This window comes from Epinephelus moara, chromosome 15, assembly GCF_006386435.1.
Source record: "Epinephelus moara isolate mb chromosome 15, YSFRI_EMoa_1.0, whole genome shotgun sequence".
Classification (NCBI taxonomy): Eukaryota; Metazoa; Chordata; class Actinopteri; order Perciformes; family Serranidae; genus Epinephelus; species Epinephelus moara.
In genome coordinates, this window is record NC_065520.1 from 11421791 (window position 1) to 11493879 (window position 72089).

General features: G+C 42.0%; 1 protein-coding gene across 1 annotated transcript; it reads right to left on the reverse strand.

Moving 5' to 3' along the window:
• Positions 1–27221: 27221 nt before the first annotated feature.
• slitrk6 (SLIT and NTRK-like family, member 6) lies at positions 27222–50170 on the reverse strand. The gene is made up of 2 exons (XM_050063369.1): positions 49640–50170; positions 27222–32383 (listed from the first exon to the last, which is right to left on the reverse strand). The coding sequence occupies exon 2, from the start codon at positions 32366–32368 to the stop codon at positions 29837–29839; it is 2532 nt and encodes an 843-aa protein (XP_049919326.1). The 5' UTR covers positions 32369–32383; positions 49640–50170; the 3' UTR covers positions 27222–29836.
• Between the last annotated feature and the right edge of the window lie 21919 nt (positions 50171–72089).

Genomic DNA, 72089 nt, shown 5'->3' on the forward strand with positions numbered 1-72089 from the left:
TCTCTTCTCACTTTAGTTGACTCTTTGAGCGCTTCATCAGGCAGTAATGATCAATACATACGGCCTCATTTTTCTTTAAGTTCCTTTCACTCTCCCTGAACCGAAATCGTTACCCTGTGACTGTGGGACAGAGTCTCTCGACGGCACAAAGCACAGAATTAAGAAAAAGAAAAATCAATCATTGAGATTGCAGGCTTAAAGGATTTTTTTCCCCCCAGATATCGAGGCTTGTTTTCATCCCTTCAGAAGAAGCTATTTGCTGCCACTCAATTCTGTACTTGAAACAACTTGAAAATTGCCACAGCTCCAGCAAGGTAATCCATCATAGTAAACATGAAGTCTTAATTTGGTTTTGTCAGAGTTTGTTTAATCGCTATTTCATTGTGCCACAGTTGAGTGTCTTCATATCAGTGCTGCATTACGTTACACTCTGCTTACTGCCAATCACCTGACACCCACAGCAAGGTGTGCATAGACGTCTGTCAGGGAATGATCCCCTGAAGCATGTCACTGTATACACTTTGTCACATCTGTGTCTTCCTCTCTATTGAAGCTTCACTTTAGAAATAAATTAGAAAAAAACCCTCATTAAATGTGATGTGTACTGCACATTAATTTGGGGACAAACTCGTAAAGGTGCAGGCTCACGCTGTGATGGGAATGATTAAGTCTGGCATAATATGACAGGTAGAAAGTTGACATTTGGGAATGGTCGAGGCACCACTGAGCTGGCATTTCCAGCAGCTAACAAATCTAAAACATAAAATATGTAAATATTTTCTGTTCATGCACTTGCACTTACTATTGATTTGTAGTAGATAATTTATTTTAGCCAGCTACCTCGGAGCTGTGTGTGGGATGTGTCGAGTTTTTGTTTTTTTGTACCGTCCAAATTGTAATTAATCATAGAAATCCATATTGACAACTCGCTGCAAGAGTACAATGCAGTAACTAGCTGACAAGAATAATCACGTTTCATTTGGCCAAGTCATGCAAACCGCACAGCAGCTGCGGAGCGTGCTCATCTTCTTCTATAAACAGTGCACTGTTTATGTTTCTGCGACATATTCAGACATGTTCTGACTGAGCTCACAGCCTGTTAACATGTTTATTGTCTTTATTTTTCCATGTAGTTCTGTGGCGCTTTTCTTTTTAAGAACAGTGCCACAACCTTTATCCATATAAGCTCTTATCTTGCCAAAAAATTTAAAAAATAAGGGGTCATTCCTGTATTTCAAGGGTCCTGGGTCCCCAAGATTTATATTGCAAATAATGGGAATATGACAAAGGGTCCTATATTCCCAAGGTCCTGTGTTCCCAGCTGTATATAAGACATGATGTGAACCTGAAAAAGATTGGTTATGTTGGGTTAGGTTAGGTTAGGTTTGGTTAAGCAACAAAAATCATGACATGAGAGTCAAAGTGAAATTGCATTGGATTCAGCCTTAATGGTACATGCTCTATATTGTGAGCTACCAAGGTTCTTCAGTAGTTACTCTTTTTGTTTGAAGAATAACTCCCAAACATATTTCACCCCTACATTTAAGATAACTAGTCCATACCCATTGAGTACAGCACACCATACCATGACTTAGTCATACCAAAAATTAGAAAAAACCCCAAAACATTGGTCCACAGGGGGAGCCACAGCGATCGGTCGCATTTTAGCCATTTTTAAGCATTTTTCTGTTGTTATAGCGCCACCCAGTTGCCAATTAGAGTTAAATTTCTCCAGTCACCTTGAGGCGTCCTGTTCTACATATCTACCAAGTTTAGTAAAAATCCATATGGCGGTTAGGCCTAGATAAGAAATGAGCTCTCTAGCGCCCCCATTTTGTTTGATGGGGTCAATAATGGAGGGGTCCCCTCAGATTATGTGTGGTCATATGCCTACAAAGTTGCGTGGTGATGGGTGAAACCCTTGAGATGTTATACACCTTTATGTGATGAGCCACGCCCTCCGCAATATTCATTGCCTTATAGAAGCTCAGTTTTAGTAAGTTTTCCAACTTTTGCCAAGAGGGAACTTTAGATATTGGTCCCTAGATTATGTTCACCCAGTTTCATGCAGATCGCTCAAACTTCCTAGGAAGAGATCCATTTGAAGTGTTTTTCAAAAAATTCAAAATGGCGGAAAATCTATATAAGCGGAAGTTATGGGTTCTTGAGGCAAATGTGTTCCTCATGAGGAGAGGCATCTCTGTGCAAAGTTTCATGTCTCTACGACATACGGGGCATGAGATATGCCCATTCAAAGTTTGCAATTTCAGTTGGTTGCTATAGCGCCCCCCTTTGGCCAATTGATGTAATATTGCTTCATTGGCATCCTCCCATGACCCTCTATCACTGTGCCAAATTTCACATGGATTGACCAAGTCAGTGAGGAGAAAAACATGGAACAGACACACAGACAGAGTTTTTGTCATTATATATTAAGATAAGATGTAGTCAACCAAGGCCAGAGACCCAGTTGAAATCTTTTTCATACACTCATAAATGCTAAGATTTGGGTTATTTTGCTTCCAAAATCTTCTTCCAGACGAGTGGAAAGAAGAAAGAAAGAAGAAAATGTCCAAAATACCCTAACGTGTTTGTGTTTAGTGATACCTATTAGTTACGTTTTACCCTTTTGACCTGTAGTGTCTTATTTTTCTCCACTAAAATCTCTTTAGTAGCACTTACAGTACATACACCAAACTTTCCACTTTTATTCCTCGTCAAATTCTGAAGGGTTTTCCAGAGGGGTTTGTTCATATATCATTCATAGCCTGATGTATAAAACATTTTATTCCTAAAGACACAGCAAAAATTTATGGAGTTACAAAAAGAGATATCCAAAATCCCCTCTGTTACACCTACGGCTGTAATGTGTCAGCAAAATAAAACAAGAGCTTGGCTATAGTATCCAGATTTTTCTTCTGGAAATGTTTACAAATCGGTGCAATTTTAGTTCTACAAGACCTGTCATACATGTTTAAACATAAAATTTCTGAAAACGTGTAACCAAATGAGTAACTTTATCATTGTAAGCAATCAACTTGGAAAATTTCATAGCAATATCTGTATGTTACAACTTTTACCCTATTCGTCCTTGGGTGTCTCCATCAATGAAAAGAGAGGTAGAAAAGCAAAAGATGGATAAAAATTCTGAAACATTTTAGGGTTAGGAAATCAATAATATTGACTACTGCCATTTCCAAACAGGTTTAGATAGGAAAGAGTTCTTGGGTCAGTTTAAGTGTCACATATTTTAACTTGACTGCACACCTAAAGTTCACACGAGTGCCCTCTTAAGTAGAAACAAGCTACTCGCAGAGTCAGAGAAAATTTTGGTACACAAGTTACTGAGCTGCCATCATATATTCAGAAACATGGCAGACAAAAGTAAATGATCGGTTGATGGTAATAAACTTTTTATCGTACCTTTAAAGTTCACCTTAAAAATTGTTTACCTTTGATTGATTGATTGATCCGAGGGATGACATGTTAAAGTAAAATACTTATTTCCAGCATTGTCCTTGGTGTTTACACACAAGAAACAAATAAACAAGAAGCAGAAAAACTCAGACTTAAAATACAACCAGGAATTAGGAGGGGGAAAAAGACATCACATAAAACAAAATAAATAAGAAACAAAACTGCTGTAAAAACTATCCAATTCATCAATAAATATCCAACTTGTTCTATAAAATCTGCTTGACCTGTCTTTTAAAAATCCTTTGCTGCTTTTAACAGATACCTTTTAACAGAGTTGATGTAATAGCAACTTGCACCGTACTGCAGCTGACATGTCATTTATGTATATCAAAAATAACAGGGGCCCCAGTATCGAACCTTGGGGCACCCCGCATGTTATACTCTGCGGATCAGAGAGGGTCCCCTCAACATTGCATACTTGTGTCCTATCTGTTTGGTAAGAAGTGAACCATCTGAGTGCTGAGTTACTAAAACCCATGCGCTGTAATTTAGAAATCAAAATATCATGGTTCGCAGTATCGAATGCTTTTTGCAGGTCAAGTGGAAGCATACCAACATAATTCCCTAGAGCAAAATTCTGACACACATAGTCGAAGAGGTGAATGAGACAGGTGTCAGTAGAATATGCAGCTCTAAAACCAGACTGGAGCTCATATAATAGATCATGCCTGATGAGATAATCCTCCACCTGTTCATACACAAGACGCTCAAAAATCTTTGATATAGTTGACAGAATTGAGACTAACCTATAATTCCCAACATCAGCTCTGCTATTTTTCTTAAAGAGAGGAACCACCCTAGCATTCTTTATATCGTTTGGGAATCAACCTTGCCTTGTTTGGTGTCATTTTTTTTCAGCATAACCTCACCTGTGTGACTTTACAGTTATTTTTTCATTTTGACATACTGTATTAATGCATTAGACCTAAAATCACACAAAAAACATCACCAATATGAAAGGGGGTGTCATGTTTTTTTCTTGTGAGCACTTTCGTTAGAATTGCCCGTTTTTACTGTTTGTTCCTGCGCCAAATGCGCACCAAACGTGACAACAATATTCAGGAAAAAGCATGGCGTAAATGATCTATCATAAGTCTGGTTTTACTCGGCCTATCAACACAATTTAAAACTGGTATATGTTTGAAGTTTGCACTTTCGACACAAGTTGAAAAGGAGACTCAGCGAGGCTGCGTCTTGCTGCTACGTCATCTTAAATCGTTCATGTGATTTGGACGCACCAACAGTTGACCTGGACTAGTTTCAGTGCTTTATGGGCTGCACTGAGATACAAAACCACCTTGTAAAGCTTCAAACTGTCATCAACATGTTGTTTAAATGCTCCAAGCAATAAAACACAACGCATCCGATTCATAGCATCCGTGCTGTTTCCATATTATGACCCTAACCTCATGCACACAGCATAGTGTAAAGAATGACTTCCCAGCTCTGGCAATGGGACCATCTGAGGAGCATGTGAATGCAGCAATTAAAAAGTTCCCGGAGAACAGATATTTATCTCACACATGATACACTTATCCAAGTATTCAAGAAAAGCAGAAACAGCGACTATGTTTACGTGCACAAATAAATAAAAATATATATATATATATATATATATATTGTTGCCCTTATTCCAGGAAAAGACAACATTTCCACTAAGCTGTTTCCATAGCTAATGGAAATTAATATTCTACTAATTTTCCTGTTCACATGCAGCTGTGCAAACTCCAATTAATGCATTCTAACATGTGGTTAATCACGTGGAATTATGGAAAAGTGTAACGGCTGGTGCTGCTTGGTTCATTCTGCTTTTTGCATCAAAATAATAAGTGTTCCAGTGTTGTTGAACCATGCAAACACCTTCTTGAAAAGGTCAGGGTTGGGATTTTTACATCAAAAAAATCTGCTGATATCCACGTCTTTCATAATGTTTTAAAGGTGGTAAATGTGGGCTTTTTCTTTCTGACAAGCATCGCGACCCCGGCCTTGTAAATTGCAAGTTGGTTCGTGCACAATGCATCCATGATTTTGCACAGAGCTGACCTTAAACGGGCAGGGGCCAAACAATGTGCTGTCTACATGACCCTTTTCAGACTCAGTTGTCATATTTGGAATACTAGTAGAATGCTAAAATGCATGTAAATGTAGTCATGGATTCAAACCAATGTGGGGTTTTGAAATTAAGCAATCTGTAAATATAATGTTGTTGCATAAAACACAGGATAAAAGCACAACAAATTAATATGACTTATTTCCATGGCAACACAGACTATCAGACAGGTAAATTATGCATAATCAGAACTGAATTCCTTGTGTTGAAATCGTCAAAAGCACAGTCAGTGGGCCCATTTAACAGCCAGCACAATGCAAAATTAAAAATAGACTGAGACACCTGTGACTGAGCTGTTGCGTAAGCCTGTGGGGCGCCAGTTTGGACACATTTGTTGATTAAAACAACAGCGCTTCTGTTCAAACAGGTGACGACTAAAAAGGGTGGCTGAGTCGTGAAATAACCACCGACTCGGAGGCTGAGCATCACAGTCCCCGCTCAGGACGCCGCGGCTCACACAATTTGCAATCACATTAAATCTTTCATTTCATATTTTGGCACCGAACAGTGAAGCTCTTAATTGTATATTACGTTGCAGCTGGCATCCCTCTCTCCTCATCTCGCTTCCTAACTGTGTGTTGAGTGTGTGGCGAGGAATCCCGACACCAGTATTTCATTCATTTATCTGAAATTGACACTTGACATTTTCATGCACTGCTACCAAGTTTTGCAGCCCTTGAAAGGCAAACCTTAGCGTCACCTTACAAAAGCCTCGTGCGGAGTTCAAATAATATGAAAACTCCTTCAGTGTAATCCCATGCATAACCTTGCAGTGCCTCATTATCTTGACACAAAAGGGAACGAGGCTTGTCACTGTATTTCATATTTTATCCATGATTTAGCGCAAAGCTGCCCTGGAGACACAGTGACGGCTGCACACCTGTAGCTCCTGTTGTGTGTAATAAACTTGAAATTTATGTAACCCTCTGCCTCTGTGCGGCAAAGTCCTTGAGAGCAACATGATAAAGAAAAGTCGAAGCTTGTTTTTGCATGTTCCGAGCGGCACTTGAAAGCAGCCATTAAGGGCGAATCTCCCTTTCCTCAGAGCCATTACCCGCAGACAACTTTTTTCCCAGGCAATATCTTGGTCATTTGGATGTAATGCCAGTCGCTTTTATGAGATCATCCATCACCTTTGCCCACAATCAAACGGCTTAAAGAAGCATTTTTTTTGCCTGGGAGCCGAAGAATCATTATACATTTGCTGGTTTCTTAATGAGATAAGCCAGTTTAAAGCCTCTTATTGTTTCATATAGCTTTAAATTTGGACTTTTTGGCTCCATATGTTGTGATGAATAGCATTTTCAAGACTCATTATATGCATAATAGATATTAAGTTTGTAACAGTAAATAACTTTTAGTGAACAACTTTTGTGAGTTCTGTTTTTGTTAAATAAAACTCCACCTCTGGCCCAAAATACCCACTTAAGACGCCTTTAACACAATCAAAGCCATGGCATTTATTCACAAAAAACAAGCAAACAAGACAATAGGATCCCAGGCTGAGAGGCAGCAGGACCAGCAGTCCACACACCTGCTGGCACAGGAGCTCTTAAGCACCTCCTCCCCATGCCAGGTGCCAAGCAATCATCGTCAAGCAATGCAGCACACCTGGGCAGACCTACAATGGAGGGAAAAGGGACAGCAGCACAGGACAAATACAGCTGCAACAAGATTGCAAAAGTAACACACTGCTATTAACATCCTTTCTGTATGTTGGCATTAATAGCACTTTCTTCCTGTAGCTGGCAAAGCAGCTACTCAGTTTGCGTTCGTCAGTTTTGTGGGTTTTATTTTGAAATAAGACTATCCAAAGCATCAAGAACTTTGCTGACATTTGATCTTGTCATTTTCATAGTTTGTATACCACCACCCAGCTGGCCTCCAATAGCATTAGACATTGGTTGAATTTAGGTTGTGACATCAGGTGACGAAAATTCAATGTCAGACATCTCGTACCAACATTATCTTGATATAGACTTATGAAATTTAGTTGTAAAACAAAACCCAACGTCCCATTTTGATTTCTATTCTGTAGTATGTAATGTAAGAGTCCAAAGTCTTTCTGACGTCATATTGACGTTCGGTGCCAGCTAGCTAGACGACTGTATACAAGGTCTCCCTTTCGGACAAACGTCTCTGATTGGTTCAAAAATTCTTTGTGGAGAGCAAAACAAGAGAGATATATAGGCTAGAAAGGGACTGCCAATTTCGACAGCCCAAAATTCGGAGGCCCCACTGGACTGAGAGCCCATTTCTCCAGTAGCCCATTATCCCAAAAACAAATGCATAGTGTTTCAAAGTTCTGTCTTTTAGAAAATATACACTCCCTGGAGACAGACAATCCAATCCTCTATTTTAACACTGTACGCTGTTGTAAACCACAGATTTCTTTCATTTGTCAACAATGCTATAGTGAAGGTGTGGTTAGGTTTATGCACTTAGAACTACTTGGCATGAAAAGCAGGGATGGGATTGGAGAAAAATACCCAGGTTCAGTTGCCCAACACTGTTGGAAATCGCGGCGACGTGTCAGTGGCTCAAATGCAGTTGGAAAACACTGTGCAGAGTAAGTTAAAACACCTGGGACTGGTTGCTCAAATGCCACTTGGAATCGCTACGTAGGGTCAGAAGAAGAACAGATACTGGTGACTCAGATACCCCTGGGAAACGCTACAAAGGGTCGGTAAAAACACCTGAGATTTGTGGCTCAAATGCCCCTGGGAAAAGTTGCGTATGGTCTATAAAAACATCCTGGATTGGTGGCACAGATGCCGCCAGAAAACGCTGCATAGGGTCGGTAAAAACACCCAGGACTGGTGGCTCAAACACCGCTAGTAAACTAAAGCTAACTGCAGGTAGTGTGGTATTCAGCGCAATGGCTGTTGTTTTGGGGATAACTATCGGAGACTAATAGGGCTTTGGAAATTTGGGCATGCAGAACAATAACATGGCACCAACTGGAATGCAATATCAGAACCCATTGGCTATCATCTGCCGAACTATTTAGCTTTTTTATCTGCTTTCTTCTAATTTTTCTGTTAATCGAGATTAGACGAAACATTGTCTTGACCGGTCTCAATTTGCTAATCAAACTGTAAACAATAGGACAGGGTGCCTCGTAGTGATGTGACGTTCGTGAACGAGCCGAGTCTTTGAACCGGCTCTTTAGAGTGAACGAGCCAGTTCCTAATTCACGTTGTGTTGATGACCCCCTCGGTTAGAAACGGTACGAAGGTAGGAAGCTAACCCACTATCAACTGGCACTTGCTTGTATTGACAGGCTTATTAGGGCGTTGCTATGGCTACACCAAACTTTATATCTGCGGAGTCTATTCTGGGTCCATGTTGCAATATCCAGATCACGTGATGCGATAAATCAGCAATGCGATTCGTCGTTGAACCCACTAACAGCCCAAAACAAACAAACAAAAAAAATGAACGAACGAACCGCATCTTTGAACCGGCTCTCACAAGTGAACGAGAAATCCCATCACTAGTGCCTCGACTTGGTTATCCGCTCGCTACACCTGATCTCACAAAATATTTGTCCCCAGAGGATTTATCGCTGTCAGACAACTGCCAACGGGTTCTGAGATCGCCAAAATGGCAGCTGTCATTGTCATTTTAGCCACACCTGTGAAGAATGTACCCAGCCGACACAGCTGACCTACTATGATGTGTTGTCAGGCCCTAAACCAAACCCAAGCTTGTTATTGTCCAGGTACAAAATCCCCCAATTAGTCTTTGCACTCTGTTATTGTTTGTAAAGCTGGGTCATGAGTTCATTCTTTTAAATCCACTGGTGAAGTCAGCCTATGCAAGTCAAAGCATGCTCACCTCTTTCTTGAATGAGGGTCTCACATTTTCCCAAAGCGAAAGCAGTGAACGCATTCCAAAAATACATAATGCTGAAGAGCTGGAGCAACCTTAAATAAAAGCGAGACAGCAACAAAAGGTCAACATCCCATTTATGTCCTCCGGTGCTGGCACCCCTGCGACGCATGTTAAAAAACAGCCAGATGCCTGTAACAAAAACAGCAAAAAAATAAGAAAAAGTTGTTATGAGGAATCCAAAAAAGTGCCCTCTAGGTTCACGTGTACACGCTGTAACAGTGGTTGACAGGAAACAGCTAAGAGGACATAGTTTAAATGCCTGAGTGATTTTAGTGTCTCAACACACAGAGAAAAACAAGAATAAGAGGAACTGTTGAGACCTGGAGAACACAGAGAGCAGTGCAGTCACATCTCCTGGAGGATTTAGGGACCTGTTCTGCAACACAAGCCCAGTGTATCAAAGAGATTCGATCTTTGGAGATTTACTCCTCTCCTCATCTAACTTTCTGAGGGTGCCGCATAATCAGATTCCGGTTAAGTTGGAGGAGGCTGTGGCTCATTTGTGTAGGTGCTGCAAGGCGGCTAAAAATAGCCCAGAGGGTGATGGAGCGGAAGAGGCTGCATGTAAGGGTGCTTGAAACTGGATGAGCATGGGACAGATAGGGGCATGGCGCTGCGTTTTGGTTTTGTGTGTGCTAAAGGGAAGAAAATGAGCGAGAGGTTGAGTGGGAGTGGAAAAAGAGTCGGGGAATGGCGAGCTGAAGGAGCGGGATTGAGAGTGAGTGTGTCTGAGAGACGGAGAGAGAGAGAGGTGAGGAGAATTGGGGAGAATCCGGCGGAAGATAGGGGAAGAAGAGGCCAAACTCCAGGGGCTCGCAGCCTCCTTTCACCAAACTGACAGCAGGCTGGAGCTCCCGCTGAGCAGAAGTGTGTGTATCCAGTTACATAAATCCCCTTATGCTTGTGCACCTTTGGATGTGTGTGTGGGGGACTCCTGCTGAAGCGTGTGACCTAGCGCGCAGCGGATAACCGAAGCCGGAGCCCACTAGCACCGGGGTGGATGACAATGCAGTGTCAAAAGCCTGAACAGTGTCCTGTTCACCCGTTGAACACATCATATATATCCAACAAAAAAAAAAGACAAAAATGCTCTTAGGGAATTTGGGTGTGATTCACCATGTCGGTTGGACTCATATTTGTCTGTGTGCAGCACTGGGGAGAGCGAGGGTCTGCATGCAACGTGTGCAAAGCTCACATGTGTCCGACAGCTTGTTTGTGGAGGCAGGAGTTTAGAATTTACTTAGAGTGTTTACTCACTCATCACGTTTGACTGACAAATACATATGCACAACCACTTTCTGACAGTGCCGAACCTAGCACATTTGGAGCCCTAGGCGAGCTTCCCCGGTACCCCCACCCCCCCCAAAAAGTTATCATTATTATTTTTATTATTTGTAGTAGTAGTAGCTATATTTTAAATGTATTGTATTTATTATTAATAAGAACAAGAGCCAATGAGGAAAAAAACAACACAAATTATCAACTGACCGACTTTTGCTAACTTGGACAAGCTTGACAAAGACATGGTGGTGCCAGGTGCTGCAGTGTTTGTTATGTAGTTTCGAGGCAATATAGTTTCAAGAACATGTAGCCTCACATAAATAATATAAACAAAGGGATGCTAGCCTTGTTTTGGATTACAATTATTCACGCTGCAAATATGCCAGCAATCTACTGGTATCTGACCTTTTCCGGGAAAATCTGACGTTAGTGATATGACTTTAGGCTAGTCTCGAGTGACCAGCCTCCCTTACTTCGGAATGGGAGTCTGGGGACATTCCAGACCACGTGACGGCGTCGCCATAGGTGCAGCACGTTGCAGCTCTGCAATATAGCTGAATCAAATGAAATCATATCCATTTTAATCTCTTCTTGCGATGCATTGAACACTTCCTGTTCTGTTGTACTATGGACAACAATTTGGGGAACAGCAATTCCGGTGTAGGCGGGTTAATCAGCCGTTGGTTGAGGAAGTACACGGATTTGGATCCAATCACATCACTGCCGCTGGGAGCCAGCGCTAGTTCTATTACAACTTTCCTATGGGAATGTCCACAGACGACAGAGTCAGCCAGCGTGCTGACGTCATAGGCGTCTGTGTAAGAGACTAACTTTAGGCCAATTCCTCTTGATGTAGCAATACATTAAGTAGCTAAAGTAGTTAGCTAGCATTTTGCTAACATTAGCTAACTCAAGATGTGAATATATACAATGTAATGTGTCCGTGAAGACTGTGACAGTCCCCCAGCCACATTTTTCAACCATCCTCAAATTTTGGTTTTCTTTTGTCTATAAATTAGCCTAGCATGTAGCTAATCTAAATATAACAGGAAATGGAAAAGTTGACTGAGGTTTTCCCATGTTTCAAGTTGGTTTGACTGTTATCGGAGCAAAGAGCAAAAAGGGGCGGGACTTAAGATGAGCTAATTGGGCTGACAAACAATAATGATAAATAACAAGCAATAAAAGAATACCGTATGTGCAAATTTTGTCTTTTTCGTTATTTTTTTTTGTACTGCATTTGTCTTTCAATTTTTTCTTACTCCACTCCCAATTTTCCTTATGATTACATTTTTGAAATATAGCAAAAAACAAAACAAAACAAACAAAAAAAAATGCGGTTGAGGTGCCCCCCCTTCTCCCTTTGGGTGGCACCCTATGGAGCTGCCCATGTCAACTACTGGAAGATCCGCCACTGCTCTCTGATGAGACCGTCTAATTCACAAAATGTGTGTGTTTGTTGTGAGGCATGTAGGAGTGTGTGATGTTGTCATCAGGAACAAATTAGCCCAGGCTGTGAGATTTACGGTGGGTGGTATTGAAAAGCACATGCTGGCTTAAATAAGCATGAAACGGCAAACTCCGGGGAGGCCACACAGACACACACACACTAACAAACACACACATAAGCATCCATGCTCCCACTGAAGCAGCCATGTGTACTGGGCCATGTAGCATCAAGTCATTGCAGTCATTCCTGAGCAAGCTGGGACCTGTGTGGTTTCGTATGTGCATTGTGTGTTACGCAAATGCCCTGTATGGATGTGGGTCTGTTACAGCTGAGCAACAACAACATAAACTCAACCAATGACCTCCATCGTGTTCCCTGAGTGTGTCTGCGTTTGAGTGTATGTGTGTGTTCCCCATTCCTGTGCCACCGCTATTTACCGTGCTCTCCTAAAAAAGCTGACATTTATTACAGGTGTAGGTACAGCATTCACTGCGCTTTATAAACCATCCTTGATTACATCCTGAACCCTCTGGAGGATTAAAAAAGCAAAAAATAAGAACTACAGAGCGTGTGTGTTCTTGTCAAACAAGTTCTTGTGAAACAGCTTGTGCAGTCATATTGTATGTATTTCTGTTTAAAACTACTGCTAATTAGGGATCTTTTTTTTTCTTTACAGGCTATAAGGTGGATTTTAAAACCACAGTAGAGATAAATATTTAATATGTCCCAGATCTTTGAAAAAGGAAAAATAAAAGTGCCTATGCGCCTGTTCCGTGTGGAGGAATATATGTGTTTAAATGTGCCGACTCTCGAAAACTCTTGCAGCCTCTATACAACACAGGCCTATGGGTGAAGACTGACTTAATTGTTTTGACTTCTAACGTCAAGAGTACAACAACAGGAACACACGAGGCCCAGAGCCAAGGATGCTCAGATATTGTTGCATGAATTTAAAGTTTGCTGAAGTTAAAAAAAAAAAAAAAAAGAGAGGCAAATTCTGCAATCCATTGTAAATGTATGCTAGAGTCTCACTCTCTTAAGTTGGAGGGATGAAAGTAGTTCAAGTTCAAAGATGGCAGGTGAAAGCTGGGGCGGGCTTTGTCTTCAACATCTGCTGTTCTAGCAGACATCACGAAGTGGAGATAAAAACAATGGATCGGCAATGACTCAAACATTAACCTCACAGATTTGCCATTTCAAGATAAGTCGTCTTTAAATACAGTCACTTTTTAATTTTCTGTTTGACAGAAATTAATGTTTTTCTCCTGTTATGCACAACATTTCCTTTTTCTTTGAGAGCAATCCGTTCCTCTTAAATCCACAAGATTAAGGACTGGCTATAATTCCAATAAGAGGCTTCAGAAATCCACATAAGAGACTTTAGGGACTTAGTGATTTCACCAAGGGATGGTCTTAAGCCCCAAACACCCAGTGGAAGTGTGTCACTAAGACTGAGAGAGTGGGGAACTCCAGACAGTTGGGGGATGTGACCTATGAGTCACAAGTGATTCATGCTTTGGATGGACTTCTGGGACAGGTCTGTTGATTTGTGCCAGAGAGCTTAAAATGTGTCACTTCAATTTTATGAAACCATAAACAAGAGTTTTAACAAGCGGCCATTTTTAGGGTGATTGGGAAGTAGACAGTAGCTTACAGCCCATAATGGTGACGGCAGCAGCTTTATTGTTTCTTATGTGGTACTTTATTGATAATTTTATCGTTGATTCAACACATTTATTCACTGTTTTCCTGTATGACTGTAATTCATTGACATTAGTTGTGTTTCTCATCATTTTTATCAAAATAATAATATAAATAACCCCAAGGACAGAACACTAAAGCCGTCACCGAGTCCACGATCCAAACCAGGAATGGCCAAAGCTTTGGAGGGTTCCCCACCATGTAAGGGTAAATAAGTCTTGGAAACTGAGTATAATATGATAACTAATACATAAATAAAACATTATAAAAATGGATAGTTTTCAATAAATACTCAAGTCACAAGAGGATATAAACAGTATAAGTGACAGACGTACTTAGATTTATTCATTTGTCAGTCCATTTGACATAAGTGTCTCAAATGCTCATTAAAAATACCCAGTTGTGTCACTATAAAAACGACTGGAAATGTCCCAAACTCTCATTCAAAAATAGCCGGTTAGGTTGCTACAAGCATGGGTGGAAATGTCCTTAACTCTTGTTAAAAAAATATCTGCTTTTGTCACTGAAATGTCTTGAACTCTTGTGAAAAAATACTGTTGATACAAACAGGGCTGGAAATGTCTCAACCTCTCGTTAAAACATACAGCACCTGCTTTTGTCACTACAATAAAAGCTGTAAATGTCCCAAACTCTTGTTAAAAAAAATACCAACTAGTGACGTTACAAACCTGCTTAAAATGTTCCAACCTCTCATTAAATAATGTCTGCTTCTGTTGCTACAAAAACAGCCGGAAAGTTTTTGAACTTGTCGCTGCAAACATGACTTGTAATGTCCCAATCTCTCGTTTAAAATTACCCAGTTTTATTGGTCACAAAAAGTGGGCTACTGCTGTCTGATGCTTCGACTGACCTCTTGTTAAAAAATACAATGTTTTGTCACTATAAAAACAACAATGTCCCAAAGTCTTATTAAAAAATACCCAGTTTTATCGCTATAAAATAGCTGGAAATGTCCCAAACTCTCATCAAAAAAATACCCGGTTTTGTCGCTATAAAAACGACTAGATATGTCCCAAAGTCTTATTAAAAAATACTTGGTTTTCTTGCTATAAAATTGCTAGAAATGTCCCAAACTCTCATTAAAATATACCCCGTTTTATCGCTATAAAATGGCTGGAAATGTCCCAAACTCTCATCAAAAAATACCCGGTTTTGTCGCTATAAAAACGACTAGATATGTCCCAAAGTCTTATTAAAAAATACTTGGTTTTCTCGCTATAAAATTACTGGAAATGTCCCAAACTCTCATTAAAATATACCCAGTTTATCGCTGTAAAAATGGCTGGAAACATCCCAAACTCTCATTGAAAAATACCCAGTTTTATCGCTGTAAAAATGGCTGGAAATGTCCCAAACTCTCATTGAAAAATACCCAGTTTTGTTGGTCTCGTCCACCTTCCTCTTCTCCTCCTGATAAGAAACTCATAAATATGTTATCTAACCAATGTCATTTTAGAAATATTAATATAATAGGTATGAAATGCACTAATGTAATATATCAGCGGTTTGCAGAAACATTCACTGCCAACATTTTATTCTGGCGTCTGTGCCACATTTGGGACCCTTCAGTGGCCCTGCGCTCCAAAGTGGCCACTTAGTTTGCCTCAGGCTGCTCTTCAAACAAAAGCCTCAGCCAGATGTACAGTACTGCTTTTTGCGGCTGCCAAATGACACCATGTTGGAAAGCTGAGGAATCTGTCGGTTTGTCCAACTGTCCATCCTGTCGTGACTCATTATCTCTGGTATTTGGTAGAATTTCTTTTTTTGTAATTAAAAAGAGAGCTCTTTGATAAATATAGTTTGTAACTCTGGAAAAAAGCATCAGCCAAAACCCTTTTGACATCACAACTTTTTGACCCAATGTTTGCTACAGTTTGAGAAACTCATCAAGCCAGCTTCAGTGTTGCGATAACTGTTTGACCTCTGAATCAATCCCAAACTACACAGCATACTCCCAGCCTGCATAACATTTGAACACATTTAGACTTTTTATTTCACCTCCCTCTCAAATGAAATAAATAAAGTTTGAATATCCATTTGCAACCATTTATTTTAAAGGATAATGCCACAGGCTAAACAACCTACTTTGTCAAAATAGCCCTTAAGGTCTCTTGCCATAAAGAATATGTCAGTTCTCTTCATCTGAGCTGCAAAATGGAATATTGTACAACGTGCCTAGAAGTTGTCAGGAGTTCATGACTTAAATGTAAACTTATGGACATGAATTTATTATGATGGCTGCGTTTCAAAGCACAAACAGCTCAAGGCAGTGTGTTTAATCATACATGTAGCCCAACGCACAAGGCAAACACAGTACAAAGCCTGATCTTTTCTTGTGCTATGTTCTGCATTCACACCGTCTTGTTTTCCGGCGATATGCCAACACATTTGTACCTTTCAAGATGTATTTTTTATCCACTTTCTCGCCACGTTCTACTTTTGATCACGGACTGTCCGTACATAGCTGTGATCTTAGAATTCTTCAAATGAACAAATGAGAAGAATCTCAATCTGTTTCCTGTAGATACCTTACATGTTAGCAAAAATGTGTCATTTCTGATGTGATGTTTTGCAACACGCTGGCTATACTGTGATTAAAAGAAGCGCAGCGATTGAATCTGCATTTGTTTTTTCACCCCGGTCTCCACACCTTATGCACAACTGAGAGAGGGAAGCACAGAGAGAGGAGTTTACGTGCATTATGCAGTGCACACACAGATCATTTTGAGAGCAGAGGTTGAAAGTTTACTTCTCTAATTGATATGACTTAGATGTACTTCTGGAGCGTGGAGACAAAGAGGAGAGAAAGGGAAAGTTAGGCAAAGTTAAAAATGAGGCAAACAGAGGAAAACAGAATGGAAAAAAAAAAGAAATAAGAAATAGGCTTACATCTCATCTCTTTGTGCTTTGCATGACAGCTCTTTGAGGGAGAAGGGAGCTGGGATCCACTGCAGTGGTAGTACTGATGTTGGCACACTATGAAACATTTAATTGCACCATCATTCAATGGAGGAAGCTTGTGCCGCACGTCTTCTCGAGCCATGAAAGCCCATCAGTGATCCTGTTCAATGTTCCAAGTGGGCCGGGCCAGGCACTTTTTGAAATGGGTCATTAGCTTGTAATATTATTAGAAACACTTTGGGCGACCATCTCATATTTCTGCAGTGTGATCACGAGGAAATTTGTTCTAATGTCAGGAGCACAAGTGTGACTTGTGACTCTCTGTCTTGGAGGGTGTTGCTCTCTTCCTCTTCCTTCTTGCTGCAGATGGGCATGTCACAGGCGTCCTCGCTGAACGCTCGGCAAGCTGTGTTTCCAAGACGTAACAAAGAGGATTGCCTCATGGTCATGCATACATGCTGCATATACATATTACATTTGCATGAATGTGCTTTTTCTCGCTTGTAAGATTCGATTGATTGAAGCCATAGAGAGAGAATATGGCTATTCTGGGATGGGGCTCACTGAGCTTGTTTCTTTTATTATTTATTTTCCTCATACTGTACAGTCAATACTTTTATATATGTAAAAGGTCGCATGTGGACTCTCACATGTCGCTGCCTTCTATATGAACCATGCTCAGTTCATGCTCTGCTTGGGACAATTCATCAACAGGGCAGAATGAGCACCTACAGCCCGGCAGAAATGTAATGGTGAACATCAAGTGGACGTCTAAACATTTAACGACTCAAATTGTACATATTTGATGTCCCTGTGCGCAGAAGTTGTGGCTAACGCCGACATCCAACATCTGCCATTGATGCTCTCACGTGGGAATAAAAAAAAGTCATGCTGAAAAGTAAAGAGCTGTTGTGCAATCGACTGCACAAACAGATTCTGAAAGAATTCAGGCATACGTTTTTACAGACTGCCTGAGGGTAAAAGAAGGAGAAGCAACATGAATGACACTTTCGGAGGGTTCTGTGCAACGTTGAAGGCCCTGGAAACCTGTTTTCTCAGCCGGCTTCTTACTTTGAGCAATGGGGGTATGAAAAAACAAAGAGAAATACATAATGTCACATGCGTACATTCACCACTCAGGATTTTGCAATATCTGAATCAAATTCATTTGACAGTTGGACAACCCCACCAATGGACAAAGGAAATTAGCAGTGTATATTTGTCAAATATAAAACCTAGATCTTTACAGTATTTATGGTCCGCATTTTTGTGCAATAGGCATTCAGTGTGTTACATTCAGTAAGGAACTCTCTATATAAACACTTTTACTATTAGAAAACAGTGGGCAGGGCTAGCTGGAGGCAACACAATTCTCCACAGACATTAGCTGACACTAGCTTGCAAGTTCTGTCGGTGTCTTTTCAACAATGGAGGAAGATGATGCAAGTGAGGTTCACATTCCAAGATCCCATACACAAAGGATGCTCCCTTTCTTCGACATCAGACTGAATATATGAACGCACCATGTCAGGTCACTCAATCTCCGGGACTGCGGCGTGTTACTTGCAAAGGTAAACACTGACTTACTGGACCAGACTGGCCGACCCGTATGCTCACTGAGTGGATGAATGATTTGACAGGATTGCCTAACTTTGTGGTTGATTGCCATGCCAGTCATATAAAAGAGGACAACACTTAAGCTGTGTCCTCCGGTTTGTTTTGCTGTTGAAGCTAACGTTAGCTAATGTGCTAAAAAGTTAGCGTTACGAAGAAATCCAACATTCCTCTTAATACCTTCCCAATTTCTGATTGGATTGACATGATAACCCTTAATACACATTGGTGATCACTGTCCAGTCCGTTCGTCTTTTTACATTTAACCATTGTTGTCTTCGTTTTTGTTGACAATAACATTAAAGTTTTGAGACATGACTCCTTCTATTCTGGTTTCCGATAACACAAGATGACATTTTAAGACCTCTATGTACCCTACAGCCCTGTGGTGGGGAGTCATGTTATTCCTCCAGCTGATAAAATGGCATCATTGTGATGTCGGCCCCAAAAGGGTCTATAGTACCTTACATTGTTAGTGGCGGGGTCCGCCATTCTGTTGTGGGTTTTAACTTGCCTTCAAGCACATGAGGGATTCACAGGATATGGTACATATATGTAATTCAGTGTTACTATTGCTGCAGACACATTTCTTAGTGCTGTTGGTTCAAATTAAAAGCATTTAGCAAAACACACAGTGGCTTTTATTGTGAAAACAAAGGGAAACACATATTTGTCACCGCGCTAACCCCAAAAATTCCTCAGCAAAACAAAAAATCTTCTGCATTTTTTGACAGCGGAGCAGACTCAAGCATTGCAGGGATTAACGGAACAGGGAGCCAGTTTCACTTTCATATGCTTTATTTAGTCATGAATGTTTAATGCTACAGAAAAACACACTGGATTTTTAAATCAATTTTTCCTCAGCTAACTAAGCACATGTTTTTTCTAAATGAAACAAGTTATAGAATCAGAACGTAATCACCAGCAGACATGCCTTTGAAGTCCTCATGATTTGGATCACTCTGACACATCCTGGCATCTGGTATGCCTTCAGTTCAACATTACTATCCAGGATGTCGGAGCTTCATTCAACTCATACTGTGTGCCAGGAAACTATATTTCTGTCTAGACATCAGAGAGGTCATGTCCGATTCCTTCTATATATTTCTAAAGTTTGCATTTTCCGCTCAGTGTCACACCTCTGAACATTCATAAATGGGTATATTTAGCCACTCGTTGCTCATGTGGTGATGGGGGTTCTATCATGTGGAAAAATGACATCAAAGGATTATCCTCTATTGAGTCGTCTCCAAACTTTTGAACCTAATTCAATGAACTTCTCTTTTTTGATCAGTAAGAAGTTAATAAGATTTATTTTTAAGATGTTTTGAACTTCATTAAGGAGACATGAAGGATTAATTCGTCCATAGTTGATGTAAGAAGAAGAACTGAACAAATCAATACTGCTCAGAGAATCAGTTTTTGTACTTCTTATCCACCATTTAATCTATCAGTTGGTTATGAACTCACTCACACTCTACATTTTCCTCCATTACTCCCCATCCATTCTCACTGCACTATACTGTGTGTAAGAAAACGCTGCGTACACTCCATTAAAGGGAGAAAATCTCTCTTTAGATGCTTTTAGTGTTATATATCATCGGTCTGGGATGTTCCCTGCATTCCAGGAGCTGTTTGGTGTTGAAGTACTGTAGTTTACTTGCTCTCGCTGTACCCTTATTGAGAAGAAGTCCAGATATAGTGACTTCCTCAATTTCCCAGAGAACCTCCTTGAACTTCCAGGTGTGACATATGCATGCAGGGAAATTAGTAATGATGGCATTTTGATTAGTTTGCACAACTTCTTTTAAAACTTCTTTCAAGGCTGCACTGCATTCTGGTCTAGTGGGGCTTTGTGTTGCTGCGTCTGAACATTAGTGCAAAATGGTTGCATCAGAAAGACAGTGACAGCCGCACTGTAAACACCTCAGTGTAATGCAACATTGTCTACAACAAACAAGCAGCAAAACAGATCCAGAAAATTCATAAATATATTGTCAGAGGACGGTTTTACCGTTTGAAATGAGGGAGGATTTTTCCTTTCATACAGCAGTTTTTATCCCCTGTACCTGAGAGGCTGCTCTCAGAACAACAGACTCAACACAGTACATCCCATAACTAAATACTTCTGATGTTCTGATGCAAAACTGGGTCACCGGCTTGCTGTTTAAACTGTGTGCCAAGCGAACAACAGGATAGGGGTTCAATGTCCATGGCTTCATAGCAAGCTGCTCCGCTTTGGCGAGCCAGCATCATAAGATCGCCCCCAGGGTAAAGCTCAGTAACAGACTACAGTTCAGTCAGGAAGTGGGGGTGTGCTGACAGACAAAGTCACCCCTCATAATGGCGCTTCATTCATGGTTGGGGCTCCACAGCTTATGGGCACTTGATATGGATTACTGTCGCTTCAGTGCCTTGAATACATGCTCTTTGATTTTCTTTATGTGCTCAGTTTCTTCTACAGTCGTATTTTTGTCAAAGTGAGGAGTTTATGTAGGTGCTCCATGCCAACGCTGTCTGTTGAATACATGCCAACACATTTCGCAGTCATTACAACATCAGACGACGCTTTAATAGATTTGATGCAAATTGTCCTACTCCAACATGCTCAATCTTCCTTATCGCTTTACATGAACATGTGCATTTCATGCACGTTTGCCTTTTATTACAGCAGTGCATGCTGGGATAGGCTCCAGCCCTCATCATGACCCTGGAGACTAAAATGTGGGTATAGAAAATGGATGGTTCAATGGATTGACGGATGTGCATTCCATTCCAAATCATCCCCCATCAATTAAAGTGACCACAGGTGGATTGAAGTGATAGAGATGTCAAGGAGAGAATTTTAATGTGCTTCAAGTCAACTTGGTATACGCAGCGGTTCATTAAGAGCCAAGAGTGCTGGATAAGAAACCCAGATTCTGAACCACTGAGAAACAAACTCTACATATGATAAAAGTCCAATTTCATTAGCTGAAAAGATTGAAATCAGCCAGGAGAGTTTTAATGCACAATGACTCTCTTGTCACACCGTCTGCTTCCTCAATATCCAGGCTTTGAATCTTTTAATCCTTCCCTTCACTGCTACATTCGGAAAAATGTTAAAAAAAAAAAAAGTTGTTGTCAGGCTAAATTCTTGCTTTTTTTGATCAATAAACCAATTTAATTTTTCATTATCTATGATGAGTTGGACCAACTAAATCAAACACATAATATAAAATGGAGGCAGCTACCCTCATTAGTGGAGTATACACGGGATGGACAAAATATTAAAAATAACATGAATAATATTTTGGTAAATGTAGGATCCAGTGCTTTTGGATTTAGACTCATGTTTAAGACTAAAAGTTGCTTTGCTTTTTTTTTTATATATGTATGTCTTGCCAATCCATTCTCATTCCCAGGGCATTAAATACAGCAGCCTGAACACTGGCCCTTGGCTTCTGCTACCACTGTTACCATTACCATCTCTTAGTGTCAGTATGAGATGCATCAGGCTTTCAGATAACCCCAGTGTAATCCCATTTGCTGATAACGCAGTAGAACGAGTGAGAAAGTCTGAGTAGGGCGGAAGGGAATGGAGATGGATGGGTCAAACACACACCAAAACTGTCAATCAAGAAACCAGTGTTTGAACCCAACCAAGACTTGAGTTTTTTAAATCATATAAGGTAGTTCCTGGCATATACTTTATTTTGAAAGACACTATAGCAATGTAACAAATGGAATTTTTTACAGAAACTTACATGTCCCAAACGGACGATAGAGGTGTACTTAGAGTGTTATATCTTAAAGTGTAGGGCCGCTGACCAAGCTACCATATTTTACAAGTTGCAAGTGAGAACATGTCGGTCCTACAAGTTCCTTGAATTCACAGAAGTGCAATGCTCTATCTGGGTACCTATTTATTTCCCTGTGAAATGATAAGACTGTGGAATCATTTGCTTACTATGTCTGAAAACATGGTCGATAAGAACGTTTTTTCCTTTGGAATAAATCACACAATTCTCCTTAGGCTACGGAACTTCATGCTGTTTTTGAGGAAGCTGAATTACAATATATGTATAGGAATAATTTATCATGCTGCATGAACACAGTAAGACGAAAGTTACTTGCTTGATTTGAAGAAAAATGGTTAAAAGATAGCAAACTAATCAAGGAGTCAAAGGTCTTTAGTTGCACAGTCGGGAACAGGAATCCTTCCTCTGGCACTTGAAGTTGGCACATTTAGGCCACATCCACACTGACATGTCTTTGTTTTAAAATTACCTCTGTACACACAAGTGTTTTAGCACCCTTTTAGAAATAATCTGTCTATATTAACATGCTTGAAAGCACTTATCACATAAGGATTCATGTACACTGGGCATGCCTGTGCCGATGTAAACAGGAAGTAGATTGTCTAGTCTGCAGTTGGTTGCTTAAAGAACATACAGAAGAGTTGGCGAAAAGTAAGACCAGAGATCTCTTTGCTTAGACTGACGAAAGTAACGCATGAGTATTAGACGGTCAAGGTCGTTAGAAAGCGAAATATTAGAGCTGTATGAATTGAAAAGGAGTACCCGAACAATTAGGAATCACAAGAGGTATGTAGGCCTAGCTATTATGTTTTGACTTGACATGTCCTGGCTGATGAGATCGAATCAGGAGGTAAAAGTGTGTGTGCATTTTAGCCCGCGCTGTTTCTTTGTTTTAGGGAATGCCAGAGCAGTGTGAATGCCTGGCGTCAACGTATGTATTAGTGTGGATGTAGCCTTAAAAACATCAAGGAGGACACATGTATTCTCCTAAAGAATATCCATTTTTCAATAAAATGTCTGTCCAAAATCTAGGAATGTTTGGAGTCATTGCGTTATTTCAATGCTTAGAAATTGGCTACCTTCGTAAAGCTTGGAAAAAGAAATTAAATGGTTTATTTTGCTTAGAATTATTACTATAATTTACTCTGGTTTGGGTTGGGCAAACTATTTATGCATGATAGAATAATAAGAAATCAATCAACCAATAAAATCCTTTCATATTTATGTAACCCAGTTAGGGGTCGGAAGTGGCTCCTTAAGTAAGGAAATCTAGCATTTCCAGCCTTTTCTTCACTACATTACATTTCAGAGAGGGTTACTGTACTGCATTTAAGTGCTTAAGTTCAAATTCTGAGCACTTGTTCCGCCCCTGAGGAACAGTAGCGAATTTCAACTTTAGACCTCCATCTTTTCACCTCTTGCACGCACTGAACCCTTTTTGTCCTCCAGCAATCATATCCAACAGCGCGATTGTTCTGCATTTCTGCCGCTCGCTGTTCATTAAATGTCAGGAGGAATTAAAAGCAAGGAAGAGGTGCAGCTTGAATAATGTAATGTGTGGGGCATTAATTGACTGTGGCTTAGTTCAAAGAACCCGGTGAAACTCTTGGACGCAAAAGAGGAGGGGGATCGATAATGTTGCCCAGAAGAGATGTTCTGTTGTGCTTCCAGATATGAATATTAATGACTTGCGGATGAGTGCACAATATAACCGATTTTTAACAGTACATTGTATAAAATAATAACTGGGTGAGATGATATGGATTTTTCAGACTCCTCTTTGAAAGCATTTCGCTAACAAAGCTAATACATCATCTGCTGTACAAATGAGACAGTGGACACTCCAATAAGTCCACTTCACTGCCTTTATTAATGAAGGCAACACAAATAGTATCATTGCAATAATATGCTGTTATTTAGTGCATCAAAAGCATTATTTCTGAACTGTTGTGAGTGCTCATGTGTAAAAAAAAAAGACCTCACTGTTGAGTCTGTGTAATTACATTGCAGTCACAAGACATGATTCTTGTCTGGCTGTGGCGCAACACAAACATAGGCAGTGTTCAAAATGAATTGTAAATAGTCACAGTTGGTTACTGGGGTTTTGTTTGAGTTCAGGTCTGTGGGCTTGTTTGCCTGCGAATTTACCCAGTGTGCATGTGTGTTTGTGCATAAACAGTGTATTTTACCTTTACACTTTAGCTTATTATGAGTCCTTGAATTAACACTTCTGTTGATGCATAACTGCATTAAATTACAGTGAGAACATCGGTGTTACTTTGGAGCAACACGAGCACCAATAGTCATTAGAGCTAGGTTTCCATTGCTTACACCAAACAAGAGGTACTTAGCTCTAATGCACCACCGTTTCTCATCATTGTTGTGCAAATTTATGCAGGAAAACCTCATCACCCTCACAAGAAAGAGGCCCAAGAAGACTCTGTGCGGTGTGCAATACTGGTGGTGACAAAATCATCTAAAATGAAGACAAAAGTGAAAGAATATTATGAAGAAATTTTAAATAATGCATTTCTCCTGAAATTTTTGGTCTCTAAGATGTGTCTTCAAAGGAGCAGTGTGTAGGATTTAGTGGTATCTTGCTGTGAGGACTGCAGATTGCAACCAGCTAAAAAATTCGCCCATGTGCAAAACATGTTCTTCTAGTTAGGTTTCCTGAAGTGTTAATTTATAAGGAGGATTTTACTGGGAGCCAAATCATCTGCAGAGGTCTCTTTCTCTCCAAAACAAATGAACAAGGTGATTAAAACTGGAAAAAAAGCACAGAATAAAGTAGTTTCATGTTACAAATCAGAGTTTATTCCATGCTGTCTGGCACATCACAGAGGGGCTTCAACCTAAGTAACTGCTAATGTGTGCTCACTTTTCTCTCTGATAACCTAAGATACAGATATTAAGGAGGTTTTTACCAGGTGTCGAATTACCTACAGAGGTCTCCTCCTCTCTGAAACAAATGTACCTGGTGATTAAAACAGGTGAAAACACTGCATAACGCAGTTTCACGCTACAAATCAGTACTTCTTTGATGCTGTTTGGCTGCTAGCCCAGCACCTGCTAATGAGTGCTCACTTTTTCTTTCTTATAACTCAAGATACAAATGTTCAGGAGGTTTTTAGCTGGAGCCGAATTATCCACAGATGTTTCGTCCTCTCCAAAACAAACAGACCAGGTGATTTAAACCTGTAAAACCACAAAACAAAACAGTTAAATGTTACAAATCGGTGTTTCTTCAATGCTGTTCAACCAGTCGCAGATGGACTGCTAGCCCAATACCTGCTAATGTGTGCTCACTTTTTTCTCTGATAACTTACGATACAATGTTCAGGAGGTTTTTACCATGAGCCGAATTACCTACAGAGGTCTCCTCCTCTCTGAAACAAACAGACCTGGTGATTTAAACAGGTGAAAACACTGCATAAAGCAGTTTCACGCTACAAATCAGTGTTTCTTTGATGCTGTTTGGCTGCTAGCCCAGCACCTGCTGGTGAGTGCTCACTTTTTCTTTCTGAAAACTCAAGATACAAATGTTCAGGAGGTTTTTAGCGGGAGCCGAATCATCCATAGATGCCTCTTCCTCTCCAAAACAAACCGACCAGGTGATTTAAACCTGTAAAACCACAAGACAAAACAGTTAAATGTTAAAAATAGGTGTTTCTCCAATGCAGATGGGCTGCTAGCCCAATACCCGCTAATGCGTGCTCACCTTTCTTTCTCTGATACCTTAAAACCCAGACTTTTAGGAGGTTTTTCTGGGAGCCGAATTATCCATAGAGGTCTCCTGCTTGCCAAAACAAACAGATCTGGTGATTTAAAATTGTGAAAACACTAAATAAAGCAGTTTCATGGTAAAAATCTGTGTTTTTCTGATGCTGCTCATCGTGAAGGGGCTGCTAACTACGGTGGCTGAATGACCCTCTCTAGAGCCAGTGTTTAATTTGCTATGCTCCTTCTAAGGTAAAGTATATCCCCTTAAATCCTACACTATGGACCCTCACCTTTAAAATAACCAAATATACAGGGTGGAATCAGATTTGCTTCTATTCTAAATGATACCATAAGATTTATGTATTCACCAGGCTGGATCCCCCTGACACTAAAAAAATATGAAGTAGACTTAATACAAAAGTTTATCCGAAGAAGAACAAGAGTCCTCCCGTGCTTCATTACCTCCTCTTTGAGTTGTGGTTGTTTACTCATCTTATTAAATGCATTCAACAGAGTCGCTCTGTTGCAAGACGGGCGCCTTGGCGAGCTTTAAGTTCAGAAGTGATTCCATTTATTTGAAGTCGGCCCCTAAAGGAAAGAATCTCTCTGAACACAGTTATGCACTTTGCTAATGTCTCACCTTTAGATGAGTCTCACAGGATCAAGCTGCGGAGAATGAGTTTTCATCCCTGCTGTGTGTGTGTGTGTACAGGTTTGCATACCATAAATGATGTGTGTCTGCATACAAATGTACAAACATTTATTTATTCATGTCGGCGAGGTATCTCTTTTTGTGTGCTAGTGCCGCGCGAGCGTCTCAAACTGTGTGTGCTCTTGCGAAGGAGCTTCAGATACATCAATTATGATAGAAAATGGAGGAATTAGAGAGGGTCCACTGTTTCCCCCCAGAGAGGAGGAGGAAATGAAAGTCATGCAGAAAAAAAAGCAAAGGCTGGTGAAAAACCCCTGCAGCCATTGTTGTGTGATTAAGGACTAGGTTCGAGCCATCATGGGGGGTTAAATTATTCACGCAGCAGGAAAACAACCAAATGGTGTTTACATGAGTACATGCATGCACATATACATATGCACTGTGAAGGGGGTGATGACAGATTAGGAGAGATGGCGTTCTTTTGGGGCAGCTGGTGTGTCATTTAGTCAGCACACCAGTTCCACATTATTGTACAGTATCTATAAAAGGACCAATGGGGGCACACATTTGGCTAACCATAAACCCAGCTCCATGTTAATGTAATATTGCAACTCTTTATTTCCTGTTTATCAGTTACAACTTCTGTTTATATTCTGTACAGCACTGAAGGCACACAAAAACCAAAGATATAATGGAACGTAAGTATATACAAAATATACAGAATAAATAATTAAATCTAGTTAAGTAGAAAAGCTACAGAGTGTGTGCTTACATGAACCGTTTCAAAGTTGTTTCCGAGAGTATGAATGGAGTGTTTAGTGAAAATTCTGACAGTGTCCACATTGAAAATGTGTCGCCAGCAGTCCATTGCTTTCAACGTGAGCTGAGAAAAGTTGGCTGGAGTCGGTCGGCAGGTTGTCTGCGTGGAAAACTGGAGCTCTCTGTCGATGTTGCTCGCCAGTCACCATTCGTGTGCTAACAGGTAAATAAGCCCCGCCTCTAATCAGTTCAAAAACAGTTCAGCCAATCAGCATGAGGACGGAGCAGCGTTCCTAAATGCTGTTTCGAGTATCAGACATAAAACAGTGACATGAAACTCACACACGCTTGCACACACAAACACACGCTGAGGGATCCTACACATTTGTGGCTCATTTTTTCTGGCAGAAATAAAAACAAACAAACAAAAGAAAATAATCAGCAGGACTCTGTTGATTGTCATGCACCATCTTATGGCATTTGATTAGTGCAATGCATTTTTACAAGATTACAGTTGTGTATAATATACTGTACTTTAAGTGCTGTATTTACTGAGAGAAAATAAAACATCCTTTCTGTGAATGTCACCAGTTTGTATAAAAATAAATAAAAGACCTATGACTGCGACTGTGCAGTGTGCTGAATCGATCCAAAAAAAAAATATAGTGACAGGAAAATAGCAGTGGCACCACGCTCCTATCACTGTTCTCCAATATACAGTTGGCATGTTGCTGACTCTACGGCACAATGAGCATTCTGGTTACAGCATTCCAGCTGGCTTATGTTGACAGAGGGTGTAATCAGGTCATACCCAGAGTCAGGATAGACTGATTAAACAGCAATTCTGGGTCAAGTGGTGATTGAAATTCACTCACTCCTCTCCAAGCATCTGCTTTATCCTATCGGGATGTCAGATGGGGGGTGTGTGTGAGCTGTGCAGATCAATTCATTTTGGTGGCAGTGCGCCATGGAAATTTAATCAATCATCAAAAGCTGATTGATTTTAAAGAGGGCTTCAACCCAGGCCTGCTCAACACACTGCGATAGCTTCTTCACTCTAAGTTACATTTGGCCAAAATGTCTAACACCTTCCCCCAGCTACATAACATGGCTGTCAATAGGGGTGTAACGATCCATCCATGTATCGATTCAATGATCAACGATCCAATATCATCAATGCTAACATACTTTAACATCTTTATTTTGAAATGTCCAGGGGCGTATGTGCGTCACCGTGAATCAGCACCAAATAATGGCCAGCAGCCAAGAAGAAGACGACACGGATATTTACTCTCCTGAATTCCGGTGAAAAGACGGGTCAGCAGACAAAGCACGTGCTGTGCGCAAACTAGGTCGCGAGGTAATAAAACACTCACCTGACCCGACCATGCGTCGCACTCCGCTAACATTAGCTGCTCTGTTTCAACAATGCAAAGCTAAAACAAACATACTTGAAACCAATTCTAAGTAAAGAGAAAAAGCATATTTAATACATGTTTTTGTTGCGATCGGTGAAAAGGAAAAGTCCGCTAGCTGCAAGGCTAATTTATGCGATGTAAAAGTGCTTAAAGTTGGAGCATCTTTAGCTTCTGTTCTATGACATATTTCCAAATTAAACAGTTACAATAGATAAATCAAAGTATTTGCCTTTGATTGGATCGCTAAATAGGGGGCAGCATACGTCTCTTTCTCTCTTCATATTGCTCTGTCAGCTAGCTACAAGCCACAAATGGTGAAGTGCGGTTTTATATGACTGGTGTGACTAGCTCGTCACCCAAATTTGATTGGATGGACTTTTGTAAACACCTGAGTGCAGGCATATATTTGGCGTATAACAAGAGATAAATGATCAATCAGCAAAGGTACTCAAACTTAAAACTGGAAAAATGTAGTTTTCATTTCATGGGGACTTGAAGCTAATAATGTCTGACTAGCAAAAAAACACTGGGCCAAATGTTATCCTTTTGTTCATGTTCATGTTTACTTTTGTTGTCAGGTCATGTTTTATGCATATTAAAGTAAACCTTACTGCACTTAAGCACTTACAGTTATTTACATTTGTTTATGTATTTTTGTCTTTTATGGCCAGAAGCAAAAAAGAAAGGGGCGGCGGCTTCTTCTGTGACCGACTGTGTTAAACAGGCATGTGATATCATCTCACGTGGATCGCAGGCCCCTGAATTGAAACCAATTGAAATCGTATCGTGGCAGACTTTGTGGTATCGTTGTCCAAAGAATCGATACGTCCTGTCGTGGTTAAACTCGACCCCTTGCTGTCAACAGATACAAAGGTAACAAAATCTAAACCAGTTACATTCTGTGCTACAATAAACTTAAAGCAATGTGCCCATGATATATATTTCACACTGTGGAAAGTACAGGAGGGCAAACAGGACAAGGCACTTGGTTGAAAACATAATGTATATATTTGTTTTTTCCTCTGATCAAGCTCAGTTGAATGCAGTTTGATGCTCCAGAACCTCCAAGTAGTCTGGCTCAGTATGCAGGTTAGCCTTAAGTTCAAAGTACTCGTTCTTAGTTTGCTCAAGCATGACCTTGCGTGGTCGCGAGTACATAATTGTCTCCATTAGCTTTAACTCCTCCTGGTGCCCCGGGACCTGCATGTCAGGCTGAAGCTGGGGCATGTTTTTCCTAAGGTACTCTGTTATTCCAAGCTGCTGCAGCTCCTTCTCCCTCTCCAGAATGTTCCTGTACAGGGAGTTGGGGTTTCCGAGAGTGACGAACTCGGCGGGACACTCTCCTGTCATGGGGCGGAACTTTGAGCTTGGGTTTCCTGTGAGCGGGGACGTGTTCTCCTTCTCCATGATACTCCGGCACACGTGATGCTTGGCGCTAGGTTCGTCGAGGCCATAATCCAAATCTGCATCGTGCTCCTTGTGCTGGGAACAGTAGGTGGGGTTGCGGCAGATCTGCACAATGGGACTGTGTGATCTCTCCTCGTACAGAGAAGCAGACCCTGTTCTCTGTGTCAGAGTGTGGTGTGTTGTTTTCTGCCCGTACATGCTGTAGTGTAAGTGAATGGGACTGCTGCTGTTGTTTTCCCTGGGCTGCTCCTCTGCTGCTTTTTTCTTTGCCCTTCTACGCCGCCGGTGCACCACAAACACTACCAATCCGGCTGAGCAGAATATAATCATGAGGACAAACATAAGGAGGCTTAGGATGAGCACAGAGAGTGGGACAGTGTCTGTGAGTGAACTGAGCAAACCCTTGCCAGCGCTGTCAGGCCCCAGAGTAGCAGTCACGCTCTCCTCCCCATCTGGGGACATCGGGTAGTAGGTCCCTAACCCGGGACACAGCACCTCATGACGAAGGTTTCGCAGTTCATCCTGCATCACTTTCTTTGGGGTGACACACAAAATGGAGCCCGCCACTGTGTCCTTTCTTAGTTTCTCTACCCATTGTTTGAGGCTGAGCAAGTCACAGCTGCAGTCCCAGGGGTTGTCCTCTAAAGAAATCTGCTCCAGCGAGTCGAGTTGATCAAGCACGTTGCTCACTGGCAGGTGCATAAGTAGATTTTTCCTCAGGTTTAATTTGGTGAGGGGCACATTGCGAAATATCTGCGCTGGAAGAGAGCTGAGCAGGTTGTTATTTAATGACAACAGCTTCAGGTTTGGCAGGGGATTAAATGTGCCTGGAGCAATCTCTTTGATAAGGTTGTATTCCAGATACAGGTATTCAAGGTTGTGGAGCCCCACAAACATTGTGGAGAACAGTTTTTCAATGCGGTTGCCATTCAAATACAGCTTTTTCAAACTGCTCAAGCTGAGGAAAGTTTCATTATCAATGTAATCGATTCTGTTGTTCGCCAGGTTCAGCAATTCTAAACTGTCATATGTGACAAAATCATACTTCAAGAGTTTCTGAATCATATTTCCCGTCATGACCAGTTTCGTGGGGCTTTGCTGGAGTATTCCGATATCTGATACCTTTTGAATTCCTCTGTCCTGACAATGCATCAAAAAGCCAGCCACAGGGTGATTGTGACAGGAACAGTGCTCCACACAAGGACTGTTGGGAAGGTGAGACGGTGTCGGTACCTTGGCGTCATCTTTGGCGTCAATCAGCTTGGGACTCTGGGACACTTTGGATGAAGGAGTAACAACCATATCCAGTGACTTTGACGGCTCCTCCAGGTTAATGTCTGCATGGGACGGGCAGAGGACATCCCGCTTGACTTTAGCCAGAATGGTCCCCTTAAGGTGATGCGGCGTGCTGCACACCACATCCCCGATTGCTGACTGGGCCCTCATGTTTTCCATCCAGATTTTTAGATGCAAAATATCACAGTCACACACCCACACATTGTCCTCCAGGAGGAGCTCCATTATCCGCCCGATGTGCTCTAAAAACCCAACATAAGGCAGCGTCTGAAGCTTGTTGCCACGCAAGTCCAGGTGGGTGAGGGGCACGAACCGGAAAATGTTGCTGGGTAAAAACTCGATGGAATTATCATTGAGGATGAGGACCTTGAGGCGGATCAGTTTGTTGAAGGCCCCCGGCTCGATGACCCGAATGAAATTCGTGTCAGCTTGGAGAAACTCCAAATTCACCAGGCCTTGAAAAGTGTCCTCTTTCAGAGTGACGAGGAAATTGCTATTTATGTGGAGTTTTTTCAGTGAACCGAGAGTGCTAAAGACCCCTGGTTCCAGCTCTTGTATGCTATTACCCCCGATGTGCAGCGAAAGGGCATTCTTAAGCCCTTCCATTTCCTCGGCGCGGAGCTCAACCAAGTCATTTTTGTAAAGGTTCAGGTGGAAGGGCACACCTGACGGGACTTTGATTTGGGAGATTTTGCTGATGTTTCTCTGCTCACAGTTAAGATGAAGAATGCCATCTTTTCCTTCGCAGGAGCACAAGGAGTCACAAGACTCACTAATAGAGGATGATGCCTGTGAGGGATGGATATCTTGGGATTGGGCCGCTGTGAGAAACAAGCCGATGAAAATGATGCAGGGCAGCATTGCGGTCTGAGATATCTGTGAAGATAGGACAGAAGAATGGGCACAAGGGGTGGGGGAGGGAGGAAAAAGAACATTAAGCGCACATTGTCTTCCATGCAAAATCTGACACAAATTTAATGACTCATCTTTGTTAAATGATATTCAGTCCTAGGTACAAATGTCATACAAGTTTTATGTGTTACAACACATGAACTTTGGTTGTTGTACGTGTCAAAGTGCAACAGCGTAAAATTACATTCATGTGTGCATCATATGCATGAGGGGTATTCACACTTGTCTAGGATGAAAGACATTGTGTTGTGTAGACTAAAAATGCATGAAAAATGGATAACAGGAAAAGGCAACTCTCCTTTAATTCTGTAAAATTCATACTCAGTTTCATGTTGATGTATCTACATAAAGCTATCCCACGGAGGCTTTTATGCTACTTAGCGATGTTATGTCCTGGGTGGACTTGAGGAATTTGAGTTAAACCAAGTGCAGCAGCTAATAATCCATATTATTACCATCCACAGTATCTGCCTGGACTCTGCTACTAATGAGTAAATACATTTCACAGGGTGAGCGATGACAGTAAGACAGCATCTCTTTCCAGTGACTCACACTGGGATAATGGTACATTTAAAGAAATGACTTTCTCATTTGACTGATTTTTCCTGCCCTTTCTACGCAGACTCATCTGAACAAAGACTTACTCAGTGTGACTCACACAAAGGCAGAAGGCAGTTTAGTCCATTTACAGCCCATGTCAAAGCAACATTTATAAAAAGCAGCTCTAAATAAAGAACTAAAAAATAAATGGTCGTGTCTTTCTTGTTGAACCAATTAACTTTCACTCAACTGGGCTGGAAGGGAGCACATCACGCACCACACCTTTTCCCATCAGTTTCATGTCTGTGAAATTGATTGTGTTATTCCACTGTTCCAAACTGTTCTCCATGTGGTGAACAAAAGGAGCGCACAAGACGGCTGCGTCCACTGAAAACAAGCTCTTGCGAGGAGACATCAAGCCTCGGCACCACATCTAAATCTATTATATTAATTGGACTAAGATCACAATGGATCAAGGCTACATCACTCTCGGGAGACTGGTGGAGAAGTATAGACATCTTCCCATGATCAAGGATAACTAGATATCCACCATTCACTAACAGAACTCTTCAAAGAGATAAAACATGGGAAGATGGCGGGATGGCACAGCTGTTCTTGTTAACAAATCCGATTAGCATCTGGAAAGCTTCATTCTAACAAGACTAGGCAAGCCGAGTTCAGCCTGTGGAGAGCAGTGTTTGTCAGAGACTGAAATCTATGACTCATGATCCATCTATAAATGACATTCAGCTCTCTTCTGACATAAGTCTGAAAGAATACTTCCCCCGTATTAAAAGTCAGTGAGACGTGGGGCACCTCTTCAGGGGAGGTTTGCAGTTGCCTGTGCCCAAAAGCAGGCAGTGTGGATCGGAGTGCTGTGGATCTACACAAACAGAATGTAAATCTATCCTTTGTACCTCTGTATCTATCTATTTATTAAATTAAATACTCGCAACAGCCTGACTAGAAACGCTAAAAGATATATCAGATAACTGTAGTTAGCTCAGATGAAAGTCTTTCCAACCCCACAAATGATGGGTACGGCGTCCGAGGAGACGACTGAACCCCTCGACGGAGCTCCAAAGACAAAAGCTGAATTTAAAGGAGTCTCTTAAAATTGTAACTCCACTCTTCCTTCCTCCTTCTCTTTGACCCTTTTTTGCCTATTTCAAAGTGCCTCCATACATTTTTTTGTGCTGTTGGGCGAAGTCAAAATTATTGATGAAAACCAACATCCAACATCTTTGATGTATTCAGACATACACCCCAAGGTCACTCTACACTTTTCAGCCACAGCACATGCAGACTCTCACTCTAGTAACCTGGGAAAGGCTGAAATATTACAGAAAATACAACATAATATGACACACAATAAAAAACATCCCTCTTACCAAACCAAAATAAATATATAAATCTCTTTAAATATCATCTCTGACTATCTACCTACTGCCTTTCAAATAAGTTTACAAGCTACATGCATTAATAATCCATTTTACTCATGTCTACAGGGAATCACCACAACACTGGACAGACTACACCAGAATAATTAGTTGCATGTTCCGTCCTCCAGGGACATCCAGGGCTCTGAGTCAGCCTGCACAGCAGCACAACAACACCAACACCACCACCAACAGTACGACTACTACCACTTACTGCTCATGCAAACCAAATGTTTCCAACTGCTGCAGCTTCAAAGCATCTATCTAGCAAAACACAAGTTCCACACGACTTTTATTGTGAAGTATTCACAGGAAAAGCAATGCTCATGTCAGTGAAAGAAGCACTGCTGCTTAAATATCCGTCTACAAAAGAAGACAACAGTCATTCTTGGCATTTTTTGACAGCAGATCAGTTTGAAAGTGAGCTGCTAGATGCAGAGCTTCCGGCAATGAGCAACACACTAGTGTTGTGTCGTTCGTGAACGAATCGTTCAAAAGAACGAATCTGTTGAGTGAACGTACTGAACTGAATCACTTCCAGAACTGATTCGTTCAGTTGAGCTCAGCAGCGAGTGTGCAAACCGGGAGTGGAACTGCCGATTCGGTACGTGCGAACGATGAATCACTCGCGGGTCACGAGGCAGCCAGGGTGCAGGGAGGGACTGCCTACCGCATGATGAATCACTCGGTGAACGAATCACCCGGTGAACGAATCACCCGGTGAATGACGTAACCCTGATCCCTGAGTGATTCAAATCATTTCTTCTCAGCGATCCACTTTCATAGGGGCCGTTTTCTCCAAGCTAATGGCTAATGTAGCCAGGAGTCAAGCCACATGAACACAATCACACACCTCCCCATTATTTTAAACAGACTTAGTTACCAGATAGTTTGAGTGGGCGGAAGTTCGCTGCATAGATCAGCCTCTCATTGGGCAGAACAAGCCACCCGCTGAAGTCCCGCCCTACCACCTCCGGTTGCGTAGCAGTTTTCAACCGTTTTCAACACGTCCTTTACTAACTTTTGTGTTTGATCCCGGCAATATTTTTGCAAGCGCACCGCCCAGAACGATTGTGATTGGTTGAAAGAAATACAAGCAGCCGGAGCGTTTTTTTCTCCAATCTTAAAGTGAGAGTCGGCCCAGCCAGACCTTTCTTTTCTTGAGAAAGGTCTGGTGAGCGAGACTAGTTTCCAGATAAATAAACATAAAAACGTTAGGCTGGCCAGTGATGGGTCTCACGCAGCAGCAGCTCAGCCGTGTATCAGTTCAGTGAGTTGGACTACGCAGTACACAGTCAGGCTCCTCCTGCCAAGCACTGAACGATTCGGTGAACGAATCTTTTGAACAAATCTTTTTAATGAACTGATTCTAGTGAGTAACATCGAAATAACTGCTTTTTCCATCACTACAACACACCTCCAACTTCTAGGCAATTTAACTAACTTATTTTCCAGGGTTCCAACACATCTTCATGGACAAAATTTCAAAACTTTTACATGACTTTTCTTGCCCTGGTGTTTTCTGATTCAAACTGTTTTCAAATATACAAAATTCCAGAACTTTTCCATAACTTTCAATGCTTAATACAAATTCCATGGCTTTTACAGGCCTGGAAAATGTGGTTGGGAAATTCCATTTATTCACGTTTTCCATGACTATGGGAGTTATCGATTCCTATTAGCACTGGGTTTAAATCTGAAGTAAGGCCAAATAGGCGCTTTTGCTTTGCACGGTGACACCAAATCCAACCAATATGATCATCCAATTATCAGTTTGACAAATTTTTTAAGAAAAAGAAATCCAAATTCTCTGATTCTAGCTTCTTAAATATGAATATTTTCTGGCTTCTTTACTCCTCTGTGACGGTAGACTGAATATCTTTGGGCTGTGGGCAAAACAAGACCTTTGATGAGGTCACCTTAGGCTTTGGGAAACACTGATTGACATTTTATTTAGAGCAGACGATTGATTAATTGGAAAAATCATTGACATTTTAATCAGTAATAAAATAATAATTGCTTGCAGCCCTACCTGTCATGTTCTGTTATAATCAAATCTGACTCCTGCTACTCTGTGCTGCCACTTTGCCACTGTACAAACACTTTTAGTTTATAATATTATTTGTAGCATCAGGTGTCCGACTAAGTATTGTATACCATTGAATACCACCACAAGCTTAATCTTTATGTATTCAATGGAACTGAACTGTTTTTCACTTCCAATCATTTTCAGAAACTTACGGCTTCAATTTTATCATGTTGCTTCTATCTTTTCTGTAAATATTACACATGTAAAGAGATGATGACATTGAAAAAGCCGATAAAAATGTGAAGTCACACTTGCCCAGAAATCTCCCACATCTGTGAAGTCTCTAAGACATCACAGCGAGCTCAGAAAGCACCATCTTGAACCGATAATAGGCAGAAAATTGGGGAGATACGACTCACTGTGTGCTTCAATTATCCATGTTTATCAATGGAAGTCAATGTTGGGAAATATAATGAAGCACAAAAATCTAATTTGACAAACCTATTAAATATGTATTGTTTAGACAGTGATAACATTCAGAAAATGTCTCCGAAGCCTGGCATCCCAGAATATCTTTGGCCATTTCCTTTTCATTACTTATCTGTATTTGCTTGTTCAGAAGTCTGGTGGTGGTCATGGCACCCGAGGCACTCACCTCTGTGACCCTGATGGCTTGTAAGACAATGCGAAATGAAACAGACTATTAACAGATGTTATCGCATGCTGCATGATAACACTGCAGAGGGCAGATATGGAAAGGCATTAGCCTGATGCACTCTTTCTTCTTTATTTCAAACAGACTTCACTAACTGATCCATTTTTCCAGGTAATCAATGTTGCATGGAACGCAGCGTGACGGGCACGAGAAATGAAACGCTCTTCCGGTGCCAGTCTTCCGCTGTGCTCTCTTTTTTTCGAAATTCAAATGTGCATCTCTTGCTGTTCAGACAATTCAATTAGAGATCTGCTGAGGCCCTATGAGATCTCCCCTCATGCATGTGTGTGAAGCCAACTCATCGTCCGACATCAAATGAGATGAGTAGGAAAAAAAAAAGCTAGCACAGAGCTGAGGAGGGCAAGACAGCAGGGAAAGTGGAGAAGAAAAATCTGTTGATGGAATATTTATCACACATTGAGGCTTTCCGTCGGCACTGTAACGTACACAATAGGCTTTGGCCACTTACAGATCCATAAATAGGATGTTCACACTTTATTTGGGCCGGCTATATGTTGTAGTGTTCCAGTGCAGTGCAGCGAAACGCTCCATAATATCATCAAAGTCCAACGCCCAATTATTAGAATATATCATGCCACAGTGAAGAAGCTCCCACTGCGTCTTTCCAGCAGCTGTCACACGGATATATCATGAATACACATGTTCACATGCTGCATAGAACATGCAGAACACCACTCTGTGAATCTGTCGTCTTTCATGTAATCAATGCACATAATCTACTGCTGCTAAGGACATGACTGATATTAACCACCAACACAATCTGCACCTCTCTCACAATGATGTTGAGGTCCAACGTTTGGCTTTAAGTTTCTATACAGGAAGGTGAGGTTTGGCTAAAAGGCAGTTGAGTATAGTTTAGTGAGAGTATAAAAAAAATGTCCCAAGAGGAAACCTTCTGCTGGGCACCATAAAGTTAAATTTTTATGTGTACTATCAATAATTCATATCATGAAAAGCTGATATTTGGCACCATATGATGATACTATAGTACCACACAAAAATATCGTCATACTATGCTGTGTTGATTCTTTCCCCACCCCTGCTAGGGATTAGGCTTGTCATGATACCAGAATTTTAGTAGTCGATACCAATACCAGTGAATTTCCACGATACTCATTCGATACCACGATAAAATCATAAAACAGAACTCTAATCCTAACCCTCTCCACACACGACTCCTACTACCTGACTTTTCGACAAGCTAAGGTGTTGTGGCTCCAGCAGCACTTGTAAAAGCCGTTGTTTCTAGCAAAGACGATGGAGAACAGGCATTCTTCTTCGGCGCTCGTCCTCGGCAAAGACTGACGGGTGTATACTGCCCCAGTCAGTTCCAACAGGAATCGACACGGCCCGCTGAGGGCAAAGTTGTATCCGGTACTTGTTTGCGTGTTGGCATCGACTTGGTACCGAAGTATCGGTTCTCATGTCAACCCTACTAGGGATGCACCGATTTATCAGCTGAACGTTGGTTGAGCCAAAATAAGCCTTATTAACTCTTATCAGCCGATCAGCGGATATCATTTCTCATTGTGTCATGTCAATTTTGCACAGGCTCAAAAGCACGGCTCCAGCATGATGTGTTCGGGATGAACAGAAATCTTACTCTGAACTCCTTCCGGACGCATCGGGGGACTTACCCTATTCCCTGATAGCTACATTACAACATATACCTGTTGAAAATGGCAGGACGAGAGCTAGTTAACGTTAGCTGTTAGCAGTTAGTGGCTGGAACTAACAGCTAATGGAGACTGCATTGAGTTACATTATGATATGTTCAAGCTTTATTCAGTAAAAATGATTACTAGGCAAAAATACTAAGTTGTTCAATGATGTTTTCGGCCTTGTACTAAAGGGTTGTTAATAAATAGATACATTTGTATAGTTGAACTAGTGCTCATTCAAAGATAGTTCAGTGGAGGGCTGAATGAGTTCAGCATGTTTTTATACATTTAAAAGGATTCCTTTGATTTCTTGTCATAAAAGAACTATCATCCAAATTTTTATTTCAAAACATCAGCTTCTGTATCAGGCCCCAAATGTCACAATCAGTTCATACCTGACCCCATATCTGTACCATACTGCATGACTCAACTTTAATATTCTTTTCTACTTTACTTTTTCCCTTCTTGTAAGTTTACCAGTGTACCACCAACTGCCATAAGTAGGTTGAAACATTAGATCAACTGCCACTATCCATCTGTGTAATGTGACTAAGCAATGAAGCTACATATTTTGCCAAAAGTTTACTCATGCCACATCAAGATTCTTACTAAAAATCCAAGTTGTGTTGAAACTGACATCTTGCTTCTTGCTGCTTTTCCTACGCAGCCTCTCCTGTTCTCAATATGACTGGTCAGCTTCTGTCTTTGACACAGTTTGACTTTGACAAAACTTCTGAACGACAATTATATTCGCTATACATTGGGAAAACCAGGGGTTGCTCTGAGCATGTAATCTTTACTGAAGAGCACAAAGCACATGTGCCCTTGCTTTCCATTGATTTTGCACGCTTCATGCACCAAACGGTCAGAGCGCTGCAGTCCCACTTGTTTTTCATCCCCGGTGCATTTGTCATAGTTTGCAGCGAATTGACACACACGATACAGACGCAGGATGTGACAACACAACGTGAACCTGGATTTGTACCGACTTAGCGTGCACTCTATCCAGTTGACAGTTTAGGGCATTATTTTTAGATAATATGAACACAGCTGTAGTCATGTTCTGTCCTCATCACTGTCAAAGTAAGTAAAGCACGCTGGAGCCACAAATAGCCCATAAGGCAGGAGCCTAATTCCTTTTTCTGTAGCGTGAGGCAACTTGATGTACAAGTATGAAAGGCTTGTTATCCCTTGTGGCACCCGACAGATAGAGCCATTCTCCCAACTCCGTCAAGACTGATAAAAGTCACTCTATATTTGTGTTTAAACATATCGAGTGAATATCTTGTGGATACTCTAGAATTCTCTTGGTTTTTCGACTTGTTTGGAGAGGCTTCACAGCCACCTCAGCTCTAAGCTTTTTTATGACCTTAGTCATCCTCATTGCTAGGCTACCTGCAGTCATCGTGATTTATGGATCTTGACAACAGGGGGGTTGAAGGAGTCCATTTTAATTCACTGAAGTCTGAGGTTTCCTGTCAGGGCCATATAAATAGTGTATAATATCCCCGTGCATCATCTACATGTCTAAAATGTAAATGTAATCTTTACTCCATAACACGGATCACACACTATGATGGTGAATTCTAAGCAGGTGGCGACTGTTTGTAGACTAAACATTATTCTAAGACTCATTAGTGGAACTTGTGGAGGAGACGATCTCAGTTTATGCCAAACAGTTCACATGATATAAGAGGTGGCCTGCAAATGGCGTCACATTATGTATTTAACGTCAGGTTACGTAGGTTAGATTTAATAAAGTTAAGCTATGTAGGTTCAGTCTTGTAGAAGAAACATGGTTGCCGTTGTCATGTTGCCAAGTAACATACTTAACTTAAAGTCGTGTAGTTTAGGTTTAGGCAAGTAAACTTATGTAGGTTGGGTTTAGTAAAGTGACGTCGGTTAGGTTTAGGAAAAGAAATACGGTTGGGCATCGTCATGTACTTAAAGTAACATACTTACAGCAAACTTATGTAGATGGTTTAGGCAAGTAAACTTACATAGGTTACAGTTAATTTAGTTAAGTTACGTAGGTTTGGTTTAGGAGAAGAAATGTGGGTGGGTTACTGAGTCAGGTTTCGGCAAGTAAAGTTGCATAGTTTAGATTTTGATGAAAAATGGGTGGGTGTCGTCATGTTACATACTTAACGTAAAGTTATTAAGTCAGGTTTCGTAAAGTTACATAGGTTAGATTTAGAAAAAGAAATCCACTTGAGTGTCGTCCTGTTATGTGCATAATATTAAGTTACGCACTTATGGTAACGCACTTAACGTAAAGTGACGTAGTCAGGTGTAGGCAATTAAAGTTATGTAAAGGGCTGCCCCCAACTACGAATTCTCCCAGTCGACATTTAGTCGTTATTTAGGGCCATTAGTCGACTAGTCGCCCGCATGTTTGCGATATTAATTTAATTATTAGAATATATATATATTTTGGGCGGGGCAACACAATTTGAGTTCAAGGTCTGAGAAAGAATAGTATCAGTAACATTGTTAACACTGTGCTACATAATATAGGCCTATATTTTATCTACAAGTGCACGTCACACACTGAGCGAGCCGCCTGTTAATGAAGCTGTTGGCAAAGCAGTAATAATTGTGCTAAGTGGCTAATGGGCATGTAGCTACTTACATGTTTTAGATAATACATCATGTTTGCAGTGGACGAATGATGATGAATAGCAAATGTTTGCCTGCAGAGTTTACATATCACCTTGGGTTCGTCCTTCACCTTCTCAAAATGATCCCACACTTTGGATTCCCTGCCCGACATGTTATTAACTAGCCTGTGGAATAACCACAGGCCCTGTAAGTAAACATGACTCCTGTTTGACTGCTGAATGTGGCCACTTCCTGTGTCTGTCCTTTCAAATTAAATTTCCACATGATGCAGTCATACAGGTTTTGATTTATTTTGAGATTACTAGAGATTACTTATTTAGAGTTTCACTTTTTTCTGTTTTTTTTCTGCAACTAACTAAGCCACCAATAAAATCTTGCAGGCTAATGACCTTTCTGGTCAACTAACCTATGGTTGAGTATTAGTAAAGTAACGTATGTTATGTTTAGGACAGTAAAGTAACGTAGGTTAGGATTAGAAAAAAACAACAACATGGCGACAACATGGTGAAACCCCAGTCTCCTGGGGGAAAGTCCTGTGTTTGTTTGACCCACCCACCACCTCAACCTGCCTCCTTACAAGGATTTTTACTCCTTATACCACTTCCTTCTTTACTTATGTCAGCGCACTGGTTATGTAATCGCAGCCTTGCAGATTACTAGTGTTTCAGATGAATTTCTGGCTCAAGAATACGTGGATTCTACACGAATTCTGCTGCATTACTTTTTGTAGGCATAAACACAAACAGTGCTTGAGAACAGCTTGCACCAACTGGACCAAACTTGTGCGTCTTCAAACTATTAAACCAACCCCGCATTCTCCACCTAGATAGGAATTAGGCTGTAGCAACCCATACTTCCTCCACCAACTGCTCTGCAGAAACAAAGATCCTCTTGGCAGTGCTGCAGGCACACAACCTCAGTGACCAGGGAGGCGAGGATCATACCCCGTGCTCTGACGGCTGCTACAAGGGTTGCATCTTTAGACACATCATCAGTGGCCTGTTAAAAAGCTACATCAGCTGTGCGCTTGCTCACGTCATGCAGCAGTTCTAACAGCTGGCAGCTGATCATATGGCAAGACATACACAGCAGAGGCTCATATACTGAACTGCTTTACACAGAGACAGCTCGTACATCTATGTGAAGAAAAACCGGGACAGGTACAAAAAAAAAATCCCTTTCACTTTATGGCTACCTTGTGTACTGAACAGCCTCCTCTCTAACTGTTCACTGCTGGTGGGCCTTAATTTCTGATAGTGAACATATGCATGATAGAACTAATAATAGAAGCACAAAGACTGCGTGGGGAGGGGAGGGGGGTGGCTGTGCTCCCCTGGCAAGCACGATTTAGCAGGCTTGCATTTCAAATGGTCTGTTTAACTAATGCGCAGTAATTAGTTCTCCAGAAATGAGCAGGCAGATTACACCAGTATAGTGCCATCAAGGTGCGTTCTGTAAGGAAAGACATCTGCACCAAACAGATGTATAATTTCTGTGTACATTATTGTCCCTTTCAAAAAAGAGACTATTAAGAAGTGACTAACCAGGACTGGTAAACTGTAGATAAAGATACCCAATCCGGAGGCAGCTGGAACTGGAAAGTCCAGTACGTCATTGTTGCACTGTAAGATTATTTTCGTATTCTTTTTTTTAAGTTGAATTAATTAGTTGGTGTGGAACACTGACAGCACATTCCACCTTAAGTTAGGATGTCCTACATAATCGTCTCCCCGTCTTTATTTCTTCTCAGCTGTTTGAATTGCCCATTTAAAACAAGCACGCACCCTCAGTAAAAAGGCTGCAGGCTAACGGTAATGACGGTCTTATGATTCACTCCATAAATAGGTGTAGATGTGCCGTCTGATACGCAAACTCCAGTCTCAGAGGAGCCACACATTATAGGTAGACAGACCTGCTCACAGAGGATAAACAACATAAAGGGCAACACCTTGAACACTCTGTAGTGTCTCCGCGGCAGGACTAAGAGGTTAATCAGAATGGTTTATGTTGTGCATGTCGTTTTGTGAACGCACTTTCTTCCTCCGTTTTACTTTTAACGAGCCTATAAACAAAAATGACACGTACGCTCTATAAAAAATATCACCTACAAACTAGAAAATACTCTCACATTAAATCATTTTGGCTGAAGATATTTAAATTCTTGCATCAGTAAAACAAAACAGATCTACTGTTGACATTTATGCGTCTCAAGTTACACTCACACATACTTAAATACAATCTGTTTTATAACAGATTGCGGTGCCATGCATGTACATGTACTTCCTGTCTGTGTGGCTTCCTTAATTGGCAGATGTATAAGTGGTTTGAATTGTAATACACTGTATGCTTACAGCTCTACAACAGAACCCAGCTGAGTTCATTAATTGGACAAAGTATACTAAAGCTGTTTTTATGATCACATCTGCTAGTGGATGTCGTCAGTATCAGTTATATTGTATTCTTTAAAGTGACAATTCGTCAAGAGGCCTACTATAAAAATACATTTTAAATTGTATTTGCTTTGTATTTCAGTGATTGTCACAGAGCCATCTGCCATGTAGACTATTACTGTCCTAAGCAATACTGCAAATTTTGGCAAGCAGCTGCATATTTGGTTGTACGTAGTGAAAAGAAACGAAAAAGAATGGTGCCCAGCTTTAAGCCCTGTGGATCAGCTTTGAGCTAACTGAGCAAAAACATATCCAAAGTTCCCTCATCTCTTGTGGTGAGGAAAAAGTAATAACAGGACAGAAGATTAGCACAAAGTCACAACTATCTCTTACTGTTTGGGAAACATGCTCTGGCAAGCTTTACCTCGGACAGAAAATCACTGTTTGGATCGCGTACGCCCCTTATTCTGATTCTCTGTCAGCTCTTTCCTCTCCCTGTTTATCCATAATTCATTCCTGTGCTATACTGGGATCAGTTTAAGTTGCTTTATGATGCAGAGCTCATAGAACAGAACCTCCGCCCATTTCACAACCTGAGCAGACTGATGCACCAGCCTGAAGGAAATCCAGGCTACACGACCAATGGAAATAACAAGCCTCCTTGGAACTGCCAGTATCAGATAGAGCAAACTTTTGCAGTCCACAGACAAAGCTTCTGGGTTGATGGGTAGAAAGTATTCTCACAGAGGGCTGAAACATATCCTCAACAGGATAAGCTGGTTAGATGTTGGAAAGATTGATAGACGTCAGGTTTGTACATGTCTGTATGCAATTAGTGCACAACCCTTCGGCAGTTCATCATGAGTGCACTTACTTACATTCATATCACACTGTGTTAGTTTATGTTTTGCCAAAAGAAGCGAGGGATAAAAACACCCCGAATGACGGACATGAACTGAATATAACCCGCATTGTGAAGCTTGATCTCTGATGTTAAAGAGAAAGTTTTGATTTGACGTGCTAGTTTCAGGACAAACCTTGGGAATCTCAGTCAGTGGGGTGATGCTTTGTAGTTGTAGTCCCAGTTTGTGATTCATGCCAACCTTACACCAAGCGACTTTTGAAGCGATTTCACTGTGGCAAACAAAGTTCCAATGTTAGAATAGCTTTTGAAGAGTTTTGCTGGAGTTATGACACACTCCAGTGATCTCAATCACATGGTGTAAGGTGGTCATAAAACCCACTCCGAGGTTGCTCAAACATGTATAATACTTCTGCAAGTTCTCAGTCTTGGGTCAAGCAAATATTGAAGTTCAATAACGTGACATTGTCAACGACCCAAACAGGAAGCAGCAAACCAGGTAGACAGCAAACACGGAGGGGGCGCCAGGGAGGAGCAAGACTGTAAATAAGTCTCGGTTCTCTTTAAGTATGGAAAAGCAGGAGAAACCGGTGGAGTTGTGTAAGAAGAAGGAGTCATTTAATTTGACGTGTATCTGACCCACCAACCAGCACTTATCATATTTCTTAAAGGGAGTTAAGCCCCATTCGGACGGGATTAGTTTAACGTGGAGACGTGGGGTAAAGTAATTATTACCAGGGATTTTAGTCTCGTCCGAACGCGCCATGTCTGTAATCATTACGGATAATGTCAGTAAAAATTACGGCGACTTTTACCTTCTGTAAAACGGTCCAAAGAAAATACCTCGGGTAATATTAATCCCGTGCGAACGCGATCCTCTGTAAAAATGTATGTAAATATTTCGTCACGTCCTGTTTACAACCATTCTTCCACGTTTTTTCCGATGATGGAGGCGCTTGAAGAAGCATTCGGTGTTGTCAGCAGTCGTGATAGTGGACATTCTTCTAATGATCGCCCTACGTGGGAGACCAATCAGAAAGGTCGAGAAGAAAGCACTTTTCAGAGCCACGAGACTTCTGGTTGTGTTAGGTAGGCCTAATATAAATCCATATTGCTAATCGTTGTGTACACACAATCCTGATATTGGGCTAATCATTAATTATTATTACACATACAGGAAGCAACGTAGCACGCACATGCCGGCAGAGAGGTGGCGCCAGGGTGCAAACCAAGTTACCGCTCCCATCTCTGGTAGAATTACGGAGATTTCTTGTCCCGTGCGAATCAGACATTTATATTACAGACATCCTGTGGTAAACTGACATTAGTCCACATCCCTATGTAAAACTAATCCTGTCCGAATAGTACCTTTGGTGTAGTATTTCCACCAGGAGCAGGATGTAGTTGGAGCCCAGAAGATAATGACCCTGGAAGTCTTTGCAAAATCGTATAGTGTGTGATTGTCTTCTAGTGTATGGCTGATAAAAAGGGTATATTTTTACATAAAGGTCTTGCCAAGAGAAGCTCGACATAATTTATTGGAGTCCACTTTAACTTTAAGAAACTTTAACGGTTTAAGGTAACTTGTTTTTCTGCCCCGTTTTCTTTTTTAGGATCAGGTACAGTGGCTGAGTTAATTGAGTGTCTGATGACTTAACAACCACAGAGACTTGAGCTGACCTGCGTGGTCTCCCTCAACAAGACCTTTCAAGACCAATTAAGTAGGAATGCCAGAGCGGGCAGTTAGAATCGCTGGACAGCATTCTGAAAACTCCTGTTGGAACCTGTTAGTGGAACAAAAACTTCAAAGTCAGACCGCAAAACGTCTCAGCACCCATAATTCCTTATTTATATTTGGGATGGATTACCGCCTGGCACATTAAAATGCTTCAAATCATAACAGAAACTGAAGATTAAATGCATTTACAGGCAACACAGCACGCACTGTTCCACACGTAAGAAGTGTGTGCACACCACACGTGACGTCGGTGTTGCATTTCAAACAATGCACTGTTTATTGTCCTAAATAATCTGCTCGCTGAGCATTTCATCAGAATGCTTACGGCAGCCCATCATATTCCGTGTGCGACTTCCCAAACAGCAGGTTTTTCAATATTTATAACACATTCAGCAAGATAGATAGACAGGCGGCGGATGGATGGATGTGCTCAGCACCTGTCATGAATGTCTGTTTTCAAGAAGACAACAAACCCCGGCTGCACGGTGCATTGTTATTTCTGTAAAATGTCACGTTAAAACATTGATCAGCAACACGGCTTTTTTAAAAGAATCATGAATCTGTTGTGGGGAAAATGGTTTTAAGTGCTGCGCCTACATTTGGACTGAGGCTCCTGAAAATTTTAAATGAGGAGCGCCGGTGCTCCTAGTGGAACAATCTAGTGTGGAGCCCTCACTGGCCCGGAGCTCCCACCTCCTATAGCCTCTGTGTCTCCTGACAAAGACATAAAGCAAGAAAGGCTTTTAGTGGAAGAAGCCATTTTCTTTCAGGTGTGATAACACACTCCTGGACAATACAACATGGAGTGAGTAAGCAGACAGGCAAGAGCTAGTTTTAATAACACTGAATACCTTGTCTGACAATTACATAGAGAGCATTTTAACAGGGAGTGCTTTTCACAGTGCGAGCCCTACCTGATAATTTACTCCAATTCACACTGGCCGTACCTCACTGCGACACATGAAGCAGATAATGCCAACGACCTGACTTGGCAGCACAGGATTCCTAATTTACTTGGAGGTCACAACCAACAGTTGCGTGCATCCACTAATACTTGAAGTCAGGCTGCCTTTGCTTGAGGGCTGAAGCAGAGAATGAGACGGCGAATGCGAGATAGTGAGACTTGTTGCGTCCAGCTAGGGGTTCTTTCATTTCAGCCTGACATGGGATAGCAGATTAGAGCCCCCTGCACTGTATTGCTTCGGCGTGCACGTGTGCTCCTGTGTGTTTTCCCGCTCATGCACACCCCCCAGCTTTGTTTATGTCCGTGTACGAGCCCTGACCGTCTATCAACTCCTCGCAGCGCCCTGCAGTGTTCCCAGGCACCAATTATGGTGGGACTTGTCCCTTTTTCTTCTGTATTGGAAGTGATGTGGCTTGGCCTACAGGGTCGACACCACCACTACACCCACATATCTGCAGAGATCCTGCCAGCGCCCGCGGCCCTCCACCGCAATCCTGGAGAAATGATAATTATGACATCCGCCCACTCAAGAGGCAAGAGATAGTTCAACTCCCTTGCCCCTTGTTCCAGCCCTTTTTTTTTTTTGACTGATTCAATATTCTGTGGGCTCGCGCTGCCTACTTTCTCCGTGTCATAGAGAGGCAGAGGCTCTCCAATATATCTGCAGGCTCCCTCTGTCTGAAAGTAGTGTGCTTTAATAAAGTTTCACAATGCCCTCTTCCCCTGTTTCACCCCTGAGCTGATACTCTAAAAACTGCAGACTACTCTCGCCGGTCAGGCCAATTTCCTTTGGCATTTTCACACCACCTATTCAAACACACACGTCTGTGTTTCTCCTCGCTGCGAGCCATTTGCTCAATAGGGGTCTAATCAACAATTTTCTGTTGTTGCTTGATTATTGGTGTCGAGCCACTGGTTCCTTTAAAGCAGGAGAGAAGAGAGAAACGGCTGTCGTTATAAATGCAAATAATTATTTGCAGACCTTAATAGAATTCTTTTTTTTTTTTTTTTGTGGCAGCACACAGAAGTCCCTTTGTGAATCATCCTTTTTGCATAATTTGTGAAATTGTCCCACATGTGTCTCCACACACAAACCATTCATCTATAATTAATCTCATAAAGCCCATACATTATGGTATGGGAAGCTATTAGATTATTAACCACTGATTCATCCAAGCAAAGAATTGGGACCCAACCTCAATTATGCATTTTACAACTTAAAGCTAATGACGCTTATTCCCTTCATTAACTTGCACTTTAATTGGAGTGTAACCTCACATGCAGGGCAAAGTGCAAACACATTAAAGATATGGTTAATGTGCACAGATTATGGCTGCAAATGAGATTAAGAGACAGAATGTGCTTGAGATAAAACACCCTCCTCTTTGATTGGCTGTCCCAAGTCGTGATGCGGTCCCCATTAAACACCTGTGACCGCTGACTGTAATTATAAATATTCATACGCAACTATTAGCCGTGGCTGAATGCCAAAAAAAAAAAAAAAAAAAAAAAAAANGTCCCCATTAAACACCTGTGACCGCTGACTGTAATTATAAATATTCATACGCAACTATTAGCCGTGGCTGAATGCCAAAAAAAAAAAAAAAAAAAAAAAAAAAAAAAAAAAAAAAAAAAGGAGCAGGCAGTGGGCACCTGACTGTGCACCCGAGCAGATTTCTATTACCGCAAAGAAAAATAGAGCCACTTTAAGTTGCATGGATTTCCAGTGGGGTGATAATAAGCAGTGCACAGGCGCAGCACCAGCCTTGATTACCATAAGCCTGCACAGCGCCGTAGGATACAGTAACTGCGCGTGGCACATCGCCAGGTGTGTGCTCGAGGTAATGGAGCCCCCGCAGGAAAACTCACTCTGTTACCTTGCTGTCAAGTCCGAGCACTTTTCACTTCACTTTATCTCTAGTGATGAATAATAAGCTTTGTGTTAACGCGTCAGTCACACACACACACACACACACACACATTTCACAGGAATGCACTTTTTTAGGGTAAAAATGGAACACACTGTAGCTAGTTGGAACCTGCCCATAATGGACACCTGGATTCCTTGCTACCTAAGCTGTGTCATAATACAGCAGGATGACACCCTCCATAAAGCCCACCTGCTCCAAAAAAAGTCATTACGCACAATACAGTGTCAGATTTAACACACACACACACACACACACACACACACACACACACACATGAATATCACAAGTGACTCTTTTGCGCTGCTTACCGTCTATAACTGATGCAAACAAGGGAAGGCTATTCCAAATTTCACCGTACTGAGTCCATCAGTATATACAGGGAAGCGACGCATTGGAGAGGGGCAAACCTCCACAACACTTTCCCCCCTTCTCCTTTCAAAAAACACAAGCCTGGCGCACGGAGAAACTTCACAGGCTCCGTCAGTCCTCACTTGTCCTCTCCGGCTTCCACAGTCTTTCTCGGGTCTGACAACGCTGTCACACACTGTGCGACTAATTATTCCCTTGCGCCAGGCGCTCGCGGTGAGGTTTCACTCCGGTCCCGGGATGATTGAGCGTCGCCCTCCTCCCGCAGCCGCCTCGGAATTAATTATCATTAAGTTGCAGGTTCGAGACACGAGAACAAAAACACTGTTCTTCAAAAAAAACAAACAAAAAAAAAAAAAAACCCACAACAGAATATATTTATTCTTTTACAGTCCACTGTGAAGGATGAAAGCGCGCACCGTGCCCAGCTCTTGCGCCGCGCCGCGCGCTCTGTGTAGTTAACCAATCTGCGATGTATTGGAGTTGCTCCGTAATTTGCATGCTGTAGAGGTGGACTACAGAGACGGGAAGCTGCGTCAAGCCAGGCACAATGAAAAGAAGGGTTTCCACTGCCTTTCACAATAAAACCCACAGCACACAGCATTTTCCCCACACAGCTCCTCCAACAAATCCAACCTACTACCGCAGCTTCCCACTTACATATATAATCCACCTCCATATTTAGTAATCATAAAAAGAAAATCAATCCCCCCATCTTCAACCGAGCATTGAAAAATAAATCCAGTGATTTTATTTAGAAGGGAGAATCAACTTCCGGGATTTCCCTGTCTATATCTGGATGTTTGATACAGCTGGGAAAGCTCTGTAGCAGTTACACAGAGCTCCTCCTCTTGGAGGTTCTTACAATACCAAGGCAAAAGAAAACTTGCATTGATGGGCTTTAAATAGCCTGGCTGCAGCACCGTGCCTAAAAGATGAAACTAATGCTGTATAAAAGCATTAACCGACGCATCCAGAACACTGATTAATGATCCAATCAGTGGATAAACACTCCTCTGAGCCACACACAAAACATGGGGGTATAAATCAGAGGGAGTTTGCGGGGGATCAGAGTTGACAGAAATATCACACGCCTTCCATCATGCGGTGACTTAAGGTTCAAGCTGGTTTGTGTCCTTGAACGAGACTCTGAAGTGCAAACAGATCCAGCTGAGTTTGAGCTCAGCCTGACCCCTGACCTCCCCGTGGCGCAGGAGCTGGTAAAGTATGTCATTATTTCAGCTCGTGCTTCTGTGCGTCAAAAGCCAAACAGCTTGATTTATCAAAAATACAGGCTAGCGACTGATTCGTCTGGCTCTAACGCTCGGCTCGGATCACTTTCAGATGGGCCGCCGCGTGAAGCCAAGTGGGTTTGTCACAGGGTTTGTGTAACTTTACCTCCCATCTGGAACATCATAGAGTGGTGCAAGTCCTCACCGTTGACCCAACCCGGATAGATCTTCTCAAAAGGAGGTGGTCAGAGGATTGAGGAGGCGATAACCTTGAGAAATACTTCTTTTAATGGAGCTTTTAGGAGTTATTGTGGAATGAAAAATGAGCCGATACATCACTTATTAATTCATTTACACAACCTGATATCATCTACAAGCATGTTCCATGTGCAGATTCGAGCAATTAGACAAAATTAAATCAATATTTGACTTTAATGGCAGCGATAATGTTTTTAAAAGGAAACGTTTTGCAATGCCACTCTCCAAATAACTCCCCCGCCTGGTGTCTTGGTCTCTTTCAGAGGAAATATACTGTATCCTTTCAGCAATAAAAAATGTTTTCTTACTACTTTCTACAGTGGATTTCCTGTTAATGAAAGGCACAAAGCCATTAAGCACCACTGTCAGTAAGTTCTTTATGTGCTGTTCCAAAGCAGTCCAGGTGCTTTATCACACGGGCTACTAATAACAAATAAAACACAAAGATAAGATGCATATCTGTTTTGCATTTGCCTTTGTGAACGGGGACTCGGCCCACACTGGGTGTTGATGTGGCTGTCATCTTAATTATTTATGTCTTTTTTTTTTATGTATCTGTTGTTTGATCACAGAACGAGGAGCTTTTTGTTCCCAATCAAATTAAATATTTGCCCTGCGGATGCACAGAGGGACGTCATCAGACCATGTCGTGCACATGGTGCTTGTTAGACTTTGGCGGAGGTTCATGACCATGGATCCATGGAAAAACATAAATAACTTTATTCAAAACTGTTATTCAGAACTGTATTTACAATGCAAATGTCATGTCAGACTTTGTGCCACACGTTTTACATTGGACCTTGACAGCAAAACACTGAGCACGGTGCGCGGAGCAAATGCAACAGGGCCGTAGACACCCATTTAACATTGGAGGGGGGCCCAACCCTTAAGGGGGGTTTGAAGGAAATTCCCCCCTGGAGAGTATTTAGAAACAGAAATCTACCAACGTCCCACTAACAGCTGTTTCATGCACTGTATTGCTTTGCTAGCATCTTTGATAAACCTAAAGCTAAGCAATGCACAGCTGTGAACGTTGTCTGCAGCAAAACCTATTTCAACCATTTAAAAAGGCTGAACTAAAAATCAATTTCAGTTTGAATATATGCTGTATTTGGAATATTTTCACCCCTATACCTTATACACTGACTGAATGAAGGAGCGGCAACTCCTGTGTTCTAAAATGGCTGTTTTTGTCAATGCAGTCTGGTTGCTTGAGATAACATCTTCAGTCCCCCGTTGGAAAGGGCTGTCAGGCAGCAAGGGGGGTTCTCTACCTGGATGTAGAGACCCCCCTCTCCCCCGATTCTTCCATAGATCAGGGGTTTTCATGATTGAAAACACACCAGCGGCGTCTCTTCCTGCGTCTTCTTCCTCGTCTTTTGTTCTAATTGGCGGTTGGCAACCAGCTAGTCACATTACCGCCACCTAGCGGAGTGGAGTGTGCAATAGAATTCCGATTGATGCCCCGCAGCGCGACGCTTTCTGTGCGTGTTGGGAGCGACACTTGACTGCCGGTGTGTTTTGGACTTTAGGTGAGGTAGCAATTTGTCAAAGAGGCCACGCCCCTAGTTATACATAATTTTGGAATGGGACGATTAGCTACCAAGACTAAAACCGTTTTCTGTTCCAGACTGTAAACAGCTGTAAAGTTGGACATTTCAACATGAGGGTCCGTGGGGATTGACTCACTCTTGGAGCCAGCCTCAAGTGGCCATTTGAGGAACTACAGTTTTTGGCACCTCTGCATTAACACATAACACAATAATAATGCCACTACAGCAAACACTAGTCTTGTGTATCTCACAATGTTGCCCTTTTTCTGAGTATTTAAGGGATGTTGATGCAACCTGGTGCTATTTTTGAAGCTGTATTTAGTGAATGTAGTTTATACTTGTTGCGAGCAACTACCCTGTAAGTGTCTCTCAGGCAGGGCTGCATGTCTATTGTGACAATTGTGCCTGTTTTTTTGGATGTGTCATGATTTTTGAGAGTTTCCCTTTGCCACGTTACATAATCTTGCAGTGTTGGCATAGCAGCAACTCAAGCAGCAACATATTGAAAGCAATTAGTCGTACAGTAGCTCTAGTTGAGGCTGTCAACACGGATACTGAAGCCGAATTAATTCAATTTAGGAGAGCTGTTTTTTATTATTATTTTTTTCACCATGGGAAGCGTAAGATTTCCCTGTGTTATAGTTTGAAGGCTTTCAGATACTGAGCCAAGTGCCCTGGGCTGCGATGCATGCATCAGGGTTTAACATTTTGTACACTGAACGCCATCATTAAAACTAAAAGCAAACGGGGAAAGTAGGGTGACACTCACAAAGGAACCGTCTGTTGGCAACAGTTCAAACACATCTGTCCTATTTTTATAATAATCATCATATACTTAACGGCAAAAAAAAAAGCTTCCCTGCATCCACAATGTGATCCCACGTCTTTTTCTGATCCGTAATGAGTGCAACGTTACCTCTCTGTTACCTCTATATATTGAAAGGGACACAGCAGCTATTGTATCAACTCCATTTCATGCCTCCCACTCGTCTGATAAAGCAGCAGATATACTGTGAGTTTTGAGCTGCAAGAAAACCTGGAGATGCACAAGGGCAGGACGGCATTAGCCAACAGCATTAGCAAGACTTCATCTGACTGTTCTCATGTTAGACGTGGGCTTTTCAGCCTCTGTTATATAGTGAGTATATGGTTTTGTTAGTTTCTTAGTTACAACTGCTCTTATGCATAATTTAAGAGCTCTCAAGTCACAGCTTTCTGAGACAACTCTTGTATTTTCTGAGAGTTGAGTGTCTTCTGAAGATCGTGCCTTTGCTAAACAGAGGTTTTTTACATAATATTTTGCATAATGGCTCTGTAACAATATGCACAATTATCATCAATGCATTCCACAGCTGTTTGTCTATTTTTGTTCCTCTGCCAAGGTCATATTCTCTGCTGCATTTTAGGAAACAAAAGCCGTAGATGTGTTCTTGGCTTTGTTTGGACCTCAAGGCATACAGATTTTGCGACCCATTCAGAGCCATATCCTCCCTGCGCCTACTTTTAGTACTTCTCATGTCACCATCACTCATCTTCACGGAAGTACCGCGGTACGCAAGAAGCCAAAGGAGTAAAACACTGCTGTGTGATGACATCCGAAAGACAGGGCGACTTTTGCTTATGCTGCAATGAGAATCTTTTCCCAAATAATGGAAGATCCTCTCACGTCTGTGTGTGTGTTTTTGTCTTGGCCCAGGGAGCTAGCCCACCCACAGTCCTACGGTGCACAATTTGTGTGCTGCAGTCTGAGATGTCTCACATGCTCTGCATCAGGGATCCTTATGAGGTAAAAAAAAAAAATCTTGCAAGGACCCAGACTGGGTAAATTTAGTCTCGCTCCTCGCTGCTTCTCCTGTCAAAAAGGAGACCTGCCAGAAACAGGCCTTCCAGTCCAAACTTTAGAGTCCAATCAAGTGTTTTACGCTGTTCACCTCTATGGAAAAAGGGACCATGCTTGTGAAGTCACAGCCCAGTTGCCAGGAGAAAATGTACGCACATTTTTGCAAACCACAGATATATTTATACATTGCATACAAACTGTATACTGTTTCTGAAGTGACGTAGTATATGGGCTGATTCTGTCACTGGGAGGTGGGGGGGGATTGTGGATGGTGTGATACCTAGGCGAGATGGCTGCCAAGCTGCAGATAGATGTTCAAGACCAAAAAACAAAACAAAACAGGTTGTGTTTTAGTGACCATCTGTGGCGTTTCCACTGGTGTTTGTGGTATTTCAACACATTGAAGTATTTTCCATCAGCATCTGAGCCAATGAAAGGGGGTGTTTTTCATCAACCTGTCCCTGCTTTTCTAGCAGCATTTGAGCCACAGAAGCTGGGTGTTTTTTTACAGACACATCGAGGCATTTCCCAGTGGCATTTGAGCCACTAAACCTGGGTGTTTTCTACCAGCCTGTCCCTGCTTTTCTAGGGGCGTTTGAGCCACCAAACCTAGACATTTTTCACCGACCCCTCCCTGTTTTTCCAGCGACGTTAGAGCCACTGAATCAGGGTGTTTTTCCACTGACAGATCGCGGCATTTCAGTGATGTTCGAGCCATTGAACCTGGGCGTTTTTCACTGATACATCCTGGCTTTTCCCCGCAGCGTTTTAGCCACTGACCCGAGGTGTGTTTTAACAACCCGTCCCTGCTTTTCCAGCAGTTTTTGCGCCGGCAAACGTGGGTATTTTAAGCCAAAACATGACCTTTCCCTGAGCAAAACCAAGCAGTTTTTGTGTTTAAATCAAACCACACCTTCTCCACAGCGTTGTCTGGAGACGTAAAGATGTTTGTAGAAATGTCCAATGCCAGCATTTTTTTCCTGGTGATTGGGTTGGAAGTCCACAGGCTGGCACTGTTGGATTAAGGTCATTAAACACTGTTTTGTCAGCGCTCAAAACCAATTCCAGATGTATTGTACGGCAGGTTGTATCATACTTTAATTATATTCCCCCAGGTAAATTAAAATCAAATTTAATTCAGGACAATCTCCATCCTTTCATAAACTTAATGATTACACACTGTAGTACACTTTTGTCAGACTAAACCAGAAGATAAAACTCTAAGATGGCCATATCACATGATTTTCCATGTTGTACCAGAATAGACATTTTTAGCTGCTGTCAGTGCTGTGCTCAGTGCTGCAGTGTCCTGTCTCTGAAGCTTATTTAACCTAGGTTTGCACATCTGTGTCCTAATGGGATGCTTCCATGTTCCATTTTCCCCCAGAGGGGCAATTTAGTGCCCCAGAGTGCCCCTCTTGTCAGATCAGTGCTCCTCTGGTTAGCCCAAGTGCCCTTGTAGTTAGCATGATTGTTCTTTTAGCTGGACTAATTGCCCTGTAGCTTCCCCGGGGCTCTTGTGGTCTAACCAAGTGCCCTTTTGATGAGCACAAATGCTGATAGGTATGATTTTAGGGTGAAAAATTAACCCATAGCCTAATTCCTAACATTGATGCCGGGCTGGCAGCTTTGACAAAAAACGTAATTTCGACACCATTTCCTAACAATTGCATTTCAAGCATTAGATGGTGTATTGTTCATGGAAAGAGAAGCCGTATCAGTGCTCTTCCCCCAACTGCTGGCAAAGGAGTAAGACGGCTGAGTCACTTAAATAAGGTCAGTCTTGATACTTTTGATAATGCTACTTGTCTCCTATCACTCAGCTATTGTTAGCGTGAAGCACCAGACGATGAAGCGGCAAATCACCCCGGGACACATGGATGACTTTCTACGCTCTTATCACCTGTCCTCTAAAATCTGTTCAGTCTCAAAAGACATCTTTTCATGGTACCCGTAGCAACAGTTACATAATGTGGTCGGACTTGTTGGATGAGGAAAGTGAAATGGAAACACAGGGTTGCAGAGGATAAATCACAAGACACCTTCTCCTCTTGGCAGTAAACAACTCGCATGACATTTGCATTTAGTATTTACCATAATAGCTGCCAGTCAAGATGTGAGAACAAACACATGTGCAACTTGGTTGATATTTGCACATGTTAACTAATCCCCTGTTGACGGCGCTTTTCATCATGTCATCTAAGGTCTGCTGTTCCTGCCTTTTGTTAGCATAATGACTTAGCATTGACTGAGTTTCAAACCCTGCCTTTTTGACAAACACGTACGAGATGAGAGGAGCATGCTAATTTCCCTCGTTGACTCAGGTCCAGGCTTGTAGAATATTTGATCACTACGCTCTGGCAGTTAAACCTGTCCTTGTGGTGTCATGCAACGAAGGAGTGTGATGTTTTCATCCAAAGCTAAATGCAAAATACAGATATATCTGCCATTTAAAGCAGTGTGACAGTTTGATGAGTTCAATGGTTGGTTGCCAGAATGATTTATTTAAAGCTAAATGTAGAATACAGAAAATAAAAAAGCAATGTAGCGTCTTGATAATTCAGTGGATCGCAGCCAAAATCCTCAATTTAAAGCTAAATGTAAAATAGAGATTAGTGCTATTTAAAGCAATAAAGCATCTTAATAGTACAATGGTCCATAGCCAAAACCCTTATCTCAAAGCTACATGGAAATTTGAAGTTTCAAATACAGTTTGTGGTCTATTGTTAATCATTTTAATACAAGGCACGATGAGGCATGGAGGGTTATGTTCTGTAGCATGTATTCTCAATTGAAAACATAACTCCTGCTACAACATGCTTTTCTTTAACCTCTACTGACAGTGACGTTTGATTTCTACCTTGTTGCTCTACCTGTGGTTAGCGATGATTTATGGTTTGTAATGACACTCTGCTGCATACTTTAGTTATTAGAATTTTCCTTTGGTGGTTAATTAAAAAAAACAAACTAAGAAAACAAAAGCAAAGCAGCACTGCAGGCGATTGGACCTCAATCGTTTTGAGCGTAACAGGAATGAGCAACTTGTTTAATTTCACCCTCTTTGTTCATACTTATCACGTTTATCCTGTGTTGTGCTGCTGGCTTGGAAGCACAGCACAGTGGAGTTTCATGGTTTCAATCCCAATCGTTCTTTAAAATGTCAAACATTTACAGCACGGCCACCCGACCACTTTCAGACACTTTCTTTCGTTCATTCTGTCAGGGCTTTGTTCTCGGAGTATGGGTGGCGCTTTGTTTTCAATTCCACTTTTACACTGTTATTGTGACAAGAGGGCAGAGGTGAATGCATGGCAGCCAGATGCAAAGGCACCGAGGACGGGGAACATGGCAGGTGTCGGATTTGATCCCATTCCCCTGAGGGCGACACACTTCAAGTGTATGACAGAGTGTAAGAAAGCAGGTGCCATTGGCTACCTGGCCCGGTACAGAGATCTGACAGGAAAGGACAGAAAAACACAAATGCTGCGTTATTTCCTATAGGCAGTATGAGGTGCAAGGTACCAGAGCATTAAAACAAAAAAAATGTGCTGCAAGCCTTCTTTTCCTCAACACATTTTTTTTCATCCTGAAATGCTCTTTGAAACCAATTCCCTTACTAGTTTCACACAGTGTGAGAAAATCTCCACACTCAACACCAAAGGAAATAATACACTAAAAAACTAAAAGAGGTTTGACACACTTTGGTCCGTTTCAAGCATTCACTCTCACACACACATGCACTCATCAAGGCAAAAGTTTGCAGCATGGGATTCCGGCACCTTATAATGGGAGCTAATTGAGCACACCTGTGCAGTGTCATGCAAGGGCACATGGGAAACACAGCTGAACATCGTCAGTTCTTAAAATCCAAAGTTCTAAACACTTATAAGCCTTAAAACAAACAAATCTCAAACATGTCAAAAACATTTTTTAATTGAAATCAATGGGCAATCAAGACAATTATTACAAACATATATGAAACACACAAAAAATAAAACACACATTGTGATAGTGAAGTACTTCATTGCCAAAATCCTTAATTTAAAGCTTAATGCAAAAATAAAATCAGCATAGCATCTTGATAGTACAATGGTCCATAGCCAAAACCCTTAATTTAAAGCACATGAAAAAGTTCAATTTCAAAGGTTCATAGCCAAAATCCTTATTTTACGGCTTAGTGCAAAATACTATACGGAGATAAGTGCTATTTAAATCATTGTAGCATCTTAATAGCTCAGAGATTCATAGCTAAAATCCTCAATTTAAAGCCGAATGAAAAGTGCCATTTGTAGCATATTGATAGATCAATAGTTCAGTCAAAACCCTTAATTTAAAGCAAAAATTTGAGGTCTAAAAACAGTTTGAGGTCATTAAAGGATAATAATTCATTAGAAAATATTCATATAAGAAAATATAAGAGTATTGCATTGACATGGAAAAACTGCCAAGTGGAAAACAAGTTCAAACACTCGTCAAATCTATGGGGTGGCGCTGATGCCAAAATATATTCCATATCTCCAGATGCGATCCATAATGTGGCTGAACATTCCGAACATAAAGTTAACTTTCTGAAGATCAAGCATGATGTAAGTTCTTGGTTCTCAATGTCTCTTTGCAGGAAGAGTTCGCAGATCTTTTAAGTTACAGCAGCAAGGGACAAATTATTGCCCCACATGCAGACCCAGCTAAGAAAATGCCTGCAGGTCTAATGTATTTTTTTGCGGACTTTACATCACTTTAACCTTCATGCAATAAGAATTCGATTAATGCTAACCTCTGATCAATGCCGACATACCCTGACATCCGACTATTAGATCTGTTCAACCATTTTAAATTACACCAACTAAAGTAAACCCTCGACATAAAATACACAGCGCTATGTCCTTGAGTCGAAGTCAAGCCAACTTATCTCGCACATGCATTACTCATGCTGCCTGAACCCCATTGATCTATTATTGAGTCAAAATCTTATTAGCAATCCAATCCCATTTGTCATACAATGCCCTTCCCCTCAGCATTATGCCTCTTTTACCTGTGCCGCATGAGTCATAAGTGCTCTGTGAAAGCTCCTGATAACGTCGCCCTCAGATTTTCCGTCCTGTGAACACCTGTCTGCTCTCCAGAGGTGTTCATTTGACACCGTTCCAGTTAACCTCAAGTGAGACCCCGCGTCCTGCACCACACCCCCTCCACTACAAAAGATGACTACCTGGGCAATATCCTGCTTATTGTCCACCTGGGACGACTTTTAATTAAAATCTAACGCTGCTTTTGTGTTTTTTAACAAAGCAACCGGTGCTATTGTAATCAAGCTGGGCGCCACCTCCGCTTTCTGTGCCTTCCTTTATTGACTGGTGATCTATGAGCCACTTCCAGGTAACGCAGCGAATGACTAACCTTTCCTGACCTGTGAGTGCAGCTGACGTAAATCCTGGTGAAAGAGGACAGCTTGTTTCACTGATGAAGTGGCTTTGAGAGAGATCGGAAGTTGCCCCGGGGTGCGAGCCCTCTGCCACATGGTCCCTCGGTCTATTGCTCTCTGATTTCGGTTTTATTTCGCTCGCGGTGGCTGTCACTCTGCATGTCTGCCCCTACACTCCCCTGTCCTCCCATTCTAGCCTATATTTTGCTGGAGCCACATGCAGACCGTTTGGGTCATTGTGCAATTGGTGGCAAGTTTGGTTCAGTAGTCTGGACAGAAACGAGTGTCAGTGTTGCGTTAATTGCAATAACCCACACAACTCCATACCTAACATTTGTCATGCAGGTGCACTCCTGATTTGTGGGCTTAATATTAAATTTATACTAAAGACATCCATGGCTGCTTTCATTTTAAACACCCAAAGCTCAGAGGGTGAACTGGGGGAATGCAATATGTTGGCACAAATTAACCAGTGCATCTATTTGTCATGAGAATTCATAAAAGATTAGAAGGGGGGAAAATGTCACTGTTTTCCATAAACCCCATATTAAATATCAGCAAATCATTGCAGTCTTGATGGGACTATGTTGTTAATTGTTAGTTTTGGTGGCCCTCTGCTGGCAGTTTGGCAGAACAACATTTGACACTGAACATTGTTTGATGGAGTCAGCCTGAAGCACATAAACGCCATTGCTGCTGATCTTGTCCCTGTAGTGCATATATTTTTTAAGATATAACTCAAATTTAATTCAATTGAAAAGGCAAAATAAATCAGTATCTGGTTAAATATTGTCATTAATCAGACAAGGCTGTAGAGGATTAAAACAAACAAGTTATATTATGGATAATCCTATACTATTTTTAGATTTATGGACACAGATGTTTTATACAATGGAATACTGTACATTATGCATATACTGCAGTTCTCAAAAGGGAGTTAGAAATGTGCCGGCAGCCCCCGCAGCACATGCAGCTGTACAGTTCTTCTGCATCTCCTGTTCTGCTCTGTTTACTAGCTGATTATTTGCAAGGACAAATAATAAAAAAAAAATCCAATGAAACTGAAATAATACTGTCTTAGTCTCACTTTAGTAATTAATGATTGCAGTTGGTTTTGTGGAAATTTAACTTTGTGGATTAAAGGAAGCAGTTAATTGCTTTTCCTTTTCTGTCCTGTTTCAATGTTGCCTCACCCAGCACATTTTGAATGAGAGACAGTGTGCAGCCAGCCTAGATAGATTGCAAGTCTGAGGGCCCTTTCATAATTGTGTAAGTGCCAAAACAAGCGCAGAGCGGTAAGACTTGGGCACATGGCCAAAGTTGGTCTCTCTGAAACCGACCAAATCACGCCAAAGTTGTCTAAAACCGGTCCTTTCATGTCAGCATTGTGTGCGCCCGGTCGCTGGAAACATGGTAGGACAACAAAGTTAAAGCAGCGGAAGTCCGAGTAGGGTGAATGGGTCCAACAACCACTGACTTTCACCTGCGAGGCCAGCTTCCGCTTCCCATACGATTGTTAAAACCAAACCCCTTCTTTTTCCTTAACCCAACCACGTGTGTGTCGGTAAACGTAACCACATGCGTTGGTTGTTGAAGGGAAAAAACATCAATTCACAGTATTGTACCAACGTAGTGTGTTTATTTTGAAAGAGACTGCTTGCATAATGTACGTTTCCTGAGTAAACACAAGTGTATTTTGAAAACAGATGCATGTAAGAGGCTGATCTTGACACGGCATCCCAGAATGTCAACAACCAACTCACCCAGGGTACCTCGCATGTTGTATCTCAACATAGAAAATCGATGGAAGGTAGGGTTGAGAATGTGTTACTGAAACAGCTGAGCCGGTCACATGGACTGAATACAATAATGGACATAGCCACCGTGACATCACCCATTGGTTTGTGGAATTCCTTTTGGGGGCCTCATGTTTGGCATTTTGGATTTTTGGAGCCAGAAGTGACCATATTTGGCTTAAGAGGCTAACCCAAGGCTAGCAGCTAGCTTGGTTAGCATGGTGCATTTACAGCTACCTGTTGAAATCCAATTTTCGCTAGTGAAAAAGAGTCTAGAAACCATTCAAACAAAATGTAACACTCCCCTGAAAAACTGAATTTCTGACTCCTTAGAGGGTTTTTTAGTGCAGCCAAACATTGAACAGGAGTTTTCAAACATTACATTTAACTTTCATAAGATGAAAACACACTGACCTAGCAACAGCTACGGCTACAGCTATTCTGTGAATCTGGGGTTATGGCCCGGCTACATTGCCAAACCATGTCTCCATGGTAGCCACTTGTCAACTAATGGCACCCATCTGTCACTTAAAGCCAGGCTATAAATATGTTTATTTCAGCTTTGAAGTATTTTATTGACTCACTCTTGGAGCCAGCCTCAAGTGGCCATTAGAGGAACTGCAGTTTTGGTACATTTGCTTCATTTTTCCACAGATTGCTGCTTAGCCAATCACAGTAGCATATGACGACAACATATAAATATAAATATTTATTTTTTTAATCACAACAAAACAACCAGCCCATATAAGGACATATACAACACAATATCATTTAAATATCTAACATTTATTGTTGATATTTGTTCAATTTATTCTCATATACAGTATTTTCTGTAATTTACAAGATCCCACAGTTTCCTTATCTTGTGGCCCAAATACCTTTCAGAGCATTCTCATGCTGACTTGTTTTCATACTTAAAATATGATCAAACTTTAAGGCGAGTATAGAACATCAGCCTTTAAACAGCTGTAAGTCATAACCAGAACGCCATCGATCTTAGTCGAAAAGATTTATGGGACAGCTTCTAAAAGATGAGTAAAGTGATTCCAGGTGAGTCTACTTCTCAGGTCATCCATGACTGAAAGGAAGTCATCCACGAAAACAGCCTTACAGTGAGTCAGCCGCCCACACCTACTCAATCAGATTAACCCGGCAAACCTTTTACTAACAGAAGATTTTTGGGGGCGAGAGTCAAACTGCCATCCAGCTAAAGTGAGTCACATACTGCACCTTAGACTGTTGTAGAGCAGCAGCATCGGCCCACTATATTTCAAGAGGGGATGCAATCGAGCTCAAAATAACAAAAAAAAAACATGCACCCACAATCATTATTGGCTCGTTCGTAAGTAGGAACAAGCACCACAACAACAAAGTATCTCTTAATAGTCTACTTCAAACACTGCATATTTGTGCCTAAGCAGAAATACACAGTGTGTTTGGGAGTATTGGCTCACTGGACAAAAGCAGCAGCCCTGAATTTCATGCACATACACACACTGGCACACACCATCTCTGGGCCTCAGCTGCAGGTTGCCCTCCACTGGCAATTACTTTCATCCACAGACTGTGACCAGGAACTGTTACCCTTGGGGTTGGCGCACACACACACACACACACACACACACACACACACACACACACACACACACACACACACACACACACACACACACCCACACACACCGCTAACCTGCTGAATGCTGATTCTGGGCTTCTGCCTGTGCAGCTTTGGTTCTGACTCTGGTCCTGATCCCTTCCTACACAGTGGCAATCCTCCTAAATGCACCCTGATGGCTGCGTGGTCACTGGTCCCTGCCCGACCATGCCGCTCAAACTCATAAAGACATGTGCACACACACACACGTACACACTCACACACACACACATGCACACACTGGTTTACTGGGACGAAGCTTTTAGTGCCCCAGATATACATGGATGAGGTGATGACGCCTGCATACACCCACAGATCAGCAAAGTCACTCATATACAAAAACACACACACAGGAAAACTAACCTGCATGAGCTTTGAAGTGCCTTGAAGACAATTAGAGTGAAAGCAAATAGTGAATGAGGACTTCGGGGAGTAGGGATTAGGGCGGCAGTGTTTGGCTCTAAGGATTAGTTCAGGGGTGCAGGGCGCTTTAAAAGCAGGAGATAAGCTCTCCAACAACTAAAGGTCACTCACCAAACAGATTGAGTGCTTAGCAAGGATGAGAGGAGATCTTAGTGGCAGCCAGGTAGAGCGCAGAGAGGAGAAAGTGGGTGTGAGGCTGCACATGTATCTACTGTATACATTCAGTGTGTATAAAAGGATGCCAGGCTTCATAATGGAGTCGACCTCCTGAGATTGCAAGAAAACCCCCAGCTCTTCTTCGAAAGTCAAAGTCGTAACACAAGACCTACGTCTTAAGACAACCTCATGGTGGAGGACAGTGGGTGGCCGCTCTGGACAAGGACCTTCAGCACAAACCCCACTGTCAGGGGTCGGATCCACCCTGACTCCCCTGCCAGATCAGCAAACTTTCTGTTGCTGCCCTTACACGGGTTAGACTCAGGACTGTGGCCTGCCTGTGATAAGTGGCTGACTGACAAGTGCACTGAGATTGCTTCTTCTTCTTTTTCCATTTTATGGAGGCTGGCAACCAGTGTTTAGGTGCATTACTGCCACCTACACTGAGGTTGCTGATGCGCTAGGTAGCTTTCAAAGAAAGCCATTAATAGAAAAAGGGAAACCCCACAAAAACATGGAAGAGTAGAGGTCTATGTGCCAGGGCTCAGTGGTGCCCCTAAAGGGGGGCCAGGGAGGACTATTGCCACTCTGACACAATTGTTTGCCCCCAGCAGCCCCTAACAAAAATAATCCTACACAAGCATTACTGTGTTCAAGAGGCTGTGGCATGCTCATTTTTAAAGCTTGTGCCAGGTATTGGTACCAACCAATTCTGCACAGCTTGTCGGAGGTAAATAATGCTCATATCTAGGCTAAATTTTGGTGAGGGAACACCTGGCGATGTGTATTGTCAAAGGAATCCCTTGAACTCTCACTTCAACATATCTGATTATAATGGGCTCTATAGGCATCCTTAAGTCCCCGCTAAACTTAAGAAGGCTTGTTCCCAGTAAATGTCCTCCTTCAAATTAAAGCTGTATATTTGTGTTTTCAAGGAAAAGGACAACCAGCCTTTTAAAAGACCAATTAATTGTCTAACACGTATAGTTACATAATACATTAAAACAGGGTTGTTGTGGAACTTAAAATGTTAATTGTACTGGTATAAGTCCATGCACAACAGATAATTCATAACATTATTTGTGAAAAACAACACAAAACAAATACAAAAAACACATAAGAATATTAGTAGGTGATTCCTTAAATTATCCATATCATTATAGTTTTCAATTACCCTGTGAACTTGCCTATGGTTTTGTTGTGCCACTGCAACATTTTCCGTTGCTCCATCTAGCCACCTCTTTCCATGTAGGCGCATGGAAGGGCAGGGTGGTTTGCTCTCTCTGCCTCAAGCTCTCCTAGGTTGTGTGTGGAAGGGCAGACAGGTTGGCTCTCTCTGCCTTAGGCTTTCCATGTAGGCATGCGGAAGGGCAGAGAGATGTGCTCTCTCTGCTGTAGGCTTTCCATGTAGGCGCATGGAAGGGCAGAGGGGTGTGCTCTCTCTGCCTTAGACTTTCTGCATAGGCCTAAAAAAGGCATAAATGCCCCAGAACAGAGCAATACTGCCAAAAGTAAAGTAAATAAAAGTTTTGATGTTCTGAATTATCGTAATTGCGAGTTTTGGACCTGTAAATAGCATTCATGTCAACATCCAGGTTGTTTCTTTTGGCCCAAGTTGAACTTCTTTTTTGCCAGAGCCCTCTGCATCCTAGCCCCTCCTGTGTAATGCAGTAGTCTCACTGAAATGAATGAGGAGACATTTTGTGATGCAGTGGTGGGGGCTGCCTATTCTTGCTTAGTTGCTCTCCTAAATACCACTCTGGATCCACCTAATTGTGAAGCCTATAAGTGACAAGTGTTTGCATAATGTTTACAAGAGTAAAACTCCAATCTACTAAACATTCATGTCATTAACTCCCACCCACAATCAAACATGCGCATACTTAGGTGTACATGCAGCTATGCACTTCAATTAGACGTCTCCATTCGATTTTTAGCTGGCAACACCTGCCGACCCGCCCACCTGCCTGGCCCCCTGCTGCGAATCAACTCAAGAAGCCCACTGGGTTTGTAACAGCCGGCCTTGTTTAGCACCAGGGACAAGGTCGTTTAAGTGATAATGAAATCGTCTCATTACTGTAATGAGACACATTTATAATGAAGGTGATTTGCCAAAAAAAAGTACACACACACAGACACACGTTTACCCACACACACACACACACACACACACACACACAGGTACATGCAAGCCGACAGATGAGCACGGGGCTTAACACATGCACAAACATACGCACGAGACAAGACTATCCACACGGAGACAATCGTGCTCTCAGCCCAAACACGCATGGGCACTTCAGACACAAAAACCTGCCACCTAATTACCCAGCAAGCAAAACATAATGTACAACTTCTGTTTGAAGAGAGCGTCAGCCCGCCACGGACGCGATCACTCAGAGACGAGCTCTTTATAGCAGCTGTGTATCTTTGTATTAGTTTATCTGTTTACTTTCAGCCTCCGCCTCAAAGCTAATTATGCTGCAATGAAGTCTTAAACTGTCAACAGGAGCGCCGGATGTGGTTTGACTCTGGGTGCTATTATAGAGAGTGGGAGACAAATATATAATTGGCAGGAATGTGTCTGTTTGCATGATTCCTTGTTTCAGCAGTTTTACATTTTACAGAATTATTATACTTGGATTTATGCCACAATGGAATCCTGATACTGTACACAGTGCAGCATCCTTATTATGAGGATTTGTTACATTTTTTGCAATGTTGCAGTACAGCTGTATTCAGGAGCACTCCTTCATATTTAAACATTTTACTAACAAAGACAACGGCATCTATGTATGCAAATTAGTTAACTGAAATGTTGAGTAAGGTAGTGGTAGTGGTGGGAGTTTAAGGGTGCAGTGCCAGACCTAGCACATTTGGTGCACTAGCCAAGCCCCCACTGGTGGGATGAGACCAAAGTCCAAGGGTCAAATGAGAGTCTAAGGTCCAACCCCAATACCCCCCCTTGTCCACTACCCCTAGCCCTTGCCCACTACCCCTTGGCCCTCAAAATGAAGCAACGAGGGGTCGAGGTAGAAATCTCTACCTAGGAATTGGGACACCACTCACTACGTCACCGCGTCGGTTACGTTCACACATACGTAACTATTTTAAACAGGAAGCTGCGAGCCATCTACATTTCCAACCAGCATCTACAATGGAGTCTCCGGTTGAGTTCATCTTACTTATTGCCTTTGCTGTATTCATCATGCTTCGTTTGATGAACGACGACAGGGGACTTCTGCTAGCTAGCTAACCAGCTAACATCACGAGGCAGCATAGTTATACTAGCTGGCGTGTTATCGTAATGTGAAAAGTCCGACAATTTTGCAGAACAGGACAGATGACAGATACCAGATAGTGCCAGCTAGCTAGCTAGCTAACAAGCAACCTGACAACGGTAACGTTAGGTATTTATGAACTTTTTTCCCCGTCTCTTGCTCGGTGGTAGCCATGACAACATCTACCCCTCGCTGGCAAGTCAGCATCTGAAATCCCTCACTCCGAAGGGCTAGTTTCATACCCACTACCCCTCGTTATGCCCCCTACCCCTACACGCAAAAAGGAATTGGGACACCACTACCCCTCGCGGGAACGCGCAAATGTAGGGATAGGACCAAGGGGTAGGGCTAAGGGGGGGTATTGGTACAGGCCCTAAAATGAGTGTAGGCCCACCACTGTAACTTTTGGCCGCGCTGTGTCAAGCCATGCCGCGCCGATTTGCGTTTCCATTGTCAGTTTAGATGCACCTTGCCATGTCGAGCTGCGCCAGAGATGGTCCAAATCCCAGGCCGCCCACCCTCAAGCAGGTAGTAGTGACATCTCACCGACTGCAGCCAACCTCTGATGACCCCACTTCTTTCCCTCAAACAAGCCATGTGGTCTCTGGCAGGAGACACACATGCTGCAAAAATAACAGGAAACTTTAGCCATCAGGTCATCAGTCGAGACAAGCCATCAGCAGTTAAAGACCCACCTTCAAGTGGGTAGCTCTGTTGTAATGAAAATACAAATCCCTGCCACGCTGGGCTGATGGCCCAAACTAAACCAAGTCAAGCCAAGCCAGTGGAGGGGAACCCAGGGAGTGAGACAAATACTCTGAGCTCTTTACCTTCTTTGCAAGAATTAACTTGCATGAAGCTGGATTAAACGTTCTTGTTTGCATAATATCAAAGCACCAGTCCAGGCCAGACGAGACAGATTAGATGCAAACTCTTGATTACACCCTGTGGCTGTGGCGTGACATGCAAGCACAACCACTGTAATAGACACAGTGAACTCAAGTTCCAATAACTTTATTCAAGTGGGATTTACATTACTAGAAGGTGTTGGAACTATTATTGAGTTATTTTCCCTCAAACTGGCAAACTAAATCTGCAAATTATCTCAGTCTGGGCTGAAATAATTGCACTTCTTCTAATATAACTGTGGAATTTAATAGTATTTGCTTGATATTACTCCAGGGATCTGCATGTGCTTTTCTTCAAGACAAACACTTGTTTCCAAGAAACTGCTAAAAAGGACTGAAGCTGTGCTGCAAACACTGTGGTGCAGTTATCACAGAGGTTGTCAGAGATGTTAAAGGGTAACTTTAGAATATTTTTAACCTGCATTCTATTTTCTAATTTTATTTTTGTCTGAATAACAAATGGGAACAACATTTAAAAAAAAAAAAAAAGTGCTTGTTTGTGCCACGGATTGTCATTTTAAGTGTCTGACAACATTATGGAAAGGGTTGCTACAGAGATAGACCTTTTTGCTAAAGAGTAAGATCCTTTTCACCCCCCAGAAACAGCCTTGAAATCACCATCACCAAACTCCATTTCAATAAATGCAAATTTTTGTGTATATAGAGCCAGCATATTTTCACATCTAACTGGGTTAGATGTTGAAACAGTGAAAAGATGAATCAAGACGGTGGTATTAGTGCTCTTGTCATCTGACTCTGTACCAAGAGTTAAAATCACCGTTTACGTCTATGGAATTTGGTATAACTGCTTGTGTCATCTGACTATGTATGGGGCACAAAAATCTGCAAACACTGGCTCCAGATAGGGCAATTTACATTTTTCGCATTTTCGCCCAGCTGCAACGAGTAGCATCAGCTTTTTTCTACGTTAAATCAGAGAGGAAGAGACCTCTGCAAAATCCGGCTCCCCGTTAAAAACCTCCTGGATTTTTGGGTCTTAAGATACTGGAGGCAAAAGGTGAGCACACAATCGCATGTGGTGGGTGAGCTGCCTGTCTCCAAAGGTGCCAAACAGCACCTGAGAAGCATTGACTGGTAACATGAAACTGCTTTATTCTGTGCTTTTACCTGTCTTAATCACATGCTCCGTTTGTTTCGGAGAGGAAAAGACCTCTGCAGATAATTTGGCTCATGAACACAGAAGGGATTCTAGGTGGGAGAAGTTTTAGCTGGTTGCAATCTGCAAATCAGATGTCACAAAGTCCTCCTAAATCTTATACACTTCAGCTTTACCTGTGTTTTACAATGGTATAATCACTGTTTATTTAAATGGAGTCTGGTGGGTTTGGTGACAGCAATTTCAGGGCTGGTTTCCAGGTTGACTGAAGTTTCCCACTGAAGTAAGAAAGTAGAGAGAAAAGAAAGAGAGCCATGAGACAGAAGTCGATGCCTCTGATTAAAGCCCATGGATTTATGAGCAAATTTCCCTTGCTGTGTCACCAGAAGCCCCAACTCCATAATTTGCCTTTTAACCCAGCTTGAACTCCCCCCACCTCCTCCTTTGTGAAAGCTCACTCTGTGCAATAATGTCACAAACACACTGTGAATCTGAAGGGTGCTCTGCAGAGTCTGGTTCAGTGGCGACAGATTTGCAGACTGACTCCCGCGGGTCAGCGGGCCACTTGGGACGGATTTCACTGCAACCATCTAATACCACGGATTCACTCAAAAGCTCACTCTTAAGTGTTCACTTAATTTGCTCCCCTGCTCTTGAGTAAAACCCCAAATAAATATACTTTTGAAGTCAGCCAGCTCTGGGTTGGGTTTGGACACAAGAGGGCACTGGTGTTTCTCCAAAACACTCTCTGCAAAGCATCCAGGCAAGTCAATCATACTGCAATGCCCCCTGGAGTAAGTAGCCTATTCTCTGGCACTTGTTCATATATAAATAGTCCCCCAAGGTGAATATCCTATAAATTGCCTGTCCGTGAGTAAAAGGGATCACAATTAGGTCTGTCATTGAGACCGAAAAAGATTGAGACCTTATGTCACTTTGTACGCATTGCATCCAGCACATGACCCTGTATCTTTTGCCACTGTGCATTTATTTTTCCTGTTTGTGTCTTTACCCTACAACGGAGGGGGCACATCAACTCCATAACTCACCTCCGGTCATAATGGCGCCGAATGGCCCCCTATCACTCACGCACGGGCCCTATTAGCTTGTCAAGCGCGGCCCGAACAGACAACTCTTTGAGGAGACATGCATCTCGCCGGTCATGGTTGTCTGTCTCGTATCTGTTGCGTTTCGCAAAGCATGTCGGATGACTAGACGCGGGGCTGTCTTGTCCCGAAGTCACAGGGGCGGGGAGATGAAAGCAGAGTGGGTCCCGCAAAAACCCACAAGCACACACACACACACACATTGCTGCCAAACAAGTGAGCATCCATGACAGATGCAACAGAGTGAATGATGGGGTGGACTAAAAGGTACAGGCAAAGCCTGGGCGCATTACATGTGTGTGTTCCAGTGTGCATCTCTGTGTGTGTTCTTTATACTGTATGTGTGTGCTCCTTTCTGTGCATTTGTACCCCAGCATGGGTTTGCATCTGTGTATGTGGACATCTGTGTGTAAGTGCTTGCGCTGTGTGTGTACTCCCTGCAGATTGCTGCTCATCTGTGGTTTATTCATCCCTGTGGATAGCAAGGGTGTACATGCTGAAAGGATACATCAATCATTGGGCGAGGGGGTAAAAATAGATAGGCTTGGTCGAATACAGATGTGTCTCTTAACTCTGGATGCATTCTGCAATATGTCTGAGAGGGGAAAAATGTAGAAGGAAGAAAGAGATGTGGAGAATGTAGAAGAAAGAAAGGAATGTAGAGAGACATTCATTTTGTCAATTTTTTTTGGTCCATCTTCGGCAAGTTCGTCACAGCCTGGAAACACGTCAGGCTCTCTCCACCCCGCCACCTTCTAATCCCACACACTGAGAAGCTCCTGCTGTCCATATCAATTAGCAGCATTTAGCTGGTCACACCACTGCGCTACAGATGACTACATTTCCCACGTCTCAGTGAGGCAGATTGCCTCCCATTATTAATGGCACCGCTGGGGAGGAGATAGTTGCTGAGCGCTACACTGTGAACCTGCAGTTGAATTGCTGCCATCAGAGTGCTGCAGACACCTCCTCCTCTTCTGCAAAAAAGGTCAACTATTCAGATACAGGGGGACATTTTTCTCCCTCCAGTTCCTGCACATTGTTATCATGCATTTTATCAACTGTTTGGCGCAGTCGCCCGGCTGTGAATGTTTCCTACTTAGAGGAAGTGATGTCAGCTGTCGAGCGAGATAAAAAAGTGAGAAAAAACACAACGTGCTACTGCAGAGCTCAAATGCTCTGTGCATATTATATGACCACACACATCCAGCACTTTTGGACATGCACATGCACACACAGACATATATACTTGATAGGCGGGGGGGAGGTTGAGGAGCAGAGCCAAGGGTGACTGATCGATCTTGGCATGGTGTTAATAGTTTCAATGATGGAAGGCATGACTCCTGTTTGTGTGTGCGTGCGCGCGTTCGTGCACGCGTCTCCCAAGCTTTATTGATCATGTGCCAGGGGCGTGGGTTAATGCTCAGCGCTTTCAAGTGCTCAGGGCAGACAGCGGGCAAAGTCACTCCATGAAAAAGAGCCGTCGGCGAGGGATGTGCGCATTTAATCCCTAAATCAAGAGGAAAGGGTTAAATGTTGCGTGTCACCTTCATCTAAAGTGACTCTTTGAGTCTTAGAGCGCTCGGAGCGGTACTGCTGCTGTCTGTCACTGTTAGGAAGCATTTCAATCAAGGAAATATATCACATAT

Excerpts from the sequence above, each read along its gene's own strand:
- slitrk6 (XM_050063369.1), bottom strand. The coding sequence starts at position 32,368 with ATGCTGCCCTGCATCATTTTCATCGGCTTGTTTCTCACAGCGGCCCAA.